The sequence below is a fragment of the Cupressus sempervirens genome, chromosome 5, assembly GCF_028749045.1.
Source record: "Cupressus sempervirens isolate cs-2001-9-10 chromosome 5, ASM2874904v1, whole genome shotgun sequence".
Lineage (NCBI taxonomy): Eukaryota > Viridiplantae > Streptophyta > Pinopsida > Cupressales > Cupressaceae > Cupressus > Cupressus sempervirens.
Window position 1 is genome coordinate 412364277 of NC_143122.1, and position 72089 is coordinate 412436365.

The window sequence follows — 72089 nt, forward strand, 5'->3', positions numbered from 1 at the left end:
GTTCAACTAGTAAACAAATCACAAATTACCAAGTTACAAGATCAGTTTAGGAGGGACTAGGAGGCTAGTGGAGTGGAGTTCCAGGTGGATATTTCCCATAGAGATTATATGGACTTGAGGATGAGACATATGCCCATATCAGGAGGGAGAAATCAAAATTTTGACTTGAGAAAGAAAGTTGGGAAACTTTCTTTACCTTATTATGATGCTTCAAGGAAGATGACTGCATGAGCTTGGGTGCAGAAGGTAGATACATACTTCCAGCTGAATCTTATGTCTAAGGAGGAGGCTATCAAGTATGTGGCTATTCATTTGGATGGACCAGCACATGAGTGGTGGAACCATGGCATCATAACCTTAGGACATAATTAGATCACATCTTACAAGGAGTTCATTGAGAGGCTCAAAGAGAGATTTGATACCAAGGATCTCGAGTTACAGCTCAAGGATTTGGCACAACTCAAGCAATGGGGATCATTTGAGATGTATATTAGTGAATTTTAGAGGTTAGCTATGTTGGTCACAGATATTTTGTAGAGGAGGTTAGTAGTGTCTTTTATGGATGGACTCTTAGATCCCTTGAGGGGTTGGGTCAAGGGGCATGGCCCAGCTACATTACAGGAGGCCACTAAAAAGGTGAGTGACTTAGCACCTTCTTCTTTTAGGAGCATATTTTAGCACAATGATTCATATATGAAAAAGGACAAGGAGAAGGACAAAAATCTTTTTACAAGGATATACAGCCAAAAAGGGATAATGAATTGGATAATGACACCCTGAATGAGTTGAAGAAGAAGAAGCTATGTTTTCATTGTAGAGAGCCTTTGGACTTATCTCATAAGTGTCCTCTCAAGGATAAGGAAAATAAAATGGAGTATTTCTCAACAGAGGAGTCATAATTAGAGAGGATGGATCACCACTTTGATTCAGACTAGGATAGCACTATATAGGTGAGCAACATTCCTAAGCATGAGAAGTCACTAGCATGATTAACGGGGGCTCAAAAGGTAATCACATTTAAGGTTAGGGGTACTATCCAGGGGTATAAATTGATCTCACATTGACACTAGGGCTACACATAATTTCATAGATGCATGATTAGTAGTCAAGAGAGGTTTACAGACCGAGAAGCACATTGGTTTTAGAGTCATGGTAGCTAATTGTGACAAATTATTATGCACTCAAAAGATATCTAATCTTTACATTAGGTTTGGAGATGGCTATGAGTTGGAGGATGAGTTCTACATAGTAAACATGGGAGACTATGATGTCATCCTCTATATGACATGGATGGCCTCACTAGTTGAGTTCACACTTAACCTAGAAAAATTGGAGATGAGGTTTCAGCATGAGGGTAGAGCTATTGTACTTAGAGGACTTTCAGATGGGAGCTATAGAGTAATCTCCTTGAGAAAATGCAAAGACTCTTTCGGCATGATGATGTAGAGTGGGTGATAGAATATTTTACTATGCCAACCTCACAAGAACCACAGGTGAAGAGTCATCCACTAGATATCTAAGAGATACTTGATAGGCATGCTAAATTTTTTTGTGAGATTCTACATGGGGTTCCTTCTGACAAAGGGATGAAGCATGTTATTGAACTCAAGGAGGGAGCCAAACTAGTTATGATTAGTCCCTGCCATCATCCTAGGAAACACAAGGATGAGATAGAAAAGGTGATTAAAGATTTTTTGGAGATGGGGCATATCATGCCTAGTAAGAGCCCCTTTGCTTTAGCAACAGTATTGATAAAGAAGAAGAATGGGATGATACACATGTGCATCAATTATAGGGCATTAAATAAGAAGACCATTAAGAATAGATATCCCATCCTATAGATAGATGAGTTGATTGATGAGCTGTATGGTGCATACTTTTTTACAAAGATTGATTTACAATCAGGGTATCATTAGATTAGGATGAGGGTGGAAGACATTGAGAAGATAGTTTTTCAGTGTCACTATGGCCACTTTGAGATTTTGGTTATGCCATTTGGGCTAACCAATGCCCCTGCTACATTCCAGAGTTGCATGAACTAGGTATTCAGGGGGCAACTTAGGAGATTTGTCTTGATTTTATTTGATGACATTTTGGTCTTCCGTAAGACTTGGGAGGAGCATTTACAACATCTTGAGATGGCGTTGTCCATTTCGGAGAAAGAGTCACTATATTCCAAGGAATCTAAGTGTGAGTTTGGGTTGAATGAGTTACTATACCTTGGGCATATCATCAGTGCAGATGGAGTTCAGGTAGATCCTGAAAAGAGTAGAGCTATTATTGATTGGCTTAGTCCTATGAACCTTACACATCTTAAGGGGTTCTTTGGTCTATGTGAGTTTTATAGGAGATTTGTTAATGGGTTTTCACAAATCATTACACCCTTGGAAAACCTTACCAAGAAAGGGGCCTTCGCATGGATAGGGGTAGCTCAGAGAAGACTCAATCATTTCAATAAGGTTATGTCATCATGTCTATTATTAGCTCTACCAAACTTCACAAAGCCATTTGAGATTCATTATGATGTGTCAGGTGATGGGATTGGGGCAGTCTTGATGTAGGAGAAGCATCCCATTATTTTTGAGAGCAGGAAGCTTTGTGGAGTGGAGAGGAGCTATTCCATCTATGATCAGGAGATGTTGGCTATTATGCATGCATTGGCCAAGTTTTGGTCCTTCCTAGTTGGGGGGAAGTTTGTTATCAAGACTAATCACAATTGAATCAAATACTTCATGAGCTAGCATAACTTGAATGATAGAAAATAGAAGTGGATTACGAAGTTGTAGGCTTATGAATTTGATGTTGAGTTTGTAAAAGGTGAAAGGAATGTGGTGGAAAATTCTTTATCCAAGAGACCTCATATTTGTGCTCTAGCTAAGATTATAGGAGATTGGAGAAATAAGATTACAAAAGAGTATGCAAGGGACACTTGGGCTTTTGGAGTGATTGCAGGCACCATATAGGATGATCGTTATGTGGTGATGGATGGATTGATCAAGTTCTAGCATAAGATATATTTGATTCCTTCATCACAGTTTAGGCAAGTAACATTGAAGGAATTTCATGATGCATCTACAACTGGACATCCAAGGGTATTTAAGATCTATAGGCAGATCCATGAGTAATTAACATTAACAGATTTCCACAATCCATTTGTAAATAATTAGTCTTCTGGATTTGATTGTGTGCGCTTTTTTAGCATCATGAGTAGTTCACATGGAAAGGGCTCAAGGATGATGTTCATAAGCATGTCAAGGAGTGTGTAGCTTGTCATCAGAATAAGGGAGAACACACATATCCTATAGGGTTTTTATAGCCTTTATCCATTTTAGATAGGAAATGGGAAAGTATTTCTATGGACTTCATCACTAGGTTACCATGAGTATAGGGGAGAGCTTGCATCTATGTGATAGTTGACTGGCTGATGAAGTTTTCTCACTTCTTTTCTATTCCATCCACATAAATAGTAGCACATGTGGCCAATCTTTTCTTTAGAGAGATATTCAGGTTGCATGGGCTATCTAGTTTCATTGTCAGTGATTGAAATAGTAAATTTATGAGTGCCTTTTGGCAGGAATTATTTGGGTTGTGTGGTACAGATCTTACACCTAGCACTAGTTATCATCTACAAACAGATGGATAGATAGAGATTGTGAATAAATGGGTGGAAAGATATCTAAGGAATTATGTGACTATACAATAGAGGGCTTTGGTCAAAAGGCTACATATGGGAGAGTACTATTATAACACCACTTATCATATGTCCAACAAGATGACTCCATTCATGGTACTATATGCTTAATGACAACCTAGTTTCATGGATCTAGTTTTGGGGGATAATAGAGTGCCCAAAGAAAAAACTTCTTGTAGGATAGTTATGATATTTTTAGGGTGCTCAAGGAGAATACACAACAAGCCCAAAATTAGATGAAATTGTATGCTGACCAACATTGGATAGAGCATAGCCTTGAGGTTGGGAATATGGTTTACTTGAGGCTACAACCATATAGATAGTCATCACTCAAGAAGAGCAGAGCAGAGAAATTGAAGCCTAGGTTTTATGGTCCCTACAAAGTGATTCACAAGATGGGCAAGGTCACCTATGAGATTGAGCTTCTAGAGGTTAGTTAGGTGCATAATGTGTTTCATGTGTTGAGGCTTAAGAAAGCCATCAGTCAAAGAGTTGTGTCTTTTGCAAATTTTCCACCATTAGATGAGGAGGGGAAGCTCGTATTGATTCCAAAGGTTATTCTAGATACTAGGGAGAGGACTCTGTGGAATAAGATGATTAAAGAATATTTAGTTAGATGGAGATACCTGCCATAGGAAGATGCTACTTGGGAGAGTGAGAAGGTTACAATAAACATCACTGAGATTGCTTGAGGACAAGCAATTTCAAGGGGGGCAGACTATAATGTCCCCACTTTAGTTGTTGTCTAGTTGTGTGACCGTTAGCTTTTTCTTTTCTTTTATTTTATTTTATTTATCCCACATTTCTTGTGCAAAGTGGTCGACCCTATGAAGTAGGAATAAAAAAAGAGCTTGTGGCGATTGTTAGGCAGGTAGGATATGAGAAGAAAATGGTTGTGTGAGTTACAATTTTTTTTTGACATTAGAGGATGTATATCCTCTCTTGTGACATTCTAGATGTCATTCCCTTGGGGTTTGGCCTTTGAAATTCATTGCTATCATCTTCATTAATAGGTAGCGTGGGCACATTTCTAGCTACAGGCAGATTGGGTGTTCACTCATATCATTCTCACTCCTTGTTTGATACTTATGCCATTGTAGAGGGATGATTTTATGAGGGTCTTTGACTGATTGAAGGTAGTTTTCTACAGTATTGTAGCGTGGCACTATTAATATTACTATAGCAACAAGATGGGAAGTCATTACTGGAATATCATGTTATAATGCTGGAGTAATTAGTGAGTTTGCTATGTATTTAATTTTATTAGTTTATAAAATAATATTATTTCAGTAGTAGTTCAATCTTTAGTTTACATAAATCCCTTCTTGTTCATGTTATGTGGTTTTAAAATCTATGCAAAAACATTAAAATCTTTATCAGTAGTTGGTTCCGCTCTTGGGCATTTTTAAGGTGCCCATTACATTAAGTGGCAATAAAATAGTGAAGACATCAATGTTAGTTAACTTGATGTAAAATATTTAACTAGTTATGAATTTTATATCAAAAATTTGTAATAATAGAATCTATAGTAAATTGAATGTAGTTTCTATAATACTAGCCTTTTTCATATAATAATAATAAAAATAATTTAATTGGTCAAAATTTAGAATTTCATTATAAAAGTACAAAAAAAAAAAGGAAAAAATATGAAGTAGGTGTATGTCTTGTCATCTTAATCATAATCAAATGATAATTGATTTTTTAAAGATTCTAGATATAATAAGTAGACTCATACTTAGATGTGATGCATAACTTTTTTTGTAATTTTATGTAGACTAAATAATTAGTTTTGAATTTTTTGGTACAACATTTTGTGGAATAAAAGAATTCTTGTGTTTGACCACCTTAAGTCACTCAAAAACTATACAAAATCTTTTTTTTTTTAATTCCTCAAGGTAGAAAAAATATAGACTGTGACACATCTCTTGAATTTTGAAAATGTTATACCATTTTAAAGTTATAACCTTTTTTTCAATCATAATGTAAATCATCACTTTATAGGTAACTCATTAGAAAAAAAGAAATAATTACTTGTTGAACTCATAATTTGATAGCTATTATATTGATGGAAAGATGAAAATGTTCTTAAGAAACCCTTTTTATTTAATCACATTCAAATCAAAAGTAATGTTTTTGCATAGTGCCTCTTTTTGGCCTCTCATGATCTTGCACGTACCTAAGGATGGGTGTTCCTTGGACCTATAGCTCTTGATGGTGAAGGGTGTTGGTGCTTCCTTGAGTTGTAGCTCAAGAAACTTTTGACTAAGAGGAGATACTATGTGAGGCACTTTGGCTATGTGAGGCCTAATGTATGCTATGTGAGGCACATTTGGTAAATGAGGCTTAATAAAAGGATTTGAAAAAGTGGTTTTTCACCCGAGGTAGTTTTTCCACTATAAATATGCTATCCATGATTTGATTTTGTATACTTTCAATTTTATTCATTTTATCTTTCATTTAAAGAACATATGATTAATGGTGTTAAAGGAATAAATGAATACATATCATTGGCTACTAAAAATTTGTTCTTTATTATAGATCACTGATTCACACCACCCCCCCCCCAAGTGGTCCATGTATTCCAACAAAGGACACCCTAGAGAAAAAAATGGTTTCTCTAGAGGATAACTCTGATACCGGACAATCCACTGATGGATTTTATAATACTTACCCTCCTAGTGATAGAGAGTTTGGGCCCAAATTCCTTGGAGATATTAAACTAGAAGTACACTTCTTCAGGCCTAATAAGGAGTCTCTCAATCAAATTAGAAATTGCCAGAAACATGGGTTTTAACTATTTTAATTTTATTAAGTGATTTTTTTATTAGATAGAGCACCTCAACAAAAAGGAAGACATTATCATTAGTAAGTTGGATGAGATGAAAGTTGAAGGGGTGCCTTAGAATGCTACTTGAGTTTTGTAGATAGAGTAAGAGAAATTGTTAACGACTGGGTACCTTGAAAGCAAGTATAGCTTTAGTGGTGAATATTCATCAAATGAAAATTTTCACTCATTGAGAATCCTGAATTTGACAAAAAAAAAATTGCACTTTTAAGGTGGCCATGTCACCCACACTTTATAAAAATTGGGTTCCATGCATAGGCCAATCACCAATAATGATACATAATTATTTTTATTTTGGTGATGACTTTGCCAATGTAATCTAATATTTTCACATGACAAATTAAATATTTTTGTGTACAATTTCGTAGCCATGGCTTATTCAATGGTTGCATTTGCCAATCTATGGCAAAAATTTAAGTCAAGTTATATGGAAAATACAAAGACTTGACAAGTGTCTTTGTTCTAGAGACTTTCGAAGGAATTTTTTATCCTTCTAATATTTGGTCCAAAATAGATTTTACTATGGAGAAGTGTCATTTTAAGGAAAATTTCTCTAAAACTTTTTGTTCTTTATCATTTGAGCTCAAAATAGGATTTATATCATTGATTTAGGATCATTTAATGGTTATTAAAAAGGGTTATTATACTTTGGATGATATTAAATTATGGTTTCTAGTTATTTGTACTTTTGATTGCAATTTTCTAAAATATTTAAAGATTTGTGAGGGTTTGACAAAATTTTCATATGACCGAAAAAAATCATTGATAAAATTAAAATGTTTCCTATTTTGAAAAAAAAATTACCAATACAATTTAATATTTTGCCCCTAAAATAATGTTGGATTTGACATGATTTTATACATTTTTCCAAAGGGCGTTTCTTAAAGTTATCCCTACTTGAAAGAATAGTTGAGCTCATGGAGAAGATGAAGAAGGTAAATGAGATATAGATTAAGTATTTGAAAGGAAAAATTGACAAAGGGTAAAATTACAAAGTTTTGTCACATTTGAAAATAACTTATTGGCACAATTGTATTTTAGTATTTCTAACTAAACAATTAGTTTTCTCAAACATATATTATGGCTACTGAATTCATCCTACCTAAATTATCTATGTTCCTATAAAATTATAATTTGAATTGTCTATTAAATGGATGTTTTGTACCAATCTAGGTCTAATTAGTGAAAACAAATTTATTTTAAAAAAGTGGTGTTTCAAAAAATCTTAACCTTTTCAACAACATTTTTTAAAGGAATAAGAATATCCTTTTGTAGACCACTAAGTGAAATCTATAAAATTAAATAAAAATTCATATATTAATTTTTAATTTTTTTTTCTACTAAGCACAATGTAAATACCTTTTTAGAATCATGAGCTTGCACTAATTTTAGGACCTAAAGTATATACAAACTACTTCCTTTCTTATAACAACTACATAGAAAGTCAAAGGTTTACTACATACCAAAGTTTAACATTAAAGTATAAGTCACAACCATGCAGTCCAGGGAATTGTTTTATTTGTCCACTTCACTCTCTTCCTTCTTGCATAATAACAAAGTAGGGATTAGTCATTCATGCTTCCTAAGGAAGAGGAGATGATGTTTCTTTTCTTCTCTATAGTCCTTTCCTTTACATGTTATATTTTGTAGCAATTATTGGTGAGTGTATTAATAATATTTTTTATACATATTTATTCAACCCTCACCCCCCACTTTAAGTGTCTCCTAGCATTAACAATCAGTATGAGAGCAAGGTTCCATTTATGAAGCCTAACATCTTGGGAAAGGTCCTTGAAGGAGATATAGAATCTTTTAGATATGTGAGGATTCTTGAAGAGAATCTTGTAGATGCTAAAATGGTATTGAGAGGTTGAAGGACAAATCATACATTCAAGGAAAAAGTAGAAAAAGCTATGTGACAAATTGGAAAAATAGAGTAATAGTGAATCTGATGAAACATAAACCATTGAGGCTTTGTCACAAGAAGTTAGGAGACTATGTAAGGACAAAAAGAACTAGAAGCATTATTGTGTTGCATAAAAATGTAACTAAGGAAAACACATTAAGCAACTAATGCACATTCCTACATTATCATGAAAAACCTCATAATATGAAAGATGACATGTAAATGAATAACATGAAACAAACAAGAGCATAAAAGCATTCAAAATATCACTATGCAAACCTCATGAAACCATCAAGTGGAGATGATTTCATCACTCATGGGATGTGGTTGGTCACAAGTCTAGCATCATAACAATAAGGTAGATAGTAGATGTGGAAATGAGGAGAGGGCTCTCCTTTTATAGGAAAATGGATGGCTAAGATTGAATGCAAGATGGAGGGCTAGGATCCCTCAGGATCGATGAGGTGTCAATGAGGTGGAGGCCAAGTAGACTCCATGTGGATTAGGGTTTTGACCATTCAAAGGGGGAAAGATGCTCACACATGTGTGAGCAACCTTTGATGTGACATGTCAATGACAGGTGTAAGAGGTGTGTAAGATCGTGTTTCCTCACACATGTGTGAGACACCTTTGGAAGTGATGGGTCAATGACATGTGTAAGAGGGTTGGAGGCTCAAGGTTTCCCACACATGTGTGGGACACCTTTGAAAGTGACATGATCAATGAGGTGTGAGAAGCATGGATTCTCACACATGTGTGAGACAACTTGATTCTCATGCAAGAGGACAAGTGTACAAGAGGTGTGAGAAGGCATGGCTTCTCATGCATGTGTGAGACAACTTGACTCTCATGCAAGAGGACAAGTGTGCAAGATACATGCAAGACATGAGGGATGAGGAAAGTGTGAACATCTCGCACACATGTGTGAGAACACACTTAGGATTAAGAGGAGATTAGCTAGGATGATTATGCAAAGCAAGCATGATTAGGGAAGTGGGTAGGTTTAGCATGATGGGTTAGGTAGGATAGTGAGGTTAGGTGAGGGTTAAATGTAGGAGCCATGTGCTCAAATAGGATTAAATGCAATATTTAATTCCTAGTGGGATTAGGAGGGAATTAATAAAGTAAATGACATACTTAATTAAAGTGAAAGGGATTAGATGCAAGTGGGAATAGGTTAGGATTTAAATAAACCTTAGTTTATTTAAATCAAGGTAAGGGGAGTATAATTAAATAAATGAAAATTTATTTAATTAAACATAGGGTAATTAAATAGATAATAAATATCTATTTAATTGACTAGGAAATGGGTTTTGGACAAATTTACGTGTCTACAATTATCTATCAAAATATGTTTAGCTAGGAAATCTGTTGAGGAAGCAAGGAAGATTGCTAAAGATTTCCTAAAATCCAAGGATGAGACATTAAATGATAAGGAATGTGAACTTTTCAAACATAAACAATAAAATTTTACCCTACATACACATTTGAACCAAACTAATGAGAAAATGCAAGATATAAAAGATAATCTCAACAATCTAATGATGGGAAATGAATGTTCAAGTAGAGAGAATGAAAGATTGTAGAAGGAATTAGATTTTTTTAGGTCATTCTAAGCACAAAAATGTTTAATAGTAAAAAAAAATTAATCTTAAGTTTTGAAAACTATATCAAATTACAGTGCATTATACTTTATTAAAGTAAATATCTTGGATACTCATTTAAATACACCTTCTAAACATACAAAACAACACAATCAAAACATGTATCTACAACTTCATCTATATGTCTTTCATGACCTCTCTAACTATAAATACACTTATATTCATTTAACATGTATCTTTTCACTTAAAAAGAATTTCCTTCAAAATTAAAGCTCTCTTTTTTTTGTATTAAAAGAGTTTAAACAACATAAAGTTCAAACTATAAATAACACACCAACCCTCACAAAAGAAAATTGAGGGAAGAACTAGATTAAATTTTTTACATCATTTTCCTTTTAAAACATATCAACTACAGCCCTCAAAAACTAAGAATTAACCCCAAAAAATAGTCTACACTTTATGCTTCTCTTATTAGGATAAATCCCCCTGATTCATGACTACACCCACCCCTGAGTTCAGCTCCCATCTAGTATACTAATAGATGTATTGAGCATTTTGAGTTTGGGAGTCATCTAAATAACACTTATTCAAAAGATTGATCAATTTTTCTACCTCTTCCTTAGTGAGGAGGCTTTGAAATTTTTTTATGTACTATATGGCTTTGACTTCATCTTGGAACACTTGGATTACACCATCATGCATCAACTTCATAAATCTGGATCTCAGAATCTCCAAGCATAATGAAACTTGTGACATTATGTAGAAATGGGTGAGTTTAAGATTAAACTTAGTAGGACATCTTCTAATGTTCTGAAAAATCTCCTTGTTCCTATCTTTCCAAAGAATCCATAACACTTCCCTAGTTAGACCATACCAAAACTTGCTAACATAGGGATTAACATTAATGGCAGACAATACAAGCCCAATAGAAAGTTTTTTTAAAGCAACAACCATTGAATATGAATATCTTTAGGTTCATGCGGTCCTTTCCAAAAATACTCAAAAAAGAATTTCATGTTAGAGAATGGACTTTCAAACCCCCAACAAGTAGCAACCCGTAGTAGCACATAGTTATCAGTCTTAAGCATAGCATATATCTATTTAGCAAAATATTTATCAATACTACTACCATCAATCCATTTTACATTTCTTAGAAATGTTTCACTATTCATCATAATACCCATCCTCTCCTTGCTAGTCACTTTAGTTAGCAAAGTATATGTCTTCTTTTGAGCTCTAGGGATCTCAAATTTCTTGGAGATCTCATCCCATGGCCCAAGCTTCCTATTAACCAAAAGATCACTGATAAAGGATATGCCTTTCTCATTCCACTTTTTAGCAGAACAAAATTGAGTAAGTGCAACAAGTTTATTATTCAAGTACAACCCCCACAAAATAGGCCTATCAATAACCACAAATCTAGGAGGTTCCCCTACAGTATTCCTACAAGAGATGAGCTCCCACACATGATTCCAAGTAGACCAAAGAAAGATAAACACCTTTGAACCAAATATATTCATCTTTAAGTCCCCCAAGATGATATCCAATAACGAAATTTTTCCCCACTAATTACTTTTCCTAATCACCGAATGTTCAATGTTGTTTCTCACCAAAATTTTCCAAGGCTCATTTCCCCACAAAGCTTTTTAAATCCATTTAGAAGTCAGAGCAATCCCTTGGGCTCTAATATCTTTTAAACCAAGCCCTCCAAGGTGTTTGGGAAGGTAGCACCATTCCCATTTAACACAATGCCTTTTCTTTGAGCCCAACCCATCTGACCACAAGAAATCACAAAGAATTTTCCCAAGTAACTTAAATCGATACTTAGCAAACAACTATATAGAAGCAAGATACAAATGATAAGAAGATATGACTTTCTACTCAACTTGCACTCTCCTAGCCAAGGAAAGGGACTGTGTTTGCCATCTAATATGCTTACTGTTCATTTTACTAAAAAACCAATCCCACATATCAGGAAAGGAAGGCTCCAAGGAAAATACGATACCCAGATATCTGATAATGGCCTTGGGTCCATTCCATTTCCACCCTAATTCACTTAACCATCTAGGAGGATCCTCAACCCAACCCAAAAAAAAAAAATTTTGAGGAGCTACCTTGGCCCTAGAAGCAAGGTAAAACACACTAAATCTATCAAGTGCCAAGGAAAAATTGACCTCAAAAAGTTCCAAAATGAGGGCAGTGCCATCGAAAAATTTAGCAATGATCAACTCTTTAGAATTAGGAAGGGTAATGCCTTTTATAGGTAGACCCAAAGAAGAATCCCTAAGAATATAAAAGAGAGCATAACTACAATCACAAAAAGAGAAGGTGCAATAGGGTATCCTTGTCTAATAGATCTCTGTAGGACAATAGGGTCCAATAGTACACCATTAACATCAATAATCATGGAAGAATCCTAAAACAAAATCTTTATCCACTTACAGAAATATGAGAGGAATCCAAAAGCTTCTAACATTCCACAGATGAAAGGCCATTCTACTCTATCATAAGCTTTCTCAAAGTCTAAGAGGATCATGGCAACATTATGACCAGCAACTTTAGCCTAGTTCATTGCGTCCCATCTAGTGACAAGGTTCTCCAATATTTACCTACCTTTTTATGAAACCAATTTTTGTAACAAACACAATATTCTTTGTGACATCCAAAATCCTTTTAGCAAGAGCCTTCACAATAATTTTATATAAAATATTAAGAAGTGTGATAGGCCTCTAGTTTTTAATAAGAGTTTTATCCCCAGCTTTCAAAAGGGTAAGTGCACCAAGTTGTGGTGCCAAAAGGGGGGTATAAGTGGACACCTTTTTCCTGAAATCAGCAAATTCTGGACTTCAACAAGAATTTGAAGATAGTTACGCTCAAAATTTTAAGATATGACAAAAACAAAAGTCGTAGTCCTTTGAATCTAGTTTCTAAACTACTAATTTTTTTTCAAAATGGTTTAGTTTTAGGTCCTCAAAAAAGGGGGCCACAGAAAGTGGTACTGTTTATTCCAAAAAAAATAACATACTACAAAGTGTGGCCCCCCTAAAATTTTAACATTTTTTTTGAAATTCTTTAATCACTCCAGTCAAAAGTTACCTAACACTATGTAGTTTATACCAAATTTTTCGGGTAATTTTATAATGTGTATGTTTTTTTTAATGAATTTTTTAATTAGACCCATCCCAAAAACGTGAAATATCTGTGTGCTCCCCCTAGAAATGATTGAAAACTAATCTAAAATCAAAACTTCTTTTTATTTAAACTGTGTAGAATGAGTCTGGTTTCTAAAAAACTAAGTTGTTACAAAATTCGATGAATGAGCTAAAATCTACAGCCCAATTAGTACATGGTGGTTTTTGACAAAAAATGAACATACATCCAAAAGAAATTATAGATGAAAGACTTAAAATAGTTCAAATTAAAAATAAATTATATGGTTAGATAGCTAACACAGATACCTATAATGTTATGTAACTTGATCTTATCGATACCCAACCACGAGGAATCTTGAAGGGGAGCAGACAAGAAAAATCAATCATTTTTTGTGTGTTTGTTGGAAAACACGTCTCAAACCTATTTATAAACTCCAAACCTTCGGGTTGGATCTCCAAGGCAAAACCAAGCCTTAGGCTTGGTTTTAACGCAAATCTTTGAATAGCGCGTATGCCCTATAGCACGCACGTGCTATTAAAATGCTATTGAATTCAAGGTAGTGTAAACACGCTATAGTGCACATGCACTATTGAGACCTAAATTGCAAACCAAAACCAAGAGAGCTAGGGGGGGTGGGGCGAGGGAATGGCTATTTGTGTGTGTGTGAGAGATAGAGAGAAAGTAGGGGATGGGAGAGGGGAGAGAGGAAGTGAGAAAGAGAAGGGGTGGTAGAGATATTATAGGATGAGAGATAGAGATAATGTGAGAGAGTAGGGGTGGCAAAGAGAGTACAAGATGCAAGAGAGAGGAAGTGTGAGAGAGAGAGAGTAGAGGTGGCAAAGAGAGAGTACAAGATGGGGGAGAGAGATTGAAAGTAGGGGATGGGAGAGAGAGGAAGTGTGAGAGAGAGTACAAGTTTGGAGAGAGAGATTGAGAGTAGGGGATGGGGGAGAGAGAAAGTAGGTGGTGGGAGACAGAGTGGGAGAGGAAGAGTGAGAGAGAGGAGGATGGGAGTGCATGTGTGTGAAAGAGAGAGAGTAGGGAATGGGAGAGGGGGAAGATAGAGTATCTTGAGAGAGAGTAGGGGATGGAAGAGAGAGTAGGTGATGGGAGAGGGAGTGAGAGAGGGAGAGAGAGAGAGGGGATGGAAATGTGTGTAAGAGAGAAAGAGAGAGAGTGTGAAAATGTGAGAGAGGGTAGGGGGTAGCAGAGAGAGTAGAGAGGGAGAGAGTGAGAGTGAGAGAGAGAGTGAGAGAGTGAGAGAGAGTGTGAGAGTAGGCAATGGGAGAGGGAGAGGGAGTGAGAGAAAAAGTAGAGGATGGGAGAGGAGAGAGGGGGGATGGGTGTGTGTGAAAGAGAGAGAGTAGGGAATGAGAGAGGGGAGAGAGAGATAGAGAGAGTAGGGGATGGGATAGAAAGAGAGTAGGCAATGGCAGAGGGAGTGGGAGAGGGAGAGAGAGGGTGGATGGAAGAGAAAGAGATTAGGCAATGGCAGAGGGAGTGGGAGACGGAGAGAGAGGGGGGATGAAAGTGTGTGTAAGAGAGAAAGTAGGGGATGGGAGAGAGTGTGAGAGTGTGAGAGAGAGTAGGGGTGGCAAAGAGAGAGAGTGAGAGTAGGGGATGGGAGAGAGAGGGAGAGAGTGAGAGAGAGAGAGATAGTAGGTGATGGGAGAGGGAGTGGGAGGGAGAGAGAGGGGGGGAATGGAAGTGTGTAAGAGAGATAGAGTTGGGGATGGGAGAGAGTAGGCAATGGGAGAGGGAGTGTGAGAGAGAGGGGGGGGGGGGAATGGGAATGTGTATAAGAGAGATAGAATAGGGGATGGGAGAGAGTGTGAGAGTTTGAGAGAGAGTAGGGAGTGGTAGAGAGAGCTTGTACAAGATGGGGGTGAGAGAGAGAGAGAGAGAGAGGGAGAGAGAGAGAGAGAGAGAGTAGGGGATGGGAGAGAGTGTGAGAGAGAGTAGGGGATGGAAGAGAGAGAGTGAGAGTAGGGGATGGGAGAGAGAAAGTAAAGAGGGAAAAAGAGTAATTGAGAGAGAGATAGTAGGTGGTGCAAGAGGGAGTGGGAGAGGGAGAGAGAGGGGGGATGGGAGTGTGTGTGACAAATCTAGAGAGTAGGGGATGGGAGAGGAGAGAGAGAGGGGGGGGATGGGAGTGTGTGTCTATGAAAGAGAGAGGATAGGGGATGGGAGAGGGGAGAGAGAGATTAGGGGATGGGGGAGAGAAAGTAGGCAGTGGGAGAGGGAGAGGGAGAGGGAGAGAGAGAGGGGGGGAATGGGAATGTGTGTAAGAGAGACATAGTAGGGGATGGGAGAGAGTGTGAGAGTGTGAGAGAGAGTAGGTGGTGGTAGAGAGAGCTCGTACGGGATGGGAGAGAGAGAGTGAGATTAGGGGATGGGAGTGTGAGAGAGAGTAGGGGATGGGAGAGAGAGAGAGTGAGAGTAAGGGATGGGATGGGAGAGAGAGAGAGAGAGAGAGAGAGTAGAGAGGGAGAGAGAGAACTTGAGAGAGAGAGATCTAGTAGGCAGTAGGAGAGGGAGAGGGAGAGAGATAGGGGGGATGGGAGTGTGCATGACAAATGTAGAGAGTAGGGGATGGGAGAGAGTGTGAGAGTGTGAGAGAGAGTAGGGGGTGGCAGAGAGAGCGTACGGGATGGGAGAGACAGAGTGAAAGGATGGGAGAGATAGAGTGAAAGGATGGGAGAGAGTGAGAGAGAGAGTAGGGGGTGGTAGAGAGAGAGAGAGTACGGGATGGGAGAGACAGAGTGAAAGGATGGGAGAGAGTGTGAGAGAGAGTAGGGGATGGGAGAGATTGTGAGAGAGAGTTGGGAATGGGAGAGAGAGAGAGGAAGAGTAGGGGATGGGAGAGAGTGTGAGAGAGAGTAGGGGATGGGAGAGATTGTGAGAGAGAGTTGGGAATGGGAGAGAGAGAGAGGAAGAGTAGGGGATGGGAGAGAGAGAGTAGAGAGGGAGAGAGAGAACTTGAGAGAGAGAGATAGTAGGTGACCTGGGAGAGGGAGTGGGAGAGGAGGAGAGAGAGGGATGGGAGTGCGTGTGATAAATCTAGAGAGTAGGGGATGGGAGAGAAGAGAGAGGGGGGATGGGAGTGTGAGTGTGTGTGTGTGTGTGTGTGTGTGTGTGTGTGTGTGTGTGTGTGTGTGTGTGTGTGTGTGTGTGTGTGTGTGTGTGTGTGTGTGTGTGTGTGTGTGTGTGTGTCTGTGAAAGAAAGAGAGTAGGGGATAGGAGAGAGTGTGAGAGTGTGAGAGAGAGTAGGGGGTACGAGATGGGAGAGACAGATTGAAAGGATGGGAAAGAGTGTGTGAGAGAGTAGGAGGTGGCAGAGAGAGAGAGTACGAGATGAGAGAGACAGAGTGAAAGGATGAGAGAGAGAGTGTCAGAGAGAGTAGGGGATGGGAGAGAGTGTGAGAGAGAGTTGGGGATTGGAGAGAGAGAGAGAGAGAGAGAGAGTGGAGAGGGAGAGAGAGAACTTGAGAGAGAGAGAGAGAGATAGTAGGTGGTGGGAGAGGGAGTGGGAGAGGAGGAGAGAGAGGGATGGGAGTGCGTGTGAGTGATCTAGAGAGTAAGCGATGGGAGAGGGGAGAGAGAGAGGGGGATGGGAGTGTGTATCTACAAAAGAGAGAGTTTAGGGGATGGGAGAGGGGAGAGAGAGAGTAGCCCAAGAGAGAGAGAGAGAGTAGTGGATGGGAGAGAGGGGCGGATGGGAATGTGTGTAAGAGAGAGTAGGGGATGGGAGAGAGTGTGAGAGAGAGAGTATGGGATGGGAGAGAGTGTGAGAGAGTAGGGAGAGGGAGATAGAGAGAGGGGGATAGGAGTGCATGTGACAAATCTAGAGAGTAGGGGATGGGAGAGAAGAGAGAGGGGGGATGGGAGTGTGTGTGTGTGTGTGTGTGTGTGTGTGTGTGTGTGTGTGTGTGTGAAAGAGAGAGAGTAGGGGATGGGAGAGAGTGTGAGAGTGTGAGAAAGAGTAGGGGTTGGCAAAGAGAGAGTACGAGATGGGAGAGATAGAGTGAAAGGATGGGAAAGAGTGTGAGAGAGAGTAGGAGGTGGCAGAGAGAGAGAGAGAGTACGAGATGAGAGAGACAGAGTGAAAAGGTGAGAGAGAGTGTGAGAGAGAGTTGGGGATGGGAGAGAGAGATTAGAGAGGGAGAGAGAGAGAGAGAGATAGTAGGTGGTGGCAGAGGGGAGAGAGAGAGAGAGCAGCCCAAGAGAGAGAGAGAGTAGCGGATGGGAGAGAGGGGCAGATGGGAGTGTGTGTAAGAGAGAGTAGGGAATGGGAGAGAGTGTGAGAGAGAGTAGGAGGTGGTAGAGAGAGAGAGAATGAGATGGGAGAGAGAGAGTGTGTGAGAGTAGGGGATGGGAGAGAGTGTGTGAGAGAGAGTAGGGGATGGGAGAGAGAGAGTAGAGAGTAGGGGATGGGAGAGGAGAGAGAGAGGGGGATGGGAGTGTGTATCTGTAAAAGAGAGAGTTTAGGGGATGGGAGAGATAGAGTAGTAGATGTGAGAGTGTGAGAGAGAGTAGGGAGATGGGGGAGAGAGAGAGAGAGAGAGAGAGAGAGAGAGAGTAAGAAGTGGGAGAGGGAGGATGGGAGTGTGTGTGAGAGATCTAAAGAGTAGGGGATGGGAGAGGAGAGAGGGTGAGAGAGATAGAGAGAGTAGGCGGTGGGAGAGGGAGAGCGAGAGAGAGTAAAGGATGGGAGAGGGGAGAGAGAGAGTGTGTGTAGGGAATGCGAGAGGGGAGAGAGAGTAGGAAGAGAGAGAGAGAGTAGGGAGAGAGAGAGAGAGTAGGGAGGGTGGAGAGTGATGTGTTCTCACATAGTGCGTACACGCTATAGTGCCTATGCGCTATGTGAAATCACCTAAAAATGGTCAAAAAGAAACTTTGGGGCCCGTTTCATTCATTCTCTACTTTTGTTCTGTTCTGCACTCTATTATCCTGACAGAAATCGTAGGTTTCAACACAGCAAACACTCTTTCGAGGTGGCAAACACTATTTCAAGCTAACAAACACTATTTCAAGGTGGCAAACACTTTTGGAAGCTAGCAAACACCAAATTCAATCATTGGATACATGATTTGAAGACTTTTTGAATATTCCTTGTATAGAAAAGGTTAGTGCAATCTATTTTAAATATTGTTTGTTGATATATAGATACAAATTTGATTATAATTTGACATGTTGTTTAATATATAGTGAATTCATTGAAATTTGTATGTTTCAATGAAATGTTATTTCGAAATGGTTAGAAATTTGACAAGTCGTTATATATATATATTGTGTATTCATTCAAATAATTATAATTTTTATATGTATTTGAATAATTTTTAATTTACACATTTTAAGTAATTCAAATGTTTGAATAATTTGACATGTAGAAATGATCATCATGCCAAGGAAGAAACCAAAAAATCAAACAAATGATGATAGGGAGAGAGATTTGGCAATTAAAAGAGATAAAATGAAATTACTATGTGAGCAAAGAAAATTGCAAAGCAATAATGAAGAACTGACTTTCGAAGAGGATCAAGAACCACTGATACCAAGAAACAAAGAGGAAGAATTGGAAAGACAAAGAGAACGAATGAGACTGTTACACTCAAGAAGACAATTGAATTGTGAAGCTACACCATCTTCTAATGTTGGAGTCATATCGTCTGCTACACCATCTTCCAATGTTGAAGTCATATCATCCTCTCATGTTGAAGAGACACCGATTTTTATATCCAACAATATACACACTCCATCATGTCATGTTGAAGGCACAACATCAACACATCAAGTAGGTGATATTCCATCTTTTGCATCTTATTGCGAAGGCACATCATCTTCGGTTCAGGGTACACAATACACTCAACCTTATGTTGATGTTCAAAATGTTGAGAGAATTGAAGAGATTATAACACCTTCTAGAATTCATTTTAGAAGACAAAAATATTTGATTGATATTGATAGTAACATTTTGAAATCAATGCCTGACAAGATTAGCAAGTGTACTTGTCAAAGAAAAGTTAATCATATGTGGAGATTATTTTTTGATGAATTAAATATTATAGATCAATGCCAATTATTTGTTGAAATGATGAGGAATTTAAAATTTAGGCCTATCATGAAGATTCTTGGGCTAAGAACGATGGATGATTCAAATGAAAAAAATATTGTAAAGAATCTAATGAATGCTTATGACAAAGTGGGTTCTAAATCACGCACCAGAGATAGTAATATTGCAAGATGAGTACTTACATCGACAATAGTAAGTAGCCAAATGAAGAAAGCTTGACTCATGAGAAAGACAAGCAAAACATTAAAAATTGGTAGAGGTACTCTAAGGAGAGCCATGCTAAGGCGTGAGAGATTGGAAGATCCAACAAAAAATGAGTTATGGACATTTAGCGGTAGACTACCATGAAAGGATAAAGAAATTAGTGAAGCCTTGAAATCATTGATCGAAGATTTTTGGAAAAATAACACACGTGTTTCCCCTAATCAAAGAGATGTTGTAAGAAGGAGGATTGGTAGCCAAAATCGCGAGCCACATGTGAAACATTTTTTGGACACAACTCAGACACAATTTTTTGCAAAATTTATTGGTATGTATCCTCAAATTCGAATAAGTCAAAGATTTTTTGAGATGGGTAAACCTTTTTATGTGAAGATAAATCACACATGCATAACTTGTTATTGTAGGATACATATTGAATTTTCTAACCATTTTGATGTTTTTAGGCATATATGCGTAATTTTGCATTCTCAGTTTGTTTTGCAGGATTGTGACATAAATGAGCCACCAAGATCTTCAAGGGAATTCATATCCAACATTTTATGTGAAATAAGGGATGGACAACAATTTTACAAGACATCATGCTTGGATGGTACGTGCTTATTTTGTGGTTCTTTGCAACTTTCATCAACTTGTCAACGTATGGATAGTACACATGCAATTGGAAATAAAATAGTAGATTACGGAAAATTTAAGACAGTGACATATGCTCTAAAAGATGGGAAACATGGTAAAAGATGTGATTTAGTCATTGAAAAGATTCCAGTGTATGAGTTCATGAAGATTTTTTGTGAAAACATTATTTACGAGTATGCAAGGCATACCCATAGAGCTTGATGGTTGGATTTGCAATTCAAGTTGTGCAAGGATACGTTTCCACTGGATACCATTGTTTCAGTTGTAGATTTCGTAGAGAACTATACACTACAACCACAAAATGAGGTGCAAGCAAAGTATTATACTTCTCAACAGGTTTCCATATTTGTTCACATAACATTCATGCATTCACCTACAAGTACAGAGGATGATAGGAAGATTTTGAGGGAGTGCCATTTTTACATCACCGATGATCGATCACACTCTATGGAATTCGTACATGGTTGTTTTCAACTATTTTATGGAGATTTGGCTAACAGGGGCATCACATATCGTCAGCACATTATTTGGTCAGACAATTGTGCATCTCAATTCAAGAATGCACGGATGTTCTATTGGTTAAGCAAGATGCACAAGTTGTGTAGAATTCAATACATGTGGAATTTCACAGAGGCTGGTCATGGAAAGGGAGAGCACGATGGTGTAGGAACATGCATCAAAAGAGCCTTAGCTTGTGAAGAACTAAAGTACAAAGATGGAGCAATATTGAAAGATGCAAAATCTATCGTCTAGTGGTGTAATGCTACAATGGGTCCAGGTAAGGAAGGTGAGTCTACGGTTCGTAGAATTTTTTTGTTGATAGATAATACTAACATTGCACCATATCTATGCCCAACTTCTTTGCTTTATCAATTATTTTCCATGTCATATGGATTCCATGATCATCAAATACTAGAAGACACCTTTTTGAGAGAAACACCCCACATGGAATTGTTCTTACAAAGTGGTCTAGCCAATTCAAGAATAATTATTTCATCATCCATCCATGTACCTGGACTACCATGCAGGCCTTGAGATCATAATTGAAAATGTAAGTTTTTTATATGTCTCTTAGCCTTGAACAAATAAAAATTGGAATTCTCTAACCAACAGTAATGTAAGGAGACCCACCTTGCTAGTTTAGGCCACTATGCCCAAACTAACCAATGACTTCTGATCCTATAGGGTTTCTTCCTAACCCTATTCCCAAGAGGATATCTCCCAACTATCCCCTTCCCTAGGATCTATGCACACCAATTGACTATGTCAACTTCAATCACCCCAATATTCAAATGAAGGCATTTTCTCTCTACTAGGAAAAATTGGGCACAAACCCCAATGCAATATCTAGGGTTATTATATGGTCCTCAACTTGATATTTCCAAACTCTCCTAATCATCACAAGACTCCACTCACCAACCCAAATCATAGATGTCCTTTTCTTTCTTACTTGACCTACCAGGTCTAGAGCCCCAATTAGGCCAAAAGTTTCAAACTCTTGCACCATTCTCCCCATGTGACAAAGAACTCATGGTGGATAAATCTGAAGGAATTTCGTAGGAATACCTTTCTTTCCAAAATCACTCTCATCTATCCATGTTACTTCAGATTCTGGTTGATCCTTCCATTTGATAAGATGCTCCATATAGGTGCCATGACAAGTCTTCTTCTTGATTCTTGAATCCATAACCTTTTCAGCTTTTGGCTGAGATTATAATGGGATAGTGACTTCTTCAACCTTTGATTTTGTTTGTCCTTCTATGAATGTAGGCCCTTTATATTGAACTCAGTCCTTGACATTAAAGATAAGGTAAATTTCCAAGTTTGGTGGGAGTTCTATTTTTTCGGCATTAGAACCATAATTTGCAAGCACCTTACAAGGTCCTATCCTATGCACTTGTAGCTTGGTTGGAACACCCTATGCAAGTACCAAAACTCGTCCTTGGCATCATATCATGGCCTCAACACCTTGGATCATCTCAAAACATCTCATCTAACATGTTCCAACTCCTTGCACACTCTCAACAACTCATCTCTTACACTTTCTCAATTTTGCCTCTTCTAGGCTTGTTCCAACTAGCCCTTGCCAGCCACTAATTTGTTGTTTTCTCCAAAATTTTCCACAAAACTTCCTAAAATATTGGGTGATTAAAATACCCTTTTCCTCACTCTAAAATATACTCCAAAACCAACTACACTTGTTTTGTAAAATATTACTCAAAATTGGCTATTTCAGTCTACCAACTAGGCCTAGTTTGAGGCCATTTACAAAGCAACTCACTATCCCTTAACTTTTGGAACTCTCATGACCCAAAAAATTCTTAAGACACAACTCAAATGCAAGGATTCTTCTATTTTTTTGGTCTCATGATCAACTTTACAATGGTTTTTACAAAACCCTCCTTTCTAGCCCCTTTACCCTAGGGCTTTCTAGAACTCTTACTTTGCAACGTCTCTAGAACCCCAAAATGGTTCAAACACCTTCACTTTGGTTATATTAGATGACTTCAAACATAAAATTCAACTCTTGTTTGGAGAAAACACTAAATCCCCCTTGGGAGCAATCACATACCCCTTTTTATGCACTCAAATTTTAGGGAAAACTATGCAAATACTTCTTAAATGGTTTCAACACTCAACTTTTCAGATGGAAATGGTTATTATAGACTCAAAACAACAAGAAAAATCCAAAACTTGAGGTTTCTCAACACTCAACAATAAAATTTCAAAACCGTTACTAGCACTTACTACTAGGACAATTTCTAGTTTTAACGGTCAGGCTCCCAAACCATACAAAGGACCCCCCGCTGTTTTTGCATTTTTAAACACTCCTTTTGGAGACCTACAATAACCTCTCTCACTTTTTGGAGATCATACTCCGTTTTCATTTTATGATGCCATCTCGGGTGATGTTGAAACTTGCAATGTCGGCTAGTACAAAGTTGCCAACTGCCAAATCTCTCTCACCTTTCCTCGTGGGATCAAACTGTCTTCTCCATTAGCTCTGCATGGCTGGCTAAACCCTATCCCCAACCTCCTCCTATCCCCTTAAGTGCTCAAACGTTCTCAGGCACGCCAATCTAGAATGTCCCCAAGGGTCACTAAATGCCATAGGGCTGCGATCTTTGACGGGGCATATCTCGGAGCTCGTGTGAGGTATGGATGCAATTCTAGTTCCTAAAGGACCATGTTGTGGAGACCTACAATAACCTCTCTCACTTTTTGGAGATCACACTCCATTTTTGTTTTACAACGCCATCTCGGGTGATGCTGAAACTTGTAGTGTGGGCCAGTACAAAGTTGCCAACTGCCAAATCTCTCTCACCTTTCATCGTGGGATTGAACTGTCTACTCCATTAGCTCCAGGTGGTTGGGTAAACCCTATCCCTAACCTCATCCTATCCCCTTCAATACTTGAACGTTCTCAGGCACGCCAATCCGAAATGTCCCCAAGTGTCACTAAATGCCATAGGGCTGCGATCTTTGACAGGGAATATCTCAGAGCTCGTGCGAGGTATGGATGTGATTCTAGTTCCTATAGGACCATTTTGCGGAGAACTACAATAACCTCTCTCTCTTCTTGGAGATCACATTCTATTTTCATTTTACAATGCCATCTCAGGTGATGCTGAAACTTGTAGTGTTGGCCAATACAAAGTTGCCAACTACCAAATCTCTCTCATCTTTCGTCGTGGGATCAAACTGTCTGCTCCATTAGCTCTGGGTGGCCAGGTAAACGCTATCCCCAACCTCTTCCTATCCACTTCAGTGCTCGAACATTCTCAGGCATGTTGAACCAGAATGTCCCTAAGGGTCACTAAATGCCACAAGGATGTGATCTTTGACGGGGCATATCTATGGGCTATCAATACTTCAATTATACTTTAAGTTAACGATTATCAATATGTGAAAAAATGGAACTCGTTGTATTTTGAAGTACTGAGAAGATGGCCTTTCCCTTCCCTAGGATTTTCAGAAATGGGAGACATTAGGTAAGAGAGTGAAAATGTTACTATCGCTTCAATGCACATGACACAATTGGAAATACAAATTTTGATGGTAATCATTTTGTGATAAGGGAGAGACTAGGGATGATCATTGTTACTATCTCTTTAGTAGTGGAATTTTTTTTTCTCTTGAATTTGGTGGTGGGGGATCAGTGGTAAGTCTCCTTGGATATTCCTTCTTATGATGTTAGTGACAAGTGTTGCTCTTTGAAAACACTTGTACAATCTTTTTTAAATTATTAGATAAAAACAGAGAATTGTAAGTATTAAACATGATTAGCCTTTAGCTCCTAGAAGATCTTTATTTCCCCACCAATGCATTTAGAAAGTTAAGTTTTAAGAAGATCATAAATAGAAAAAATTAGAGAAGTGATTTAAACATTTATATTGATTGGAAACACGTGAGTCTTCAGTTTCCTCTACCTTTTAAAGAATTTTCCTTAGCTAGTAGACCTAATTCCACATTCCATAAGACTGTCATTGTGCTAAAGACTTAGGAAACCAACTGCTCTAAGATAAAGCTTCCCGGTCAATAATAATCTAGCCTATTAAGGTACATAATACTTCTCAATTAAACTTGTGTTAATTCAGTATTAATTTTGTAATTAACTACAATTTCAGTATCTGTGTACAGGGGATGACTAAGAAAACTATTTGAGGTCCAATTTGAAAATATATTTGTAAGGATCTCGACCAAGGTTCACAACTTCAATGATTAATACATTCATTCAGGCCAGAACCTCACTACAAAAAAATAATATATAAAAAAGGTAGTGAATAACGTCATGTCTAGACCCAAATCAACCAATGAAAGTCAAATTAGCATAATGTGGAACAACAATATATGCATTGAGTGGGTTGTCATAAAAAAGCTTCATAATAAAATTCATGTCTAGAATTAAAAGACCTTAAAGAACATTTATGCTTGTAACAAAAATGGCCATTCAAAACTGAATATGATTACAATATGTGAAATAGCATTACAAGAACTTGTAATGCTCTTGTGAACATCATGTTAATTCTTGTAAGAATCCCTAAGATGCTTGTTATACTCAAAATTTTGTTGAAATTGAATTAATTTTTATCCTGTCGGTTAATTGGCTTAGGGTGATATATGCTTCTTGGATGGAATAATGAGTTATTGATTAACTCTGTATTAAGATTCATAGCATCTTCTAGTTATTTGCAAAGGAAATTTATAAATTACTTGCTAATGTCATATGGCTTTCTTGAGAAAGATGTCCATGTTCTTATTGATGGGTACTAATGAATATCCACATTTAGTTCTTCAATATCCTATTTGACAAGCTTTCCATAGACATTTCTTTTCCATACTAAGTATTTTTGAAAACATATTTGAGTAGAAGGACTACAGTAGATACTACATGATGTTTTAACAAATAAAGTAATGGGTTAAAGACTATTATTTCCAAGGTATTATGTCATAGTATTTTAATTGTAATGATCTTAGACTAATGATATTCTTGAAGGTAACTTTGACATGCAGCAAGAAAGACAACCTACAGCCAAGGCTATATTGTGCCTACAACCGAAGCCATAAATGCTCACAGCCAAAGCCACTAGTGCACATAGCCAAAGCCATGGATGCTTATAGCCAAAATTACAAGTGTTCACAGCCAAAGCCATGAGTACATGAAGTCGATGATCATAATTGTTTACAACTATTCACCAAAAACAACTTCTTTGCAGTTTTTGAGAAATACTAATAAAGCAAAAAAGAACATCTACTAGTTGGTAGACATAATGGCAACTCTCTAGCAATTGAATTTAATTTCATACATGCACATATCTAATTTAATGTCATACACGAACATATCTAATTTAATGTCATACATCAACAAACATATAATATAAAATGATAACCAATAATGTCATATACATTAACAAACACATAATATATTATGATAACCAATAATTTCGTATATGAACAAACATATCATATATTAACCAATAATGTCATACATTAAATATGTCATATGTACATCAAATGTGTATCGAATATGTCTCTCAGATGCCTATATATATACATGGGGAAGGAAAAAAGTATCTCTCTCTCTCTATATATATATATATATATATATATATATATGTATCAAATATCTCAACTACATCTTTTCCTCCCCACGAGGGGAAGGAAACAAGTCTCTTGACGTCCGCTGCCATCGTGTGGAGGGAGATAGTGGAGATGACGGGGCCCTCCTGACACGCTCACTTGACCTCTTGTTGAGGCTCTTCTCTAGGTCCAACTGATACAAATAAAGTAGATATGAATCAATATTTATTATACGTTGAAATCAAATATATGTACTCACAAAATCAATTATTTTCTTACTGCCAACAAATAGTCACTCTATAAGTCCACCTCAAATGCTCATGGACAATCGGGCATGACAAGACCCTACAAAAATTCAATAAATATAATCACTTATAAATAACATTTGAAATTTTGAGATTAACTATTATAAACAAAAACTAAAATGAAGAAAATTCTTTCATACCTTCGTCACTGGCTGTGAGCTAGCCACAGTTGCGGCCACTCCACTATCAACAGACTATCGCAGATGAGGAGGTGTGTCCGACATCATGAGCTACATGTCATACAATACACGTTATATCTAACATGAAACATGGAATAAATATAATCAAATGAATTAAATTAACATGAAACAACTATACCTGTGTGAAGCTCGTATGATGTCTCTGCTCTGCGTCTGTGGTAAAGGTTGAGGGTCCTGTGGAGAACTGATGCACATGCATAGTTTTTTTGGTCAATCCTTAATATGATTACGTAATAAATATATGTATTAATTAAAATGATTAAATTGATACATACCTCAGGACTCGTCAAAGGGACAAAAAATGGGCCTGGAGGATCGCTGCTAGGCCCAGGAACACTTTGACCCTAAATTTTGAACAATGTCAATAAATCCTAATTAATTAATCATTCACAATACGTATGAAATGTGATCAAATTAGTAATTTACCTGTGTGTCAATGCCAAATGTCTCGTTCAGGAATTGATCGGTGACAAGCCCATCATCTGCACCATCTCTGACATGAGTGCCAAATATGCATAGGGATCCACATGAAGTGCACATGTGACCACGATGTATAGAAGGCTCCCCCTCAACTAATGGGCTCATGGAATGGATGAGGGTCTGCGTCAAAGAATTAATGGTCCCTAGAGTGTTGGCCTCTACATGTTCCTTCACAACTGAAGGAATAATCACATGCTCGCACTGTGGATGGACCACGGCTGCACTAACTACATTAGGGTCATGACGTACTCCTGTCCTCTCAAATGATGACCCCCCACCTCTACCCTGGGAGTCTAACATATCAAAATAATTGGGGATCTCCCTAAGGACAAACTCACAATATAATTTCTTCAAAAAATACATGGGGACCTCATGATTTTTGCAAGGAGGGGCATCAAAAACCATCCACCATCTATCCCAAAAATTATTTCTAATAGCATCATGTATGCACCAATGGATGGGGAATTGTTTAGTACCCTCTCTAATAGTATTTTTCTCACCGAGTTTTCTAAATAATGCACATATACTACCTTTTGGTATTTCCTTTTTTCGAACATCTTCATATGACAATTTATTTGCATAAAATCTTTTTTGTTCATCCCTCTTAGCCCGCCAAATATCTAACTGACCACTAACTGCGGCTATCTGAGTGTTAATGGATTTGAGGGATGATGCCAATTGAGCCCTCATTGGATTGGTTTGTCCAGATTCTTTTAACCGAGCAATGATTCCTTCTAATTCAGTTTTGCCTCTCTCTATTTCATTTCTTATATTTTCTTGTGTGCCTGGTGGAGGTCTTGCAATTGGTTCAAGTTGTGGAATTTGTTCTTCTTCTTGAGGAGGGTTTTGGTTTTGGGTTTCTTGAGGGTTTTGATGTTCTTGTGGATTTTCTGGTTGATTATGAACATTTCCTAATAAAAAATCAATTGAAATTCAAATAAATAAATAAATCTAAATGAAATTTGTAAAAACCCTACAAAAGAATATTAAAAACTTACAAAACAATATGAAAAATATATCAAACAATGCAAAGTTAGGTTTATATCACTTACGGCATCATTGTGGGTGCACTTGTGGTCTTGGATTTCGTCAATGAGGAGGCATTTTGGCAAATGGTGTTGCAAATGTTGGGTTTTCAACTCGCATACGTGCTGCTCGCTGTAGGAGTAGAAGAAAATGCTAATGAAAATGATGGGTTGCAGGTTTGCAGCCCATCATATATACTTTTTATTTTTTTAAAGTATAGCGCGTACGTGCTTTTTAAAATAGGAAAAAAAAATTTCCTTGTCACCTTTTTGGCACCACAACTCAGTGTATATGCCCGGAAGTAGCTTGATAACCCCTTTTTTGAAACTACTACCAAGAGATCCAACTTCAAAAGCATCATTATAAAATCTCAACAATTCCTCACCAATCCAATCCAAGTTCTCTTTATAAAATTCAACTAAGAGCCTATCAAACCTAGAGATTTATCATTGGCCATATCTCTGATGACCTCTTTAATTTCTTGCATGGAAATACATCTATTAAGTTTCTCCCTCTCCAGCTTAGAGACTTTCCTAGAATCATTTTCAAGCACTTCTTCAGAGCTTCCTCTTGGCTTGACCCAACTTCTAAAGTAAATAACTAAGAGTAGAAACAAAAAAAGGCATTACAAATCACATTGGGATCCTTTGATCTTTCACTATAAATTTGGATTTCATCAATACTTTATGCCTTATGCTTGGCCCTAATAATATTGAAAAAAATATTTTGAACCAACATCTCCATCCTTAATCGAATTCATTTTAGCCCTAATCCACTAACTTTGAATCTTATACCTTTGCACAATTCTCAATTGATGTTTCATGGCATTCAATTTTTTAATTAGATCGGGGTTCTCTTGATCATTCTATAAAGAATATTCAGAGTTATTCAATTCCATTTGAAGCATGGTCTCCTCCTCACTTCTATCTTTTTCTATTTTCTTTCCAATAATTTGGAACAATTTTCTCCAATTTTCCACTAGCTAGTTCCATTGCTTAATTGGTCTTAAGGACTAATTACACATCTTAGATAAACTAGTCATCATTCTAATAGCATTTTTATTATTAGTATCCTTAAAAAGTGAGGTATTCAAATTAAACAATTTACTTCTCAGCCTATCATTAGTGATATGCCCGCACTAATTAACGAGGATGTTTACATATATTGGACAATGATCTGATATAGTAGAAGGTGAGACTATAACCAAAGAATGACCTTCCTCAAGCTATGACATGTAAAAGAGAGCTTTCAAAATACACTCCATCCAATCTACAGGACACCCTATTGTGGCCTTCTTGATTATTGTTCCATGTAAACTAGATATCTTTGTAGTAATTTTTTCCATTTTCAATGGGATTCATCAAATTGAAATATCTTTTGAATTTCAACCAGAAGTAATGCTCATTACCTTTCCAAGAATGTTTCAAATCCCCTTGCTTATCACATTTATGCTCTACCATTTTAAAATCACCAGTAAATATCTAGTTAGCTTTAGGTAGAATAGAGGAGCACCATTTCTAGAACTTGGCTCTCTCCCTATAGTCATTGGAAGCATATACATTACATATACCAATGATTTCATCCCCACAATTAAATGTAACCTATATCACCCTCTGACAAGGAGAATAACCATGTTGCAAAATAACCTCAACCCACTTGAGACCAACTAAGATAGTGACACCACCTTTACCCTAATCATGCTCTGAGTGGAATCCCTTGGCTTTATCCCATAGAAGTTTGGTCATACACAATGCTTGAAAGCCAACAAATTTTATTTCTAGGAGACAAATAATATCCTCTTCTAGAATTTTATTGCACCACTTTCTAACCATTTGTTTTCTATCAACCATGTCTAAGGCCCTAAAATTCTAGCTATGGAGATTAATCATCATAAAATTCTTATTTAGAGGGAGGCTTCTACACCTTATACAATCTATTAAAACAATTTGGGATGACATTTTTACTACCATAACTTACAGAGCCCACTCTTTTTTCATAAGTTTTTCCCTTTCATAAAGAAACAAGCCACATAAAAATAGTTTTTTTATTATATGTGATGTAGCTCTATAATTCAAATCTGATACTAAAGATGCTAAGTACTAATTGTTCAGATCTGTCTGTTACTTGTCTATGTGCCATAGTCTCTTTAATATTTTTGGATATATGTAGTTACTGTGCAATGTCTCATCCAAGTTGGAATCCCCTTTCACATGCCACATACTGTTGGTTTTCTTGAATACTTTGCCCTAGTAGTGAGATTTGATAGCGAGCTACAAATTTAGTTGCAAAGAAACAAAGACACAAAGCTTCTTGGTAGTAAGTCATTTTGATTAGGCTATGCCAAAAATAAAACTTGTGAGCTCATGTTTTAGCCATCAAGTTGTGGGCTAAACTTACAAAGGCCTGTGGTAAAACCTTAATTGCAAAGTGGCTGGAATTTGTAGATGTAGAGTGTAGTTGAAGGGTTTTCAAACTGCTTGTGGTAGTTATAAAACTGGTATACTTCTCTTCATATTTTAGGTCTTTTAAGAAAACACATCTTTGATGTCTTGTTTATTATATCTCCTGTGAATACTTCTAATATTGTTTGGATTTGAGAGGTGGACTTTTGATCCAGATATATTTGCAAAAATGCCCAAGTTGGTATCGGTGAGAGTTATGTTCAAGCTTGAATGTGGTTTATTTTATTGGATGGTGTTTCGAGTGTAAGCATGAACAATATTTAATATGCTTGTCTTGAACTGAATTTGCATACTAGATGCCTTGATTCACAATAAACTATAAGGTCCAACATAATGGCTTTGTAAGCCTTTCTTTGTGAAGAATAATGTGTAATCTAGTTTTGATTTGTATTGGGTTTCCAATATAGCAACATTAGATGTAATTTAATATTAAACTGGTCAATCATCTAGCAAAGAAACTAGTTGTGGAGACTAACAAGCTCCAATTCTTCTTTTGTGGGCATTGAGAATTGTGTCTCAACCTTGCAAGCTCTTTTTCCGCAAAACTCTAATTTTTTTTTAAGGAAATTCTAGAATTTGTTTGTGGTAGTTTTCCACATGTTTATGAGTTGGAAAAAGGTGTATGAGTGGTTAAAAATGCATCTAGTCTCTAAAAAAATGTAGAAGCGCTATTGTTAGAGTGTAAACAACTCATTATATGGCTTTTATGGGGTCTAAACTAGAGGACAAAATTATGGACGAAAATGCTATTCTTGGAGTTAAAAATTACAATTGGGTAACATGTGGCATGGTTGTTTTTCCCATGGTTTTGGCCCATGTTTTTGTAAAACCACAAATGGTTTCCAAGTGGAAAATCACTATAAAAGGAGGGCTTGGGGAGGTGTTTGAATCATCGAGTTCAATTTGCAAGACTGGGTGCTAGAAGGAGTATCTCTCTAAGTTTGAGTCTAACTTCAAGTTTTGGTGATGCGCTCCTATAAGAACTTGTATTGCAAGTGTATTTTAATCTTCTAGATTTGAGAATACATTGTGCAGGTTTTGGAGGGTGGGGTTTTTCTCGCGGAAGTGGTTCCCCATGATAATTATTGTGTTATGAGTTCATTGTTATTTTGATTATATTGTTATGCATTTCTTGAGATCTCTGCAATAGTTAGTTGAATTTGCATAATCATCCTCTCAAATATTAGTGTAGAAAGAAATTTTGCACACCTTTTCTTCCTTACAAATGGTATCACAGCCTAGCTGGTTTTGGCTCTATTTGTTTGGTATAGGATTTTTTGAGCTAATCAAGGTTTGAGTGGGAGCTTGTGCAGAGGTTTTTATTTTTGTGTTGTAGGATTGTACAAATGGAAAGCACATCAAAGAGGATTGATGTAGAGAATTTTTTTGGCACAAACTTTGAAATGTGGAAGCTTAAGATGGAAGATCTATTGATTGATCAGGATTTATGGGATACAGTCAATGAAAAGAAGCTAAGGCCCATAGATCCAACTTTAGCTGTAGAGTATGATGTGGAGATAGAATAGCTAAAAGTCTCATTAGCTTGTGTCTTGCATACTCTATTCTAATTAATGTCCATGAAGAACCTACTATGAAGAAGCTTTAGAAGAAGCTAAGTGAGATCTATCAAGCGAAATCACTTGTGAACAAGATTTTCTTGAGGAAGAAATTGTATTCCTTAAGAATGGAAGAAGGTGGAAAAATTTTTGAGCATCTTGAAAGTTTTAATATGTTGGTGACTTAGTTAACTTCAATTGGGGTGTGGATGGATGAAGAAGAAAGGTGTCAAATATTGCTATGTCCATTGCTAGACTCATGAGACAACCTTGTCATGGCCATCGGGAGCACTTCAGTAATCTTGAAGATGGAGGACGTTGTTAGTTCTCTACTTTTTGAAGAGATGAGAAGGAAGGTCTCTTTGAATGCCAAAGAGTCTTTGAGTGTTCAAGGAAGACCAAAGGAAAGAGGCACAAATGAGAAGTAGCATGGTTGTTCTAAGTCCAAGAATAAGAGGAGATCAAAATCTCATGGTAAGTCCAAGGAAAACTACCATAATTGTGGCAAACTTGGACACATCCGAAAGGACTGTAAAGAGGAAATGGAAAAGAAGAAGAAGCAAGATTTTGATTTTGAGTCTGAGAAGGAAGATGGAGATGCTTTCATCACAGCCTTGGCCACTCATGTAGGTGAGAATGCATGGTTGATAGACTCAGGTGCATCTTTTCACATGATTCCTAATAGAAATTTATTTAGCAAATATGAAAAGTTTGATGGTGGTAAGGTGTACTTGGGTGATAACTCAATTCTTGATATTGTTGGTTGTGGAAGTGTTCATGTAAAATTTTCTAATGATAGAATTAGAAGATTCAATGGTGTCTTGCATATCCTAAGACTAGTGAGGAATTTGTTATCTATTAGTAAACTAATAGATGTGGGTGTGCATGTAGAGTTTTCTGAAGCAGGTGTGAAAATGGTGAGAGGTGCTATGGTAATAGCAAGAGGAAGTAGATTGCATACACTATATCAGCTTGATGCATGCATAGTTGAGTGCAATAATACTTCTGATAAGAATGTGAAGAGGACTACTTTGTTAAAGAAGGAGAGGGTTTCTCTTTCAATAGATGGTCATGGTTTCTAGGTACCCAAGGGTGTTCTATCTACTAAATCAAAATTATCTACAGAGAAGACTATGTTATGGCACCAAAGACTCGACCACATAGGTGAGAAAGGTTTATGAACCTTAAAGTACAAAAACCTTGTTGATGGGTTGAATGACTGCAATCTTGATTTTGATTTTTGTGAGCATTGTATCTATGGTAGACAAAACTGCGTTCAATTTTACTCAAGTTCTCATAAGTCCTCATGTATTTTGGATCTAATCCATTTGGATGTATTTGGTCCAATTGATGTTCCTTCTATTGGTAGACCAGTTCATTATGTTTCTTTCATTGATGATTTTAGTAAAAGAACATGGGTTTATATTCTTAGAAGTAAAGCTGAAGTTTTTAGTTGTTTCAAAGAATTTAAAGTAATGGTTAAATGGAAATAAGATAAAGCGTTTGAGAACTAATAATGGAAATAAGATAAAGCATTTGAGAACTAATAAGATAAAGCATTTGAGAACTAATAATGGTAGTGAATATTTCTCCAATGATTTTGACACATTTTATAAAGATTGTGGTATTAAAAGAGAGAAGATAACTCTATATTCGTCATAGCATAATAGAGTTGCAGAAAGAATGAACAAGACCTTGATGGAGAGGGCTAGGAGTATGTTGAGTGGAGCTGGACTAGAACAAAAGTTTTAGAATGGAAATAAGATAAAGCATTTGAGAACTAATAATGGTAGTGAATATTGCTCCAATGATTCTGACACATTTTATAAAGATTGTGGTATTAAAAGAGAGAAGATAACTCTATATTCTCCATGGCATAATAGAGTTGCAAAAAGAATGCACAAGACCTTGATGGAGAAGGCTAGGAGTATGTTGAGTGGAGCTAGACTGGAACAAAAGTTTTGGGCTAAAGCTATAGCCACTACCTACTACCTGATAAATAGGTCTCCTACATCAGCTCTTATTGATAAGACACCAATGGAAGCATGGTCAGGCCACAAGCCTTCACTTAAACATCTGAGAGTTTTTGGTTGTGAGGCATATGCTCATGTGCCAAAGGAGAAGTGGAAAAAATTGGACAACAAAGCTATCAAATGTATCTTCATCAGATATAGTTATGGTGTGAAAGGATACAAACTTTGGGATCTTGTTGTACAAAAGGTATTTTACTCTAGAAGTGTTACTTTTAGAGAAACTAAGCCTTCTTCTATTACAGTGCAACTAGAATAGATAAAAGAAAGAAAAATGTAATCATTAGAAGAAGAGGGAGAACCTGATCATGAACCTAAAGATGAATCTGAGTCAAATCTTGTTTGAAGGTCTAGTAAATAGAGGAAAGCACCAAAAAGGTATGGATATTCTCCTTATGATTGGAGGTGTATATTTTCTTTGAATACTAATATTGATGAACCAAAATCTGTAGAAGAGGCTCTTGGTATGAATGATTTAGAGTCTTGGAAGATAGCCATCCAAGAAGAGATGGAAGCTCTAAAGAGGAATGATACATGGGACCTTGTACCATTTCCTGAAGGATGGAAACCTATTGGTTGTAAATGGGTGTTCAAAAGGAAGACAGGTTCAGATGGAAGCATTGAGAAGTATAGAGCATGTTTGGTTGCAAAAGGTTACTCCCAGGTTGCAAGAATTGACTATGGTGAATTTTTTTCTCCTGATGAAAAAATGGCATCCATTTGATTATTACTTTCTATTGCAGTAGCTTATGATCTAGAAGTTGAGCAAATGGATGTGAAGACAACTTTCCTTCATGGAGATTTGGAGGAAGAAAATTATATGACACAGCCAGAGCACTTTTTGGTGAAAGGTAAAAGTCATTTGGTCTATAAATTGAAGAAATCCTTGTATGGTCTAAAAAAAAGTCCTAGGATGTGGTACCAGAAGTTTGATACATATGTATTGAGTTTGGGATTTATGTGATCCAAATCTGATCACTGTATTTACTACAAATCTGGTGGTGATTATTTCCTAGTTATTGCATTATATGTTGATGACATGTTGTTTATTGGCAAAGGAAAAGGTTTGATTGTAGAATTAAAATTTTAGCTCTCAGCAAAGTTTGAAATGAAAGATCTTCATGTAGCAAGGTACATTCTGGGAATGGAGATTATAAGAGATAGGAAAATAAGACAGCTTTGGCTAGGATAGAGTAAGTATGTTGATACTATTCTAAGAAGATTCAATATGTAGGATTCCAAACCATTGAGTGTTTCTATTACTATAGGAACAAAGCTTTCTAGCTCACAGTGTCCTTCATCGCCATTGGAGATGGAAGAGATGAGTCGAGTACCATACTAGAGTGTTATTGGAAGTTTGATGTATGATATGGTCTATACAAGACCATACATGGCCCAAGCAATGGGAGTAATTTCCTATTATATGTTTGATCCAGGAAGAGAACATTGGGATGTAGCAAAAAAAGTTTTCAGATACTCGTGGGGTACCTCAGAGTACTCTATATGTTTTCATGGAAAAGGAAATGAGCATTCTTTGGATATTCGAGGCTATGTAGATTCAGACTGGGCCGGTGATGTTGATAGAAGAAGATCCACTAGTGCATATGTGTTTACATTATTCAGTGAGAGAATGTTGAGAATGTTGACAAGTGGGAGAATGTTGAGAATTGTGTCTCAACCTTGCAAGCTCATTTTTTGAAAAACTCTAGAAAATTTTTAGAAAATTCTAGAATTTGTTTATGGTAGTTTTCCACATGTTTATGAGTTGGAAAAAGGTGTATAAGTTGTTAAAAATGCATCTAGTCTCTAGAACAATGTAGAAGGGCTATTTTTAGAGTGTAAACAACTCATTATATCACTGTTATGAGAGTCTAAATTAGAGGACAAAATTATGGACGAAAATGTTTTTCTTGAAGTTAAAAATTACAAGTGGGTAACATGTGGCATGGTTGTTTTGCCCATGGTTTTGGCCCATGGTTTTGTAAAACTATAAATGGTTTCCAAGTGGAAAATCACTATAAAAGGAGGCCTTGGGAAGGTGTTTGAATCATCAAGTTTAGTTTGAAAGACTGGGTGCTAGAAGGAGTATCTCTCTGAGTTTGATTTCAAGTTCGAGTTGTGGTGATGCACTCCTGTAAGAACTTACATTGCAAGCGTATTGTAATCTTCTAGATTTGACAATACATTGTGCAAGTTTTGGAGGGTGGGGTTTTTCTCCAGGAAGGGTTTCCCCATGGTAATCATTGTGTTATGAGTTCATTGTTATTTTGATTATATTGTTATGCATTTCTTGAGATCTCTGCAATAGTTAGTTGAATTTGTACAATCATCCTCTCAAAGATTAGTGTAGGAGGTGATTTTGTGCACTTTTGTTTTGTTACAGTGGGTTTAGATAGGGCTTCCAATTTCAAGTGTGTTAACTATCATGTCCCAGCCATGCTAGGAAGAATTTTTATATCTTAAACTGTATCAAGAATAGAGAGACATCTAACAATTTGACATGTTTGAGAGCAACAACAACATCATTTAGATCTCAATTATGAGCTCCTCAAATACAATAGATGAGGGAAAATTTGATGACAATATTGGTAAGGAGAAGGCTACCAATGAAATAAATACAAATGGTGCAAGGAATAGTTTTCACTTTACCCTTTCATTTCTAGAATTAATTACAACAGTTTATTGACTAGCTTGATTGTGTTGGTCAATATTTTTAGCTATTTGGAACCTTTATTTTATAGGCAGTGATTTAAAAAGGGACCACATGTGCTAAATGATAAGACAAAGTCTTTTACATGCCAAAAAAAAAAAAATGTTCCATCTTTATCCATAGGCAAGATATGATTTCCATCATTTTTTTTTAGAGAGCATTAACTTGGATATTTATGATCTACAACTAGAAAATAGTATGCAATTCATTCTTAAAGAACATCTCCACATGCTTTTTTCGCAAACCAGGTATTATTCAAGAGACGTTTAATAAACTTAGTTTGAATTTTATCGACAGTTTACTAAATTTTACATCAAGGTATTTCCCGTTACATTAGTGATAGTTATGATAGACCAATAAAGATAAACAAAACATGATATTCATCAATATTTTTTTCGAGGGCAATGGCATGGATATGATTACTACTGTGTAAGTGGGCGTAATTTTCTTTCAAGAAAAATGAATATCCGGACCTTAGCATAACGGAGATGAAATTCTCTTGACCCTTATTAAGTTCATTGATCTTCTTGAACCTTATTGTCTTTATTCCCTCTCTACAAAATTTGAGATTTTAGAGACTAGAGACCCACTACCAATTGGTGTTTGTCGTAATTTTTGTGAGAAGCTTATGTTTAGGATTTTACTTCAAGTTTCACTATAATTTGTTAGTTGCAACTTTTTTGCAATGTTCAGCTTGAGTATTTCTTTCTAGCATACATTTGACAACATGTAAAACTGTAATTTGTAAGAGGGAATTCCTACAAAATTAAAGTTAGTTCCATTTTAGAATCGGACACAAAAGCTTGAGTTGCATGCTTGGACTTTGGTTATTTGGGTAATCATCTGAATTGAGTGCAATCAATTCGGAAAATTATTTTGGATGCCTATATGCAGCTCTAGCACAGGCTCGGCGAATGCTCTGTTCCTCTTCTAGAATTTTAAATAAGTCAAATTTAACTAAGTAATATCTGCATCAAACCAAGTATATCAAGGAAAAGATAATTAATGTAACAATCATGACAAGAAATCTATTTGATCTATTATCCCAATGAATTAAATTTGTAATTTTGAAGTCCAATAACTTGACATAGCCCACAATCTGTTTGATATCATTGATATTTGATGAACTGGTTACTGGGCATCTTTGAGATTTTTGCGATTACATTGGGTGCTTCCTACTATTATTATCCAAACAATATGAATATTATATTAAAAAACCCTACTACAAGATTGCATTGATGGATAATTTAGACCATAATTGACCAACAAGAGTGGTGGTTTCTGCAGGATTGTCAGTTTTCTTCACTAACCAAATACGTGGATGGATAATTATCTCACAAATTCTTGAGCCCTACCGACAAACATAAAAGGCTGAATGACATGGCAACTGTCCTGAAGAACAAGCTAACAAATTCAAATAATTGAACTCATAATATCCATCACTTAAATTGGAACATAACTTTATATGCAAGATTTTTGATGCAGAAAGGACAGTTTTCAATGGAGAATTGGATGAGCATGGCCCATTTGGCCATCTGGCAGCGAAAAGGGCAAGAGACTCACTACCATCAAAGATGTGATTTCAATGGGAAACTATTTTGCTTTCACAGAATTCACATCCTTGAAATATCTATATATACCCAAAAGGGGAATGATTTCCAACATAAGTAGAACTCCGCGTATGTAGGAGTCATTCAATCCATAGAGTACTGATGTGTTCCCTTGTAATAAGCATTAATAAACATCCATACATTTCCTTTGATCATTCCCATGAACTCTAATCCAGTTTTGTCTGATATTAGGTTGCTAATGTGAGAAATAATATGCAAGTTTATTCAAAGGCTGAGGTCTGTGACGTGTTTAACTACATGTCTGTTGTGGACAGGTATTTGGTCATGAATTCTAAATTTTAAGAATTAGTGAGGATTACAGTAGATTTACATGTGGACTCGAAACAAAGCTAATCCTAAATTAAAGCAAACAATGTTTAAGCCATGAATCGAGAGATGTTGGTATGTCTTGTTCATTGTTAATTTTTTTGTCGGGGAGAATTTCCTCGCGGAAAAATGTTTCTATGCATGAAAAATGTTTCTATGCATTGTTATCCCTGCACTCTGCATTCTTCTCTTGGTTAATTCTAATGTCAACTTTCCTTTGGCACTCCATACCATGATCGTTCCTCAGCTTCTTCTCATCCAACAACTGCAAAATCAAATAGTTTTTCTCAATACAAAGCTGAAGCAAAGCCACTAGATTTTCCAAGCCCTTTACAAAATTAGAGAGATTATTCTCCCAACAAGAGTTGGGAAATTCTTATACTATTCTTCATAGTTGCTGCTAGTTGTAGAATCACATTATATACTCGTCAATGATGTAAACATAAACCAATTTGCAAAATAATATGATACGACCACGAAATAAAACACAGGAACAACATCAAAGAATTAGTTTCCCTTCTTCCAGTTTAAGGTTTTACTGTGACAAATCAACAATTAAGATTAAAAAAATTACAAAACAACATAGAAAAGTTTGAATTAGAAAAATTATAACAATGGCATACTTAATTATCAAATTGTAAGGCTCAGAATTATCTTACGTCCTAATAAGAGCTGACTATGCGTATATCCCCAATAACCAAACATTTGACAATTACAGACTTGTTTATGCCTTTATTACTTTTGGTATAACAAAAAGCATATGCATGATCCATTTCATTCCATCCCACAATTCTAACTTCATCTTGACCTCCCAAATAACCCACAACTTTTATAAATTTACATTTTCCATTTTGAATTTATCAAGAGACTATATAAATAATAATAGAGAGAATTTAAAAGTTGTTGTGTCCTTTGTTTTTGCAAATTTATAGAATGGGGATGTGGGGTGTTTTGGGTGTGCACATCACTTAAACAAGGCACATTTATGAGTTAGGGAATTTTAAAAAGGGAATCGGTTATGCATTGAGAGGATAGCGATAGCTGGAAGGAGGAAAATATAGGGGTTTCTTTAAAAAAGTAGGGTAGGGCATACATGGGAGAGAGACGACAGAGTTGGGAGAATAGTAGCAATGACGACTGGAGTAGAATAGCAGTAGAGCACACCATTCAACTTGTTAAGAAACTTTTGTGAATATTGTTGTATGAATTTGCATCTGTAATCACACATTTGAACTCTTTAAAGACGTTTTTGAGCTAGGGTAAATGTTCTCTCTGTCCTCTACCATTCAATCACTACCTATAAACATTGTCAGGTTTATGCTTCCAACAGAATGAGAAGACATAATAATATACATTGTGGAAAGTTATGTCATGAATTGCCAAGCATAGTGGTCTTTTTTTTTATAGAAATGAAGAAGATTGCACCTTAAGCATAGTTTCCACCCAATTTTAAACTCTTGTTTTGAACAAGGTACAATCCTAACATTACCTATACCTTAATGTTTAACATTAAATGCCTTAACCGAGCTATGTCATTAGAAAATTTGCAAATGAAATTGGTAGAAGTAAAATGGAATGACAGTTTTGAAAACAACCATAGTGCCAAACAAGATTGTAATGTCAACCTTAGGCTATAGATTTTCCTTAAAGAACTTCGAGAGTTGTAATGGAAATACATATGCTATTTTAGGAATCAAGATGCAGCCAATGTAAGGAATTAGGATTAGTTTCTAAGTTGAATAAAACTTCTTAATTAGAAACCCTTTTTCTTTGGGGAGACCTTTGTTGACATTCTAGTCATGCTTTTTATTAGTGACATATACTTATTTAGATTGTGAGTTCATACCGAGCATATTGTACAGTTAATAGCATTAACTAAGCATTTCAGTTGTTACTGAGTCCTATAGTTGCTACAGAGTCCTATGGACAGATTTTAGTTTGAATTGAGCAGTTACTATAGAGTTGATGAATAGTAGTGTAAACTGAGCCTCTTAGTGTATGTTGAATTTACCAATGTAAATTGAGTTGTGCAGTGCTTATCGAGTTTGCAGTTGATGTGATGCGAATCTAGTGTTGACTGAGCTACTCAGTGTTAACCAAGAGACTTAGTTTATACCGAGCTCGAGGTGATAGTGTTTATTGAGCTATGCAATGTGAGTCAAGTGATTCAGTTTATATGTCGAGTTTCACAGTATTAGTTGAGTCACCAGAGAAAACTGAGTTCAAGACTACTTGGAAGTGATCAGTATGGACCGAGCTTCTACATCTATTGACTGCATGATGATGTTGAGCATTGATAGTGGATGTTGACTATCAAAACCTCACCGAGTCAGTCTTCAGAGCCCGAGTTTCTACACTTTGACCGACTTTATAATATTTGTTTAAACTTGTATTGTGGCTAACTTTGTAATCATGTAATTGGATTGATATTTATGTAATGTATTATATCACATCCAAAAAAATGTAAGGAAGTAATGTAATCATAAAAGAAGAGTGGAAGAGTGAATTAAAAAGGCTACAGTAGTATAAGGATCATCAAAGATTCATCTATCACTACAACGTGATTTGTACACTTAGAGGAATCTCATTCAGCAAACCAAGTTGCAGATTAGAGATCAGCTATTGTTTCATCCTAACAGGTGGATTAGTCAAATCCTTTAACAAGGTAGATGTAATAGTCTCATGTAAATCTCTTTACCAAGTACATACTTCATTTTATGTTTGTAAATCCTTTTGCAAGGTCGACTTAGTAGTCCTTATTGCTCCTAATAGGGTAGATCAACAAAAGTGATCATTGTAAGCCTTAACAAGCCAACTTTATACTGCAGTGCTAAAGCTTGTGGGTATCATCCCCACCGTAGTTTTACTTTCTATTTGGAAGGTTTTTGGGTCACCAAATCTTCTGTTAAAGTGTTGTGTATGCTGTCATATTTTCACTTTATCATAAATGCAATTAGATCAAAATTCATATAAAGGATTAATTGCTTATTGGGATAAAAGTTATAAAAGTTGCTAATTCACCCCTCCCCTCTCAATAACTTAGCTTATCATAATATTTCCAACAATTGGTATCAAAGCATTATGGTTCTTAGTGGAAAGTTTAACAAGATTGAGAAAAGATCAAAGGCAATGGAGGTATTCAAACTTACAAAGGCTATTGACAATGAGAAGCTAGATTTGGAATTGGCCATTGGACAACTCAAGAAAGAAAAAGAGTAACTCTCTTAGTCCTTGAAAAGAAGAAAATATCTCACAATCCAGATGAATGATTCACTCTACATTAAAGAAAGAATTGAAGACATCTATTCAAGCAATTTAGATGAAGCTAATGAAGCAATCAAAGAACTATTAGAAAAGAATAGTAGTCTTCAAGAAGAAGTAAGAAAACTAAGAAGAGAGCAATAAATTCAGTCAGTGAGATTGTGTGAATTCATGGAAGAGAAAAACAAGATAAGAGAAGAGATAGAAAGAAAGAACAATGAAATTCAACACATATCCCTGCAACAAGAAAACTTCATTGATCGGCTCACCAATGCAAATGAAGAAATCATGAACCTGAGATTAGAAAATGAAAGATTGCAGAATGATCTAAACATTGAAAGACAAACCAATGAAAGAATTATGAAATCCCAAGAAGACATGAGTCAATTGAATGAGCAAAGTCATTACAGACAAAAAGGAAAAGCAAGAATTGGATATACAAAAGAAGGTGAAACATCCAAGAAAGGAGCTCAAAATAATAAACCTACTTGTAGTGATTGTGGTAAGATAGGTCATACTTCAAACAAATGTTGGAGCAATGGGAAAGCAAAATTTAATAGAAAATGCTACAATTGTAATCAGCATAGTCATAGAGCAAATGAATGCAAAGAGAAACCAAGATTTGAAAGTAAATGTCAAATGTGTACGAAGCATGGGCACAAGTCATCAAAATGCTAAAGCAAGATATTGAATCCAATAGAACAAATTGTGGAAGCTATATTTTTTTAGGACTATAACACTTGGTGTAGATGTCATTATTCTGGAGAATTTGGATACATTGGAATGAATTGTGTAAAGCATCAATGAGGAAAAGAGATACTACCAAAAGAAGTTTTATTTGTATAGAATTTGGTCATCTAGCCAAGAAGTGTATGAACACTGGAAGAATAGAAGATGAAAAGAAGGAAAAAGCTGATAACATCAGGAAAAAAATGAGACAACAATGGTTTTCAAAGTCTATCAAGAATGCAAGTCCGAGCAATGATGATCAAGTCACTCAAGAATTGGATGAATCCACCATTTCCATTTGATTTCTCAAAGGAGAACTGGAACTAGGCTTCTAAAGAAGTCATTTAAATAAGTTCTAGTTGACAGGACACAAGATCCTTATCAACATTCAAGAAGCAAAGGTATCACCAAGTAAGAAGTACCAGTTACTACTGAGTTACCTTCCTTACCGAGTGAGGTTGGCTCGTAGACTCTGTCGAGCAAGGTCGGTAGTAACTAAGTTTTATATGGTTACCAAATAATGGAAGACTCTACCAAGTAATCAATACAATCAAAGTGGATGATAGTCTGTCAATTGATCTAACATTTGCACCAAACATTTATGGAAAAATTTGATAAAAGGAATGAAATTGAAGTCATTTTTCCACCATGAATTTTCAAGCAAAATTGTGCAAAGTGATCTTCAAGAGCATTCAAGCGATTTGAGCAAACTGTTACCAAAAGTTTTCTAATTCTCTCAAACCCTTTCGAGTGAAGATGGTAGCTACCAGTAGTAAGGTGAAATGAGGATCAAACATGTTGGTTCATGGTGTAGAATGGAAGGTACCATATTTCAAACTCACTCTTGTAGTCACAAAAATCCTAGATCCAAGTGGAGCATAGTCGCAAATCCCTCCTAAGGTACTGTTGATCAACAATATCCATTCTTATTTTAAATGTGCAATTCAAGATATTGGTACACTGGAACTGGATGAATGTTTAAAGGAGTTATGCATTGATGGTGTTTTGAAACCTAAGCACCAACATCTTGAGGAAAAAGGTTTAACCCATATTCCTCACATTCCACGAGACTTCCAAGTGAAATGGATTAGGTTTATCCTCAATCATGTGCACAATGGTCAGTTGTGGTTGGAGCAACCGATTTTGATTAACAAGAAGATGATCCACAAGATCACTGGTCTCCCAATGTTGGCAAAAGCTAAAATGACTAAAACCCTAGATAAGGTCAAACTGGAGAAAAAAATCCTAGCTGAGTGGGATGGTGGGGGAATGAAGATTAGTAGTGTCACTAACATGGAATTGAAGTTTGGTATTCATATCATTGCACACAAAAACTATAGTTTGAGCAAGTTGAATAGTGTGTCATGTGAAACAGTTGACCTGGCATACAAGGTAGTCAAGAACAACCTTTCACTTGACCTTGCCAAGCTATTGTTGAATCAATTCAACAAGAACATGGAAAACATCAAAACATCAAAGAAAAATCCATGTAAGTTTGGCTCTCTATTGACATGTTTATTTTTTTATATTTAGAAATTCTTTCCATCAAAAGGTACTGTTGATTGGAAGAAAGATGTGCCAATACTCTATCAAATTATTGAATACATTACTAAGATGAGAGAAAATTATACTACTATAATGGACAATTATGGACAATTATTTTGATGCATTCAAGGAGAAAATAAATAACAAATATAGCTCTCTAAAAAACTAGTTGATGACTATAAGAATGATGCTTGTTTTATGGTGGATAGTGATAAGGTATACATTCAGGCAGTTAGGCCTAGGATTGCATGGGTGAAATCTCTAGGATATGAGGTATATATTGATGAAACAAAAGATATAATTGAGGCACTAATAAATGAACCAATGGACCCTAAGGTTGTATATTTTGGCACATGTGATGAGGCTAAGGCCAGAATAGAACTGGAGATTAAGCTCCTTCAAGCAAATAACAAAGGCAAGAAAAGAATTGTCAAGTTGAAAAAAAGCTCTACTCTCTCGTTGACCAAGGGCAAAGGTGAAGATGAAGAAGCAAAGGATGAAGAATCAAAGGAAGAGGAGGCATTGAAGAAAAAGGGCAAGCTAATCATTACTAAGCTTTCCAAGACAACCACTACAGTATTCACCAGAAGATCCTCCAGGAAGAAAGCAGACAAAGAATGGAGAGACATAATTTTCAAAAGGCCTTCACCAACATTTGAAGAGAGGATGAAAGTATTAGAATCAGGTTCTAGAATAAAAAACTTCAAGGCATTAAAATATGAAACCAAAACAGTTGATGAGCAGAAGAAGATTGAAGACATGTTGATATCTAAGATGGGTAAGTAGAAATACTCACTCGATCAGCTTAGTCAACAAATTCAAAATGTCTTAATGGATAAGATTAAGCCAAGATGGGAACAAGCAATGAAAATTGCAAAAGATATTCATGAGTAGACCCCGAGGAAACTTATGCCAAATCTGAATGACAAAGAAGTAAAAGAATCTTTAAAGAAAAATGAAGAAAATTTAACTTTAAGATTCAATACTTGTCTTATTTTATTGAATGAAATAGAGTATGTGGTGAAGAATGTAACAAATACATGGAAGAATATCTATCTTCTTCACAAACCAAGTGATTTTGTAGATAGTATAAGTGACAAGGATGATGATGATCAAGAAAAGGATGAAGTGAAAGATGATGAAGAGGTAACTCATGTTGATAACATAGAGGATGAAGAGGAACAAGGGCAAGAGGCTACCAAGGAAGACACTCAAGATAAAAAAGAGACTGACCTAGTAAAGATTGTTGCAATGGCCATAGCCTCACTTCCTCATTCTCCCAGCAAAATAGTGATAACATGAAGCCTGGAGACAACCTCAACAGGATTGATTGTGACTACCACTGAAAACACAAGCACTCAATCAATCTTTGCACTAGTCTAGCTCAACACTACATTGACTGAAGTATCAACCAGTTCATCTACTGAGCTGTAGACTCTTCCCTCTTCAACAATTTTGAATACATCAATTCTGGATAGAACATGTACTTGTACTACTAGTTTAATGAGTGCAGTATCAATTTTTGCAGGGAGTCCTACAATTTCTACAATTGTTTCCATTTCAAGTATGCATGTAATAAGTGCAAGGATAGTTGAGACCAAGCCTCAATCAAGAACAAATTTTTGGGTAAACTTAAAGAAAAGGAGGACATAGATGTTGATGAGGAGATTGTCATTCCAAATTGGGACATCTCCAATCTAACTCCAAATTAGATGCAAACCTTTGGCGAAATTCTTCAAAAGAAAGCCAAGTAGCAAAGGCTAAGAGAAGAAAGAAATAAGGAGTTCAAGATCATTGAGGATGCAAAGAACATTCTAGTAGAGGCTATAGGTATAGAGGTTGATACTTCTCAACCAATTTTGTGTGAGTTGGAAGACGTAGTCCATAAATACAATGAAGATCCAAATGGACAGGATAAATTATTATATAGAGTAGAGAAAATTTTTGAGAATAAGGTCTTAGAACTTATTTCTCAATAGATTGCCATTCACCAAGTAGAGTTATCTACTATTTTGGGCTCTCAGGAAACCTCTTGTATTAATGTATCATTACTTTTTGGTAAGTTGTGTGACACATCAATTTTCACAAAAGAAATAAAGGAAAAATTGTTTAAAATTGATGAAGATCTAAAGGCAAGTGCACAACAGTTGCAGCTTGACCTGAGTTTTAGCTCTACACACTTCAATAGAATTAGATTTCTAACAAATTTAGGCAGAACTACTCAAAGAAGAGGCCATAATCATATCTACTTTGATAGATATCTAGAATATGATTCTCCCTAACATGGATGGACTACAAAAGCATATTGCATATTCAAAAACCCTCATCCATGACAATAATTTCTCTATTGCAGACCACATGATTGAATGATTAGTAGAAGTGCAGGTGGCATTACACACAAGTTGGATCTTGCAAGAGAATTGGGACAAGACTTTGGTGCTCAAACTAAAGGTACATTAAGAATTCTTGTCTCATTTTGGCATTACTATGTAAATATAAGCATAAATCTTTGGCATTAATGGCAAGAAGGGGGAGAAAATATAGAAGTTATAAGGAGAATCTTTAAAGAAAATAGGGGAGAAAGATGTAAAATGATAGAAGGAGAAGATGAGAAAAAATTGAAAGAAAATTGCAAATTGTAGAAGAAATGTATATTGTATGTATAATATACTATATATTATGTATGATGGAGCATTGCCATGTACAAAAATGTATCCTTTACAAAACCAATTTTGAAAAATCTCAAAAATAGTATACTCTACTGAGTTGGAGACATAAGGTGATGAATAAAGATGTTGTTGAACATTCTTGAATCTAGTTTTGACTGATAAGTGTTTTTGTCACTATTGCCAAAGGGGAAGATTGTTGACATTCTAGTCATGTTTGTTATTAGTGACATACACTTATTTAGATTGTGATTTCATACTGAGCATATTATATAGTTAACATTGCTAACCAAGAATTTTAGTTGTTACTGAGTCCTACAGTTGCTACTGAGTCCTATGGATAGATTTTAGTTTGAACCAATTAGTTGATGAAAAACAGTGAAAACTAAGCATCTTAGTGTATGCTGAGTTTACCAGTGCAAACCAAGTTGTGTAGTGCTTACCAAGTTTGTAGTTGATGTAATGTGTGTCTAGTGTTGACTAAGCCACTCAGTGTTAACCAAGAGACTCAATTTATACTGAGCTCAAGGTGATTGTGTTTATCAAGCTATGTAGTGTTAGCCAAGTGATTTAGTTTATATGCTGAGTTTCACAGTATTCATTGAGTCACCAGTGCAGACTAAATTAAAGACTACTTGGAAGTGATCAATATGGACCAAGCTTCTAGTCTACTGAGTGCATGATGATGTCGAGCATTGATAGTAGATGTTGAGTATCAGAACCTCATCGAGTCAGTCTTCAAAGCCCGAGTTTCTACACTTTGGCCAACTTTGTAATATTTGTTTAAACTTGTATTGTGGCTGACTTTGTAATCATGTAATATATATATATATATATATATATATATATAATGTATTGTATCACATCCAAAAAAATGTAAGTAATGTAATCATAAAAGAAGAGTGGAAGAGAAAATTACAAAGGCTACAGTAGTATAAGGATCATCAAAGATTCATCTAATTAGAGGAATCTCATTTTGTAAACCAAGTTGTAGATCAAAGATTAGCTATTGTTTCATCCTAATAGGTGGATCAATCAAATCCTTTAACAAGGTAGACCTAACAGTCTTATGTAAATCTCTTTACCAAGTGCATACTTCATTGTATGTTTGTAAATCTTTTTGCAAGGTGGACCTAGCAGTCCTTATTGCTCCTAACAGGGTAGATCATCAGAAGTGATCATTGTAAGCCTTAATAGACCAACTTTATACTACAATACTAAAACTTGTGGGTATCATCCCCACCCTAGTTTTACTTTCTATTTAGAAAGTTTCTAGGTCACCAAATCTTGTGTTAAAGTGTTGTGTATGCTTTCATGTTTTCACTTTATCATACATGCAGTTAGATCATAATTCATATAAAGGATTAATTTCTACTTGGGATAAAAGTTTTAGAAGTTACTGATTCACCCCTCCCCTCTTAGTAACTTAGCTTGTCATAATATTTCCTTAAAGAACTTCGAGAGCTGTAATGGAAATACATATGCTATTTCAAGAATCAAGATGAAGCCAATGCAATCCTGAATTAAAATTATTTTCTGAGTCAAATAAATCTTCTTAATTAGCAACCCTTTTCTTAGGGGGGACCTTTGCTTGACAATAATTTCAAGTATTTCTTTGACAAGCAAGACAAGAGTAGCGAGATTGAATGAATCAATCTAAAAATCATTATAAAGTATGGTTCTTTACGTAGGACAAAAAATGGGAACTTCTACAGTTGTCTAATAGTGATTTTGAATTTAAAAATATTTGTTTAGCTAGGCATGTTGGATCAAAAATGAATATTTCATTTCTGGAGAATAATCAAAATATGTAATAGTTGAATGGCATGCAAACCAACCAACCTATCCATGGTGCTATTCATACATGAACTTCCCATTAGGCAGCATCCATAGTCAACTCCCTCTAAATGGAATGCTACTTGAGATTTGACATTTCTTTTTATTAAAAGCATGAAATTTTCAGTCCACAACTATCTGGATATCACTCTCAATTCTTATCATGAATGTTTTTTTTTCATGAAGTTCGATTGAAACCTTGATGATAAACATTGTGAGTCACATTCAAGAATATGTTATATTTCTCTCTATATTTACAAGTTGAAAAATGAGAAATTCTTGCACATGGGTAGAAAATTCCTAAAGTTTGCCAAATAGGTGAATCGAAGGATTTAAATTAACTTTTCAAGAATTCCTTTAAGAAGGGAAAAATGCTTTATATATTAACATTTAAAATCAAAGAATATTCATTGTTCAGCACTGGAAAGTCATCTTAGTGGCCAAGAGATTGATGATGGTTAATTAGGATCTCTTTAGCTCTAAAAAGTTTCTGCAGTCGTGAAAATGTAACAATATAGCAAGACTCAATTTATGCAAATCTCAAATAGCTTTTAACTTTATTAGTGAATTTCTTGCATGCATTACCTTTGCTTTAACAATGAACACTATTTGTAACAGTAAAATAGGACTAAAGAAATTTGAACAAAAAAATCATGAAAATATTTAGTATAACAAGACTAAAGAAATCATAGCAAAAATACCATGAAAGTTCAACAATGGTGCAAGATAGAAAATTTAGAACAGAATAGGAAGACTAACGAAACAAGAGCAAAATATTTGATGAATATTTACTTAAATCTCAAATAGCTTTTAGTTTATTACTAAATACTAAATATCATGCATGCAATTCCCCCGCTTCAGCAATAAGCATTAATTGTAATAGTAATGAAAGAATGGGAATCAAAATCAATAATAAATTCTTGAAATTTTATATAAATCTGAGAATGCAAAGAACATTCTAGTAGAGGCTATAGGTATAGAGGTTGATACTTCTCAACCAATTTTGTGTGAGTTGGAAGACGCAGTCCAAAAATACAATCAAGATCCAAATGGACAGGATAAATTATTATATAGAGTAGAGAAAAATTTTGAGAATAAGGTCTTAGAACTTATTTCTCAATAGATTGCCATTCACCAAGTAGAGTTATCTACTATTTTGGGCTCTCAGGAAACCTCTTGTATTAATGTATCATTACTTTTTGGTAAGTTGTGTGACACATCAATTTTCACAAAAGAAATAAAGGACAAATTGTTTAAAATTGATGAAGATCTAAAGGCAAGTGCACAACAGTTGCAGCTTGACCTGAGTTCTAGCTCTACGCACTTCAATAGAATTAGATTTCTAACAAATGTAGGCAGAACTACTCAAAGAAGAGGCCATAATCATATCTACTTTGATAGATATCCAGAATACGATTCTCCGTAACATGGATGCACTACAAAAGCATATTGCATATTCAAAAACCCTCATCCATGACAATAATTTCTCTATTGCAGACCACATGATTGAATGATTAGTAGAAGTGCAGGTGGCATTACACACAAGCTGGATCTTGCAAGAGAACTGGGACAAGACTTTGGTGCTCAAACTAAAGGTACATTAAGACTTCTTGTCTCATTTTGGCATTACTATATAAATATAAGCATAAATCTTTGGCATTAATGGCAAGAAGGGGGAGAAAATATAGAAGTTATAAGGAGAAGCTTTAAAGAAAATTGGGGAGAAAGATGTAAAATGATAGAAGGAGAAGATGAGAAAAATTTGAAAGAAAATTGCAAATTGTAGAAGAAATGCATATTGTATGTATAATATACTATATATTATGTATGATGGAGCATTACCATTTACAAAAATGTATCCTTTACAAAACCAATTTTGAAAAATCTCAAAAATAGTATACTCTACTGAGTTGGAGACATAAGGTGATGAATAAAGATGTTGTTGAACATCCTTGAATCTAGTTTTGACTGATAAGTGTTTTTGTCGCTATTGCGAAAGGGGAAGATTGTTGACATTCTAGTCATGTTTGTTATTAGTGACATACACTTATTTAGATTGTGAGTTCATACTGAGCATATTATATAGTTAACAGTGTTAACCAAGCATTTTAGTTGTTACTGAGTCCTACAGTTGCTACTGAGTCCTACGGATAGATTTTAGTTTGAACTAATTAGTTGATGAACAACAGTGAAAACTCAGCATCTTAGTGTATGCTGAGTTTACCAGTGCAAACCAAGTTGTGTAGTGCTTACCAAGTTTGTAGTTGATGTAATGTGTGTCTAGTGTTGACTAAGCCACTCAGTGTTAACCAAGAGACTCAGTTTATACTGAGCTCAAGGTGATTGTGTTTATCAAGCTATGTAGTGTTAGCCAAATGATTCAGTTTATATGCTAAGTTTCACAGTATTCACTGAGTCACCAATGCAGACTAAATTCAAGACTACTTGGAAGTGATCAATATGGACCGAGCTTCTAGTCTACTGAGTGCATGATGATGTCGAGCATTGACAGTAGATGTTGAGTATCAGAACCTCATCGAGTCAGTCTTCAAAGCCCGAGTTTCTACACTTTGGCCAACTTTGTAATATTTGTTTAAACTTGTATTGTGGCTGACTTTGTAATCATGATATATATATATATATATATATATATATATATATATATATATATATAATGTATTGTATCACATCCAAAAAAATGTAAGTAATGTAATCATAAAAGAAGAGTGGAAGAGAAAATTACAAAGGCTACAATAGTATAAGGATCATCAAAGATTCATCTAATTAGAGGAATCTCATTTTGCAAACCAAGTTGTAGATCAAAGATTAGCTATTGTTTCATCCTAATAGGTGGATCAATCAAATCCTTTAACAAGGTAGACCTAACAGTCTTATGTAAATCTCTTTACCAAGTGCATACTTCATTGTATGTTTGTAAATCTTTTTGCAAGGTGGACCTAGCAGTCCTTATTGCTCCTAATAGGGTAGATCATCAGAAGTGATCATTGTAAGCCTTAATAGACCAACTTTATACTACAATACTAAAACTTGTGGGTATCATCCCCACCCTAGTTTTACTTTCTATTTGGAAAGTTTCTAGGTCACCAAATCTTGTGTTAAAGTGTTGTGTATGCTTTCATGTTTTCACTTTATCATACATGCAGTTAGATCATAATTCATATAAAGGATTAATTTCTACTTGGGATAAAAGTTTTAGAAGTTACTGATTCACCCCTCCCCTCTTAGTAACTTAGCTTGTCATAATATTTCCTTAAAGAACTTTGAGCGCTGTAATAGAAATACATATGCTATTTCAAGAATCAAGATGAAGCCAATGCAATCCTGAATTAAGATTATTTTCTGAGTCAAATAAATCTTCTTAATTAGCAACCCTTTTCTTAGGGGAGACCTTTGCTTGACAATAATTTCAAGTATTTCTTTGACAAGCAAGACAAGAGTAGCGAGATTGAATGAATCAATCTAAAAATCATTATAAAGTACGGTTCTTTACCTAGGACAAAAAATGGGAACTTCTACAGTTGTCTAATAGTGATTTTGAATTTAAAAATATTTGTTTAGCTAGGCATGTTGGATCAAAAATGAATATTTCATTTCTGGAGAATAATCAAAATATGTAATAGTTGAATGGCATGCAAACCAACCAACCTATCCATGGTGCTATTCATACATGAACTTCCCATTAGGCAGAATCCATAGTCAACTCCCTCTAAATGGAATGCTACTTGAGATTTGACATTTCTTTCTATAAAAGCATGAAATTTTCAGTCCACGACTATCTGGATATCACTCTCAATTCTTATCATGAATGTTTTTTTTTCATGAAGTTCGATTGAAACCTTGATGATAAACATTGTGAGTCACATTCAAGAATATGTTATATTTCTCTCTATATTTACAAGTTGAAAAATGAGAAATTCTTGCACATGGGTAGAAAATTCCTAAAGTTTGCCAAATAGGTGAATCGAAGGATTTAAATTAACTTTTTGGGAATTCCTTTAAGAAGGGAAAAATGCTTTATATATTAACATTTAAAATTAAAGAATATTCATTGTTCAGCACTGGAAAGTCATCTTAGTGGCCAAGAGATTGACGATGGTTAATTAGGATCTCTTTAGCTGTAAAAAGTTTCTGCAGTCATAAAAATGTAACAATATAGCAAGACTCAATTTATGCAAATCTCAAATACCTTTTAACTTTATTAGTGAATTTCTTGCATGCACTACCTTTGCTTTAACAATGAACACTATTTGTAACAGTAAAACAGGACTAAAGAAATTTGAACAAAAAAATCATGAAAATATTTAGTATAACAAGACTAAAGAAATCATAGCAAAAATACCACGAAAGTTCAACAATGGTGCAAGATAGAAAATTCAGAACAGAATAGGAAGACTAACGAAACAAGAGCAAAATATTTGATGAATATTTACTTAAATCTCAAATAGCTTTTAGTTTATTACTAAATACTAAATATCATGCACGCAATTCCCCCGCTTCAGCAATAAGCATTAATTGTAATAGTAATGAAAGAATGGGAATCAAAATCAATAATAAATTCCTGAAATTTTATATAAATCTGAAATATCTTTAAGTTTGTTAGTGAATATTTATGGTGACAATGAGCTCCATGTTAACACTAAAATCGACAGCATGAAAGTTAAAATTCATATTAGTTCTTTGAACTAATTAAAAACACAATGCTCAATTCAAATAGAAATAGTGGAAATAGACATATCGTCATAATTTGAAGTTTTTTTCTCCATGGCTGACGCTAAATTCATGTTCACTCTAGCACCTAACAGAGGATTGTGCAACCAAAGGAGTAGAAGACACTGGCGAACAAAGTTATCAACTTGTGATTCATACTATTTATTTTTTACATCCCATGTTTAACGTTCTTCTTGAAAATACTGACAACTATAGCGCAAATACAAGGTGGAATCATAGGAAGTGTGAATTCGAATGTGAAGCTTTGAGGAAAAACAAATGAGGGTTTCTATAAATAACCAAGCAAGCCCCCATAAATTTATCCCCTTTTTTCTAGAAATTCAGAAAAATAATAGAAAAAAGGCAAAGATCAGAAAGAATGACTACCTGAAGGTTGACCTCTATGATGTGGGCATTAAATCTTCCCTCAACAAAAGAAAAATCTATGTTTGCTTCATAGCCGAATATGGTCTCCATGCTACATCGATCTGTAAATTAAAACAACTACACTTTCAGGCAAAAATATTCATATTGGGCATATTGAATCGACACCAAGCATGTGCTCCAATTGTCCACATATTTTCATGCCATGAAGAAGATTTTATTTTAAGGACTCCAATAAGATTTAATGGCGCAAGCAAATATAGAGAGGAAAGAACTGCTTGAATTCTTTGTTCTCGAGAGCTCCACAAACATGCTTAAAAGTGAAACCACAACCCAAGAATATGAGAATGTAACAATAATAAGAATAATCGCAACAAGTTTTATTTTTAAAGAGTTTTCATTTATAAATCAGTATAACATGTTCAGCCCTAGGAATGGCTGGAAGTAAGCCAAAAACTAACAAGAAAATAATACCTCTTTTGCTCGATGGTAGATAGCTTGGCTTCAAGGCATTGGGCCAAGTCTTCAGGATTAGCAGAATGTGTAGGAATTTTTGGCTTTGAACGAGCTTTGTTTGCCAGACACTCATGAAATTGCTGCAAATTGGAATATCTGGATGATTAATTCTCCTGAGAAAACTGGATAAAACTCCACCACGAATCCAAATATCTAAAAGCCAAAGAAAACAGAAAAACATGAAAGAACAAAAGGAAATAAAGTGAGAGCAAAGGCCCTAAAATAATTCTAACACCTATTACTTGTGGTTATAACTTATCAACCTATTCTAGAAACCATGAGTACTTTTATAGAAAAATTTATGATACAGAGCCTTAAAAAAATTACAAAACAAATGAAAAATAAAACCAAGTGCTATCAAGGCTAAGATAGTTCCAACAGATTTACATCATCACTTTGACCATGGATTTGAACTTCACAATTTTTAAAAAAAAATAAATGCACAAAAAATAAAAAATGAATAAAATGTTGCATGCTGCTAAACTTCAAAACTAGAGGGGAAAAATACAACAAGAAAGCAAATGTGTGCATAAGAGGACTACAGCAACTCTAAAACAAAAAAAATTGCCAATTTAGGAGAAACACTTAATACCGGAAGACGCATTAACCTAATTACTTTCCTTAACAATTCATGAAAAAGTTATATGAAAAATTGGGAATGGATAAAATTAATAAAGTTTTGCCTTAGATCTCAACCCATTGGTTCACAAATTTAACAAATTTACTAATAATAGAAGAAGCATGTATACACACTCACACCAAAAAACACAATTTCAAAAGAGAAAGATTCTGCAAACACCTTTATTATTGTAAAATCCTCAAATAGATGATGTAGTAAGAAGAGATCACAAGCACTATAAATACTGACCCCAAGGCAGTCAATCAATGCCCATTGTGAATGACACTCTGCCATGACACCAAAGACCTACAACAGGTTGAAGGCAACATCTCTTGGTAGACGGGCACAACAAGAGGAAGTGAGCAATTATAAATATCAAATAATGTCAACCCACGTAAGAACATCTTTTGAAAAAAGACCATGTAACATTTATAAAGCATGATGTACATTCATTTAAAATGAACCACTTTAATACTCTCCATCTTGAACTGTCTATTTAGATTTAGGTAAATTCAAATAGCTCTCCATAGATAGAGGAGTTGGTCTAAATATATATACATTAAAATTGGTTAAAATATTGAGATTCTTTAAGGTATTCATTGAAACATCAATATGAATATTAATCAAGGTAGGTAATGAAATATAACATCCTTCAAAGGATTTCATTACACTTTATATTCTATATCAAATTATTTTATATCTTGTCTTTCCTTTAAACAATCTCCTTGATTCCTATAAATTCATACCATAAGGTCATCATTTTCATATACAATTAATGCATTTGAAAGTTTACCCTACGATGTAGATAAAGTCAATATATCAATTGATATCTAAATTCTTTAGTATTGTGATAAATTAATATCAATTTTATAGAGTCAAGTATTGAATAACAAAGAAGCTTAATCATTTATCAGAACTGCCTACAATGATCCTTCATTTTATCTAAATCTTTATTTCTCTCTTTCTCCCTTCTCAATATCTTACGACAAACAATGTTCTTAGTAGGTCATTGGTAACTCATTTTAATTGAAAATTCACCTCTATAACCTAAATCATACATGGAAATCCATGTTGAATTAAAGAGAGTCTCAAATTCATTATATACTATCAACTTCTACATTTATTAACCAAACTAAAAGAGGCATGAAATATATAGAAGAGAACACCTCTACCTAGTAATATAAGAATATACACAAAAGGAAAACTTCTAAGTTCCTTATTGACCAATATGGAAAAGTGTTCACATTGTGGTGTGACATGACAAAATGGATGGTGCAGTTGAACAAGTAAAAGTAATGAGGAAGCATTTTATGTTCCCACTTAAGATGTAAACATATTAGAATTTTGATATAATATGGAATATAAAGATCCACATTAAGGATTTAAACATCTTCAATATATAGGATATATCCTTTAATTTCACTTTTTAAGAAAATAGAGCTTAGAAGAAGATCCTTATCAAAGGTGTAACTAATGTAGAAAGTTGATCCTAAGGAAGGAGGAATGTATTGGACCTAACTAGTCACAATGACATGATAGAATGATGAAGTGGTAAAGACAAAGTTATAGCATCATAAGAACTCAAGTATTGAGTGAGTGTTGAAGTGTTTTCATTGATTGGAAACTAGTTAACAAGTTATTGAGGTGTTGCACGAGAATGCAACCACTTGTAGGATAGCATATTGATCACAATAAGAGATATGATGTAGAAAAAACTACATATGGAACATAATCATAGAAATTGGTCACAAATGACTAATCACTAATGTGACAAGAATATGGGAGAGTCTAATAGCAATGTGACATGCACACAGAGAGAAGTGATGAAATCAATAAGGTAAAGAAAGGAAACAAGTCTATATGCAAACTTATAAATGGATGGAAATGCCTACATGATTACACACCTATATATGGATAGTCACAGTTGTCTTATGACTATGCTTACTAGTGTATTTTAATTTTTGAATACATTTTTTGAGCAGGATAGTTTCTAGGATTTTGACATTGACATTAGATGGGTGGATTTAAGGAAACTCAAAAAATTCTCCGTTGTAAAGTTGTTACAAATGTTGTGATTATTGGTTAGAATTCCAAGATCTATGGGAGACATACATGAACATAAACAAAGAACGACAAGCTAATATTAGACCAATATTCAAACATGAGAATGAGGATCTAAATAGAGTTCATTCATTGATTAAAGCCAGACCAAAGATAAGAAATGCTTCATAGGTTATTATAGAGGATCTAAGAGGAAAGTTGTTCCATAATCTTAGATCTAATCTTTTAGTTTTCTTTCTTACCATTGCAAGTATTGTAAGCCTCTAATAGGGAAGACTTGTAATTAATCTTTGAATTCCTCTAACAATGTATCTCTTAAAAAGGGAGCAAAATTCTCTAACAAAGTAGCCTTGCAAGGCTACTGTATTCCTAATAGATTATGTTCATTCCTGACAGGATGAGTTCTGAGAAGGAACAAATGTAAGCCTTTAATAGGACACCCACTTACTTGCATGAAAAGGCTAGTGGGTATTTCACTCCCACCATGGTTTCCACCCTCACCCTTGTGGTTTCTACTATATTGCATTCATTAATGCTTTACTTGTTAAATGACTAGTAAGAAGGTTTGTGAACAAGGTTTCATTCACCCCCCACTCCACCCCCCCACGCAACACCCCCCCCTCCCAAGTTATAGTTGGGACCAACAAATAGCACTAGAGCGTAGTTCGCAACAATCACAAGCCTGACAACTTGAAGGAAGATCAAATGACAATCAATATCTACTTTAAAGAAATCTTGATGATTCCCTAGATATTATTGAAGACATGAAAGATAAGTCGAGAAAATATCTAGCAAAGAGAAAGAATTTAATGAATAAGTTAAATGAAAGTTAAGAAATAATAGAGAAGCTAGAAGATCAAAGTGGATCACAAGATTTGATGAAGCAATATCTCATTAGTGATAATGTCAAGTTGACCCGAATGATTGGGATAATGAAAAAAGAACAAAATATTGTAAAAGTAAAAATGAGTAAAGCACACAATGACAAAGGAAATGTCATCCTTGCAAGAAACCAAGCCTCTAAAGAACTTAGAATAGCCCAAGAAGAAAAACAACATGCTAAAGAATTGTTGAAAGCTACAAAAGATAAAATGGTTATGATGGAAAAAGAACACTTGTACATAAGACAAGAGAAATTCTTTTACAGGAAGATTATCATGACAATACCAAGCAGTTAGAATTTTGAATTAAAGAGGCCAAGAAAATGGAAGAGCATGTTCATCAACTAAACACTAAGGAAGAGAATGAAATACTGACAACATATAATGAAAGTACCAGGAAATATAATGAAAGTAGTAGGAAGCTAGAAGAGTAACTCAAAGCTCAAAGGAAGATCACAAGCTCAATCAATCTAGGATTCAAAGGAATCAACAAAATAGAGAAAATAAAGTCTTTAGGAATGACATACTTGAACCCCATAAAGAGAAAGAGGACACCAAAGAATGGTATGTCATCCAATAGAACCAAATTGTTTTTGTTATGGTAAAGTAGGACACACATCAAATATTCTTTTGGCATAGGCAAGTAGTACTCAGTATTCAACATGCCTACAAAGGTGACTATAATATTTTCTAGCTGTATGGAAATAGTGCGCATGAGTGTATTGTCCAACACAACTTTTATCCACCTATGGAGATGATGGTCATCTTGCATTCCACTACAAGATGAGGATTAGGAAATCAAAACAACCCTAGCCTATGTAGTTGACATTCCAGATTTATTTAAAGATGAGTGGGTTAGATTAGACCTTAGTAAGGTGCACAACAAGTATAGATGACTTGAAAAACCCTATAATTTTTTTTAAAAGGGTGATCAAAAGAGTTAGAGGGTTCAACAGAACAATAAAATATCTAACTTTTAGTAAATATAAGCCAACTAAAGTGGTAGATCTTGTTGGATGCTAGCATGATTGTAGGATGTTTCCATTGAAGCATATCATAGATGAAAAAAAAAGGTTTGTAGAAATGGTTTTCTCACTAACTTTATCACTTGGTCATGAGAAAAAGTGTACCAAATAGAGAGGTGCATGGAGCACACCAAATAATAACTAAACACACTTCAATTAACCTATGTGGGTAGTTACACATGCAAATGATGAAAAATATATATGAAAGGTTAAAAGGGATAACACAGCACATATTTTAAAATATAAGACAATATTGGTTTGTAAGTTATTTTACTTCAAGGTTTAATTTCTTGGATTTATGAAATTCTAGTGGAAATTGAGTAGCCCAATCAATACTAAAATGACCAAAATGTTTGATAAATTAGAAAAAGATGGGCTTAACCGACTTGATAAATACTTGAAAAAGTTTTAGTCAGAGATGAAAAGGAGGAAGAGAATACCCTTGAGTTTGGTTATGGACTAGAGAAGGAGGAGAACGAGGATGAGGAAGAAGAAGAAGAAGGAGACAGAGAAGAGGAAGAGGAAGAGGAAGAAGACAAAGAAGAAGAGGAAGAAGAGGAGAAGAAGAGGAGGAGGAAGAGGAAGGGGACACAGATGAAGAGGACGAAGAAGAAGAAGAAGAAGAAGAGGAGGAGGAAGAGCAAGAGGAAGAGGAGGAAGATGAAGAAGAGGAAGAAGAGAAAGAAGAAGAGGAATGTTCTTGATATGTGAGGAGGCTTGAAGATAAAATTGTAGAGGCTAAAAATGGTATTGAGAGGTTGAAGGAGAAACTGATACAATCAAGGAAAAAGAGAAAAGAGTTATGTGACAAATTGGAAGAATAGAGCAATACTCAATATGAAGAAAATCAAACCATTGAAGCTTTGTCACAAGAAGTTGACAGACTACATAAGGACAAGTATTATAAGTTGTTACCTTACATGCACATCTTAATAAGACTAATGAGGAAATACAAGATATAAAATACGAGTTCACCGATTTAATAATGAGCAATGAAAGTTAAGATAAAGAAAATGAAAAATTAGAAAAGGAACTAAAGATAAAGAGAATGAAAGATTAGAGAAGGAACTAGCTATTTTAGATCACTATAAGTATTAAAACATTTAGTGGTCCAAAAAGTTATCTTCAAAACTACATAAAATCACATTTCATTATACTTTCTTCATTCTTAAACTAAATGTCTTGGAAAACACTCGAGTGGCTCATTTAAATACACCTTCTTAACGTACATCCCAGTGATACTTGACAAACAAAAACATGTATCCACAACTTCACCTATATGTTTTTCACCTCTGCAATTATAAATACATTAATATTCAATTAACTTATATCTTTTCACTTGAGAAGCATTTCTTCCCAATTAAAGCTCTCTTGCATCTTTACGGCTAAATTTTAAAACAAACTACAATCCCGGAGAGAGATCAAATCCCGAGTGTGACACCCTTCGCGGGCATCATTATCACCCCGCCATTTCTGCAGCAAAAGCTGTTGTTCAACATCTCTCTCCATTTCAAGGCATTCGAAGAAACCATTGTCCTCTAAATAATACTCGAGATTCTCCATCTCACTGCCCCACGAAAGATCGTCCAGATCACCATGAAATGCATTAAATTCACATTCAACCTTTTTCAATTCCTTTGTAAACACGGACTCTGCTTCATCTCCATTGTCTACAATTTTCTCACCCACTTGATGACATCCATATTTATTCATGCTTTACATCTTCATGTGAGGAGCTCGAAATGATCTCTTCTTCCATCTTTTTCATCATATCACAAACCAAATCTTCATGAATACATCTTCATGTGAGAAGCTGGGGTCCTCAAACAGCTGCAGAGGATTTGCCTGTTTACATTACAAATTAGGGAGGCTTAAATCCCATACGTTGCCGGCTCAAACAAAACGCATGTTTGGAGTAGAGTGTTTAACACGTTGCATGGATGAATGCGTGTGAGCTGTCGTGTTATTTTTAGGGACGAAAAATATCTGATCTGTTTGGTGGGTTGACGGATCCATTCCCTTGTAAAGCCCGCGTAAAATTATTGCACGTTTGTCGACGCCTTCTCTATGGGCTGTGTCGAAAATTCAATTCTAGAATGACAAATATTGAATTGATTTATTTTAAAATTTATTGTAATATTAGGAATATGGTTCTTTTGTTCTTTAAATTCCTCGATTCCTCCACCGCCACTAATACAAATTCCTCAATTCCTCCACCACCACGATTACAAGATGCATGCATTTGCTTTTAATAATTCGTTACAAAAATGCTAATATAACAATGATACTTATGAGTATACAACTAATCATGTATCTAATGAGTAAAAATTAAGGTATCTACCATTACCATTAAAGTAATAATTCAAATTGTATTGTTTTTACTAGTAAATCCATGATAACCTACAAGTGGCCACCTCAAAGTCCAACCATCAAGCCAATACAACTTTGTGAATAACCTAAAAGATGCTTGCATAGATCTCTATCATCAAGCTATTTTTTATATGATTTGATCATAAAATTATCTCAAAAGAGATACTAAAGGATTATAATCTTCCTGGAAACTTTAATATCAACTAATGTCGAGCCATGGAAGGACATCATTTGAAAAAGAGCATGTAACATTTAGAAATCATGATTTACATTCATTTAAATGAGCCACTTTAATACTCCCTAGCCTGAAGCATCTATTTAGATTCAAGGAAATTCAAATGGCTCTTCATGGATGGAAGAGTTGGTCTAAATATATATACATTAAAACTAATTAAAACATTGAGATTCTTAAAGGTATTCATTGAAACATCACAAAAAATAGTAATCAATGTACATAATGAATATAATTACTTTCAATGAATGTCATTACAATTCATATTTTCTATCAAATTGTTTTATATCTTGTCTTTTCTTTAAACATTCTCCCTAGTTTGTACAAATTCATACCATAAAGGTTGTCATTTTCACATACAACTAATAGAAATTCATACCTCTGGCTGATCTTTCAACCCTTTTGTACTCCAGGGTCAGCCCCCCATCCTTTTGGTTGCTATCTAATACTTCAAAAACTAATGGAAATGTTTACCCTACATTGTAGATAAAGTCAATATACCAAGTGATATCAAATTTCCTTAGTAATGTGATAACTTAATATGAATTTTATAGAGTCAAATATTGACTAACAAAGAAGCTTAATCATTTATCAGAATCGCCTACAATTATCCTTCATTTTATCTAAGTCTTTCTTTCTCCCTTCCTCCCTTCTCAATATGTTAAGAAAAATAATGTTTTAGTAGGTCATTGGTCACTCATTTTAATTGGAAAGTCATCTCTATAACCTAAATCATATGGAAAACCATGTCGAATTCAAGAAAGTCTCAAATTCTTTATAGACTATCAATCTCTCACTACATTTACTAACCAAACTAAAAGATACAAGAAATATTTAGAAGAGAACATTTCTACCTATTAATATAAGAATAGACACAAAAGGAAACCTTATAAGCTCCTTATTGATCGACCAATATGGAAAAGTCTTCACATTGTGGTGTGAGACTAAAAACTGGGTGGTGTAGTGGAACAAGTAAAAGTAATGAGGAAGCATTAATATGTCCCACGTAAACATATTGGAAATTTGATCCTAAGGAAGGAGGAATGTGTTGGACTTAACTAGTCACAATGGCATGATAAACTGGAGAAATAGTAATGACCAAGTTATAGCATCGTGACAACTCAACTAGTGCACGAGTGTTGAAGTGTTTTCATTGATGAAATCGGTTAACAAGATATTGAAGTGTTGCAAGGTAATGCAACCACTGGTAGGACAGCATATTGATCATGACAAGTGATAGGATGTAGACAAGCCTATGATTAAAAGATAAGCATAGAAGTTAGTTGGTCATAAATGAATCACCACTGATGAGACAAGACTATGTGAAAGTCTAATAGCAATGTGACATTCATAGAGAGAGAAGTGATGAGAGCCATAGGGTAAAGAAAGGACACAAGGATATACATAGAATTATATATGGATGAACATGCCTACATGAATTGACACCTAAATATAGGTAGACACTGGTGTATTTCAAATTTTATATACATGATTTGAGCAAGATAATTTTTAGGATTTCAACATCGATATTGGATGAGTGGATTTAAGGACACTCAAAAGTTCTTCATTGTAAAGTTGTTACAAATGTTTTTGTTGTTAGTTCAAATTCAAAGATCTATGGGAGATAGATGTGAACAAAAAGAAAGAACAACAAGATAATAGTAGACCAATGCTCAAGCACAAGAATGGGGAACTAGATAGAGTTCATTCATTCAATAAAGCCACACTAGAGATTAAAAATGAGAGTATCTTCGTAGGTTATCATAGAGGATCTACAAGGCAAGGTGTTCCATATTTTTAGATCTTGTCTTTAGTTTTCTTTCTTATCATTGCAAGTATTGTAAGCCTCTAATAGGGAGGACTTGTAATAAGTCTTTGAATTCCTCTAACAATGTATCTCTCAAAAAGAGATAAAAATTCTCTAACAAGGTAGCCTTAGCAGGCTATTGTAATGCTAATAGATTATGTTCATTCCTAACAAGATCAGTTCTTGGAAGGAACAAATGTAAGCCTTTAATAGTCTCTTTTTACTTGCATGGAAAGGTTAGTGGGTATTTCACTCCCACCATGGTTTCCACCCTCACACTTGTGGTTTCCATGTAAAAATATGTGTTATTGATGTATGTATTTCCATGTGGTCTTTTATGGCTCTACTATATTGTAGTCATTACTATTTTACTTTTTAAATGATGAGCAATAAGTTTTGGGAAAAAGGTTTCTTTTATAACTAGTAGAAGAGTGTGCATTGATTCATTGCACCTCCCTCTTAGTACTATTTAGGACCAACAAATGACATCAGAGTACAATCCTGAGTAGTGACAACCCATACAACTTGAAGGAAGATCGGAGGACAAACAATAGACTTCAAAGACATCTTGACAATTCCTTGGATATTATTGAAGACATTAAAGATAAGTTGAGATTATCTCTATAAAAGAGAAAGAAGATAATTAATAAGTTAAATGAATGCCAAGAAATAATAGAGAAGCTAGAAGATCAAAGTAGATCAAAAGAATCTTAGGAAGCAATATCTAATTAGTGATAATGTGAAGTTGGCTTAAAAGATTTAGATAATGAAAAAGGAACAAAAAACTTGCAAAAATAAGGATAAAAAAAGCATAGGAAGAGAAATCAAATGCCAACCTTGTAAGAGGTCAAGCCTATGAATAACTTAAAATAGTTCAAGAAGAAAAAAACCATGTTGAAGAATTGTTAAAAGCTAAGGAATATAAAATGTCTATGATGGAAGAAGAACACCAGTACATAAGACAAGAGAACATTCTTTAAAACAAGAATATTTTCATAACAAAACTAAGTAGTTAGAAGTTCTAACTAAAAAGGCAAAGTAAATGGAAGAGAAAGTTCATCAACTGAACACTATAGAAGAGATTGAAAGACTCACAAAGTATAATGAAAGTACCAAGAAACATAATGTAAGTACCGGGAAGCTGGAAGAGTAACACAAAGCTCAAAGGAAGACTGCAACCTCAACTAGTCTAGGATTCAAAGGAATTAACACAATAGAGAAAGGAGAGTCTTTAGGAATGACATACTTGAACCCCATAAATAGAAAGAGGACACTAAAGAAAGGTATGTTGTCCAAGAAAACCTACTTTTTATAGGCTATGGTAAAGTCAGACACAAGTCAAACATTTTTTAGCATATGCAAGTAGTGCTTAGTATTCAGCATGCCTATAAAGGGGACTAGAACATTTTATACTTGTATGGACATAATGCACATTAGTGTAGGTATTTTTCAAATGAGGCAAGAGAAAAAGGTTAATGTCACCACTATAACAAGTGTGGTCGAAAACCCAAAAATTATATCAAAAGCCTGATCAAATCAATCATCTCCAAAAACAAGGAGATACAATAGTGGGAAAAATAATTGTCCAACACAATCATTTTCCACATGTGGAGATGATGGTCATCTTGCATTCCACTACAAGATGAGGATTGGGAAATCAGAAAAAATTATGAAGATTTTTTTTAGGATAACAAATGGAAACCAAGATTTAAATATTTGAAAGCAACCCTAGCCCATGTAGTTGACATTTAAAATTTATTTAAGGATGAGGGGGTTAGATTTGGGCTTAGTAGGGTACACAATGAGTATAGATAGCTTGAAAAATCCAATAAAATTAAAAAATGGGTGATCAAAAGAGTCAGAGGGCTCAATAGAACCATAATAGATCAAACTATTCATAAATATAAGCCAACTAAAGTGGTTGATCTAAATCAAAAGGTCTTCCAACACCCACTAATATTGAGGATGTTAGTATTTTTCTACAAAACATTTTTTATTATAGGTTGTTCATAAGAATGTCTAGTCAAATAGTGAGATCATTAAATATGTCATAGAAAAATTGTAGATGTTTAATTTGCACCAATTTTTTAACAAACATTTTAGAATCTTAAAGTCTTGTTGTCTCATGTGATGTTTTCCTAAGGGGACCTCTACAGACTATACCATTTAAAATTTAGTAAGATACTTCATATTGTGTAGTAACAGTAGTTTTAGGAAAAAAGGAGTTGTTGAAAATGTTATCTACTACATTTAAAAAAGTTCAAGGAGTAGAATTAAATCACACTATCACAAAGACAAGGATGTTGGTTGTTATTATGCATTGAAAAAATTCATACACTATATCATGCAATATTTAGGTATTTGTTCTTATTGATCATGTTGCAATTATATGCTTGATAAACAAGTTCATGTTGTCCCTTGTAGGGTTTCATGGTAGTTACACTTATGCAAGAATTTGATATTAACATCATTAGCAAGGTAGGAAATTAAAAAATTTGACAAACATTTTATCTAGATTGAAAACTAATATACAAGAGCCTACAACTGATGATTCATTTTTGAATGAACACGTGTAATATTACCATTAAAATACCATGGTATGCCCACAATTGATAACTTTATTTAATTTTTAATTAGATATTGAACTAAATAAAATCATTTTTAAAAATAATGTTCTTTATGTAAACATGAAAGTTATAAAAAATAAAATTTACCCTTTTAATTGTATACCTCATCAAAATTGTTAATATACAGTTACAAACAAAATTAAAATTTAAAACCAATGAACCACTATTGCATTTATTTGAGCTATTTATTTTCCTCATTAGAATTCTAGGAATGGAAAGCAAATGTCTATAGGATTGAGATCTCACAAGCCTATTATGAAGTCTTGACCATAAAATGAGTGATTTCATGGTTTTAGTGGATTCAAATAAAATCCAAAAATAGAAGGCCATATAAGAAACGATCTATATGCTAATTTTGTCACTCGATGGTTCAAATTGTCTAAAAGGTATGGACAACCAAAAAATACATCATGGCTTCTCGTTTTCATTACCATTTTTTCATCTTTAATATTATTTGTCTAGTGCAGGAAACCAACTCAGAAACACTAACAATTACCTATTTCTTTTCCTAAGGTTTGGAGTCATTGTTGGAATACTTTAGAATAACTGAAAGGGGGTGGGGGGTTGAATCAGTTATCAAAGTTCCAGATGTATAAATAAAACTTTTCACTACTTAGTGAACCAATAAAACATTCATACCCATGCATGCATCCATGCAATCACAAAAACTTGTATGTTACTATCAAATCAACTTGCAGAAATGTAAAGCATGAAACATAACAGATTCATCAACACACTTGACGCAATGATTTATGTGGAAACCCAATTTGGGAAAACCACCAGTAACATGCTATTCCTTTTAACTCTTCTAAAGTGATGCCCTGTGAAAGGCCAACCCTATTAAAGGTTACAATACACATTGTTAAATGTAACCTTTGTAAATGATTTCAATCACGCCGTTAGAAGTGAGCCTTGTTAGAGGACTTTAGAAAATTCACTTGTAATGCCACCCGGTTAAAGGATTTACAAATGACTATTAGGTCAACCTTAATCCAAAGGATTTACCCTAGACTGATACAATCGTTAGAGAGTAACAATAGAGCTTTGATCTGATACAACTTACAACTTCTCTTGCAGATTACAGATCTTTGTTTAGTCCTCAATTTTGCTTGGCCTTCATACTTTGCAACTCTGACAGCTTGTTCTCCCTTAAGGAATTCATCTCCTTAAGCCTTCTTGCTTAACATGCCATTGCAGATTCTTCTCTTGGGGCACTTGATGAAGCAAAACCCTTAACTTCTTCTCTTCCTTAGGTTCTCGCACATGAAAAATTTTCTTCATGACCAGACATTCCTATAAATAGGAAATTAGGATATTTTCTCACTCATTTTTCATCATCCAATTTAGGGTTCAGATGGATTAGGTAGGATACAATGTATCTACTCCAATATTGTATCTCTTCTAAAAACTTCTCCTAGAATCCACTTGAATTTGCCTCAAAAATTGTTCACATCAAGTTTTGTGCCACTAGCTCATCAATCTTATCTTGCTCCTAGTTCACAAGTTTTAAGAAAAAAAACTTGTCAGCTTAGATTTGACGAATCTTTGATCTTTATCATAATGTAACAACTATGTATTATCAACCTTCTGATGCTCAACATATATTGCGTTGCTCGACATCAACTACAAAATCACTTGGCATCAACTAAAGTTTACTAATGCTCAACATCAACTAAACTTTACTCAACATCAACTGTCTTGCTCGACATCCACTAGATTTTGCTTTTATTCAGCTCCAACTGACTTTCTGCTCAGCTTGCACTGACTTTGCTCAGCACCTACTATCCACTTGGTCAATATTGGCAGAAAAAATTTGTGTAACTTGTTCTTCTAAACTTTCTTAGTGTATCCAACATTTGTAACCTTAAGTAGATTATCAATACATCATTCCATCACTGTCTTAACTGATCCTTGTACTTTATTACATAATCATAACTCAACCTTCCCTCTAGGTGCTTTTGTTACATCTTATTGATCAAATCATCTTCATCAATCAACTAAGTGATAGTACTTGATTCTTATAAGTAGTTGTCTTACCAACAAATAGTAGGTTTGATGTAAGTGACAAAATAATGATTGAAATACATAGTCTTCTTCAACAATCTTCCTCTTTTAATAATCTCTCTCAATAATTATCTTTTCAATCATATCTCAATAGTCATCCATGAATTTGGTAATTTGTTTGACTGTTACATTTTCACTAGCATTCAAAGAAAGTTATTTACTAAGTGTCACATTTTCACTATTTAAATTCAATTTCTTTTGTCATTGTTTTTTGTGTTCACTTGCAGCTGGAACTTTGAAGGGCTTAGTTGATAGTTGGGATGATTTTTAAATCTTTATTGCACCAAAAAATTCTAACAAATATTAAATTTCTAATTTACAATAGTAATGTGATGATCATTTTACAAGGGAGCATTCTACAATTTTTTGAAAGGCAAAACTTCATTATGAGAACAAAACATCATTCCAAAATATATTAATACATAATCAAATTATTGATCATTTATTCATTTAGATGATTCAATTAAAATTAACTTTAAAGAAATATAATAAATATTAAATAATATAAAACAAAGAAATATTCTAAAGTTTGCAAATAATAAGGGGGTTCAAAATAATCAAAACTTCATGCAATCCCAAACTCACCTAGGAAATAATTTGGTTGAGCTTGAGTTGTCATGGAGAAGGGGTCGAATAGGGCTAAACTATGACTAAATGCACAAGGTGGGAAGAGGTGCCTATGCAACCCCATAGAATTTTAGGGGCCTAATTTATAGAATGGTAGGGGTCGAATGCACATCTAAGTACTAATGTGTGTTGCATTCGATCAAGCAATAGGAAAGGAGTAGTTAAAGTAGTAGTTTGATCATCTAATGTCAGTGCCCCAGTTTATTCCCTTAGGACACCACTACTCTTCATTCATACTCCTCTTCTAGTAATCCTTCACCTATTCCCTCTTCCAACACATCATTTACAAATGATGATTGACTAAGTATAGGTGGGTTCTAGAAACATTGAGCTTGCAAACTTAGACTCCTTCATCAATAGGAAATAATAGATAGTTTTTCTTAAGTGACATCCCTGATAACCCAGATGGAAGATCACCTTACTAGTATACTATTGTTTTCTCTAGAGCATAGAGGATGCTTATTGAAATTGCATTCCAAAACTATGAAAGCACTATACGAACATGGAATTTGGATAGGTACTCTTTTCCTATAATAGGTTAAGTTACAAATCTTGAACTTGATAATATTTTTCCCATTCTCTTCTCTTCTCTTTAATTACATTGCTCAAAAGACATGTGTTTTAAATTAACAAAATGTATAACAAATTTAGCATCAAGTATAAGATCAAATATATGCTCATAAAGATATATGTAGGAAAAAAAAATCATTAATTTTGTCATGCCTATTTACCTCATTGTGGTATTTTATCGCTATAGTTACCTAATCTTCCAAAGCAATAAAAACTTACTTAGAATGTTGCTTCCTAGTCTTTTAAGCATAGAGCACCTAAAATGATTATCATTCTTGAGTTACTATCTCAAATGATCATAATATTTTTAATTTTACTAGAAAAAAATATGCATGACAACCATAACCTTTTGTCACTATCGGCATACCCCTTGCTCTTAGGGTGCAAGTAAGTGCTACTTAGTAAACAAGAGCCCTGAAAGAGCTACAATCTCCACCTTCCAAATGAATAGATTATTGAACTTGAGGTAGCCAAAATAATTAAAGTTGAACTCCAAACCACAAGTTGCTTTCAAATTTGTGATTCCCCTTCCTTGCGTAGCTTTGATACTTCACCACATTTCTATTAACTCTACATAGGCTAGAGAGGGTAGCAGTGATTATGGTGTAAAAGCATGAGCCAAATCTAAAAAATGCAAACCTAATAGAAAATTCACATGGACATAGAACATATATAGTGAGATTGTCAATTTTTATCATACGTCTTATATAATGGATTATTTGACTTTTGTAAATATATCCCCATCGATAGGTCTGATCTAAGGTTTATAAATTATAGTTCAAGCTCTGCCAATATCTAGTTTATTTCTTTAAACAAAGAATCAAAATATATCATCAAAAGAATCAATGTGCTAATGGCTATGTTTGCCAAACTAGTCCTCTATTATTAGAGATTGTGTTTGTCGAGTGTATTGTTAGCTCATAATTTCCTGAAACGTGGAGCGAATGCAATAGTTTTCTACTTAAAATGTGTTTGATGTAAATCAATTTTAAACTATGATGTCCACATTGATATTGTTAACCAACATCCACATTCATATTGGCAACTGATGTCTTACACTTCATATTTGAATAAATGACCAAAAATAGGAAAAGCTAAGAGTAAATGGCTCACTATTTGAATATTTAATTTGGTTCTAGATTATATAAGTGCAAGCCCTACAAGAATCCAGTATTGGTTCCATTAATCATCTTATTTACATGCATTCAACAAAATTTTGAATTATGTTTCAATCAATGTAATATTCATTTACATATTTTGAATTTCAAGCTTCACAAAGATTTAGATGTACCCTCATATTATTTTAAGTATAGCCTATAGAAATTCAAGCAAATTATATATATATATATATATATATATATATATATATATATATATATATATATCTTCTGCACTATGCAAGAAAAAATTTGCACACACCCTAACATAATATAAATATTACTGAAACCTAGAAAATTTGAATCTATTTTTAAAGTGACTTACAAACCTAATCACAAAAATGAAACTATAATAGCAAAGTGAGCCCATGAAAAGGATTAATATCACCGAAGAAATAACACAAATTGAAGAATAGAAGACATATTAGAGTCCTATTTTTAATGAAATGATTCTAAATCAAGAAAGTACAACAACTCATAGTCCAAACTTCATAAATACAACTAAATATGGGAATAAACAGGACCCTGCAAACCCTTCTATGTGAGGGAAAGAAGATTATATCTATTGAAAAAAAGACTTCACATTTTTCTTATGGACATTTGACTAGCTAGAAGTAGAATATCAAAATTTTTAACTGGTGCAAATACCTTCTAAGATTTGTTTGGTGTAACTATCCTCTAAAGATTTGCACCCTATTACTTTTTAAATACTTTTCAAACATGCAAGGAAAATAATATTTTGATTAATATGTGATACCATGAAAAATCACAAAGTGCAAATACCTTCTAAGACTTGTTTGGTGTAACTATCCTCTAAAGATTTGCACCCTATTACTTTTTAAATACTTTTCAAACATGCAAGGAAAATAATATTTTGATTAATATGTGATACCATGAAAAATCAAAAAGTACAGATATTCTTCATGCTTAAATAAGGATATTCTTCATACTTAAATAAGAATTAACATTGGTCTTGAAAACAAAAGCTTTTCTATTGCATAATGAGATGAATTAGAAATTACATATGTTGAAAGTAATCTAAGGGATGGATTTTGCAAATAGAACCCTAAGTTTAAATCTAAGAGATGCAAATTCATAAGATGAATATTGATAGAATATTTAATTACTTAGTGTGAATATAAGGGATGGATTTTGCAAATAGAACCCTTAGTTTGCTTCTAAAAGATGCATGTTCATAAAATGAATATTGATAGAATATTTAATTACTTAGTGTGAATATCTACACTCAAAGCTTTGTAGATCATCAATATAAAAGAAAAGCTTCCCAATCAAGGTATGATGCAAAGATTATAATAATAATAAAATAATGTATCAAGGGTAAATTAATTATAATAAATAAAAATAGCAAGAGCTAATTAAATAATTAAAATGGATTTGTAAATTTTCAAATGCAAAATGATCTAAAAATTTTCATGCAAAAACAATCACAAAATAAGCCTTCTAGCGTCA

The 72089-nt window shown here is 34.8% G+C and overlaps 1 long non-coding RNA gene across 1 annotated transcript; it reads right to left on the minus strand.

Annotated features, from left to right (window-relative positions):
- Window positions 1-26719: 26719 nt before the first annotated feature.
- Window positions 26720-27121, minus strand: LOC149556545 (uncharacterized). Its single transcript, XR_016352359.1, has 3 exons — window positions 26989-27121; window positions 26832-26897; window positions 26720-26743 (listed from the first exon to the last, which is right to left on the minus strand). It is a non-coding gene; the product is annotated as an uncharacterized LOC149556545 (long non-coding RNA).
- Window positions 27122-72089: the final 44968 nt, after the last annotated feature.